We start from the raw sequence: 72089 nt of genomic DNA, 5'->3' as shown, positions 1-72089 counted from the left end.
TATTTTCATAAAAATCAGCTTTTATATAAATAAATACTTTATAACCCTCATAAAACCGAAAATTATCATCTTTCAACCAAATCGTTGTTATTTTTTCAAAAATGACACTTGTAAAGATCTTTGGCTTTGTTTTTCACTTCTTAAACTTAAGGACTCTTATATATATGATGTATGTTGTTTATTATGTTTTGTTTATGAATCTTTCACATTTTAGCTATAGATCACGAAATATAATAAGTATTAACACATTATCACAACATAAACCAAAGAAATCACATATAACATGCAAACACACATAAATCAACACATAACACTTGTATTCTCCCCCAAAAACAAGTAAAAACCGAAAACAAGGGGGTATGAACTCACCTTGGGTTTGTGGTTTCGGTTTTGAAGAAGAAATGGAAGAAGATGGTGTGGTTTTCGGCCTTACCAAGCTTCTTGAAGGGACCTTCAAACTTTGATGAGTTCTATGGAGTATGATCAAGAGATTAAGGTTGTAAGAGGGGTGAATGAGTGTATAAAGAAAGTATGTTTGTAAGATCTTACCACTAGTATATAACTTGAAGTGATTTTTGGATGAAATCCTCCTTGAAGCTCTTATGATTCTCGAAATTTTTGAGAGGAAATAAGAGGTTGTTGTTGTGAGTTCTTGAGAGAAACTTCAAGTGAGTTGTGTGTGTGTGTGTGTGTGTGATTCTCGGCCGAAACAAGAAGAAGAGGGAAGAAGAGAGAAGCTTGAAGTGATAGTTTCTTGGAGATATGGGAACTTGCATGGAAATCCAAGAGATAAAAATTAGGTGTCTACTTCTCCTTAATCCATATCTTTCTCTTTATATATATATATATATATATATATATATATATATATATATATATATACATACATATATATATATATATACATGGCCGAGAATGGGCTAAAGGAAGAAGAAATGGATTAACTTGGCCCACTTCAAATCTTGGTTCGAGATTTTTAAGGCCCATAGAGAAAGTTTTCGGCCCATTGGGCCTTTAGAGTAGTTCACGGCCCAAATTGTATAAAGGAATGGATTTATGGCCCATTAAGGCTAATTAGGTTAGTTATGGCCCAATAAGGCTTATTAAGATAAATCAATTCATTTTGGATCCATTATGGCCCAAAATGTTAGTTTCATGAAAGTGGGTCCAATTAGAGCCCATTTAAGGGTTCTAAGCCCCAAAATAGTCAAATTGGAAACTTATTGGTCTATTAGGCCCAATAAGGAAATCCTAGTCCACATTGGACTTAAACCGGAAATTTTAGGGTTTCCAATCTTTCGTTGACCAATTGAAGTGTTTATATAGGGTTTTTGATGAAATTTGTTGTCATTGAATAAACACCAAGCATGCTTTCAAAATTTTGGTTATAATTGCTATCATTGTTATAGTTATAAGGATATAGAATTTCCTAGTTGTGACATGCAGGTGGGTTTTTTTGTGAACAGATCGCATCTGGTTTTTTATATATAGAGAGTGTATATGAGTTTTTTTGTGAGAATAAATTGTATATTGGTTTTTTTGTTGCAACACTTGTATTTAAATTAAACAACTATAAGTCAATTGTATTTGGTTTTTTTTGGGCAGGGCAAGGTGGCAGTCCTGTCGGAGTCGACAAAGGATCTGGAGATGGTAAGCCGAAGGTGAAGGAGTCGACGAAGAAGGTAATGCAAAAGGAGTGGGATTGTGGACTGAGTCGGGGGATGGGGTGGTGGGATCAATGGTTGTATTTATTATTTAAATATTTATTTAACCAATTAAAAATATAAAACAAAATCTAGTAAGGATAATATTGTCATTTTAGTTATGATAGGGACAAAACACGCAACAAAACGAAACATAGGGACGGTAAGAATTAAAAACTACCATTCATATATACCAAAGGGCCTTTGGCGTGGCGGTAAGGAGTGACTCTCTCAAATGAGAGGCCATGAGTTCAAGTCTCAATAGGAGACATATGTGATGTTTAGAATTAGATTAGGAGTAGGATAGTTTGCCGTTTAAAAAAAAAAAAAAAAAAAAACTACCATTCATATCATGTAATTTACTCTAAACAAAAATTAGGCTGGGCAGTATATTATATATATTTTTTTGTCTAAAATTCAACCTAGTATAAGGTAAATTTTTTTGATTCATTGGGGGCACCTCCCCCTCCCTTGAACTTAGGTGTGCCCCTGCTTTTAAGAGTGAGCGATCAGACAACTATATATATTTTTTTCTTCTGTATATCCACAATGGAGTTGAAAGAAAGTTGAATGCATTGTGAGATGTTGATTTGGCAATTTCTTGAATTGAGAGTGTAAGGTAGCGTTTGGTTTGGTATGTAGGACACGAGCGGGTAGAATAGAACAACCATTTTGGAGAGGCGTTAGGGCATAGATTGGACTAGATCACAATGAGATATTGACTAGTCAAATGATACTAATTCTTGGTGACATAATTTTAATTATTTAAATTTGAACTGCATCTTTATTCTTTTTTATCTTTTTAATTATATTATTTCATATTTTTCTTATTTATTTTTTGAATTTCTTTCCGTTAATTACATTATTGGTTTATGGGAAGGTAAAATTTTATGCTGACTTTTTTTTATCATGTTAAAAATGAACAAGATATATGATAGTTGACAATTTTCTAAGTCAAACTTGGACTTGATTGGTTAGCTAGAAAGGGTGAACTGAAGAAAGAACCCTCGTCTTTGTACCAACTCATGATCTCAGAAGTTTAATTTTAAAGATTGTTAATTTCTTACAATTAGAGCCACATCCCACATGAAACTTCCGACTACAACCCGTTCGGTGATAACTGGGAAGCAATGAGCGACGTTGGTCAAACATATGAAGTTCTTGGAATGAAAGGTATTGAAAACAGTTCAATTGTGTATATCAAAACTGTGGTGCACTTTGATTTAAAAGGAAGATTAATTTATGAAAAAAAAAACATCATGAACACTTTTCGGTTTAAAGTTCTTTTTCGGCCTTTATCTTCACTAACTATAAAAAACAAGGTTTTAAAAAGCTCGTCATGGTTTCGCTATGACGCGTCATGACTCCAAGGCTTATACGTCTTAAAAAAAATATATAGACTTATTAATTATATACAAAACCGCCGCCTTAAGTCACACCTTACAAACGATATGACTTGCAATGGCTCGTAAAAACTTGAAGTCTGACATTGCCGCCAAGTCATGCCTAACGTTATTTGGAACTTCGATCGAAAGTGTATTTTCTTTTTGTTTTGGTCTTTTTAATCAAGAATACCAGATAAAATATATAAAATTTCCAATAAAGTGATTAAAATGTTGAGTCTAATATTCAAATGAAAATTTACACTTATTTGTCGAGTTAATTACAAGAATTCTCTTGTGTACCCAAGTTTACTAATCTTTTTTTTATCAATTGTTAGTGACTAAGTTTTGTTTTTGTTTTGAGTACCGATCTTTAACCCATACCATGATATTTTCACCCTTTTATGATATATTTTTCTTTTTATTTATTTTATATCAATATTTAATTAAATTGACCCTAACATTCACCCCTCTCCACCAAGCTTCTTCTTTCTCCTAATGAAACCCATCTTCACATATCCCCTAATCTAATAAATAAGTATATTTTGCCACGTGGCAATCTCTAAGCCTCCCCCAATCAATTTTTCCCGCTCAAATGTCTAAGTTAATTTTCGAAAATACCCTTTTACTTTAAACTCTCGGTGCATAAAATCCAATAAGAGTTTATAGCTCAATCTTCGGTCTCCCATAGAATCAGTAATTAAATTGCAATAAATAAGGAAACAACATCATCTCCAAATTTGAATTGTTCTCTTTAACTCAACATCTTATATAGCCGCTTCCTCCCATGTTCAAGTTTGTCTTCGAGTTAGGGTTTTCCAAAGATGAATTTGATCTGCTCTCAAAATTTCCATTTGCTTCTCCTTTGCTTCTCTTCCAGGAGACTTTTTATTTTTGGGTTTTTGGTTTCATGTTAAATTTTGGTATCTTGATTTCACTTCTCCGTCCCTATCTTTCTTCGTTATTTCTTCTTTTCAACCCTAATGTTCTTTTTCCTACTTGCGATTGCAAGGAATCTAGGTGTTGCCGCTGCTCTGCCACCAGGAATGCTCGAATCTAACGAAGAAGGGGTTATATGGAACAAAAAAACATGGATTCCTTACATTTGTTTCTCTTAACGAAGAGGTTGACATCTACATCTTATGGGTTTAAACGAAAGCAGGTATTTTCTCCCTTCATCTCTCCCTCTTTTCAGGATTTCATTCAATTTGATATCCTGGTAGCCTAAATCTCGGCAAATCACTGCCTTCCCATATCATTTAAACCCTTAATTTCTTCTATAACCTTACTCTCTATTAAAAAAATAATATATTTCTAAGCCCTATGTTACTGTCAAGATCGAAAAAAGCAAGAAACTAGGGGCTTTAAAGTTTGAGCGAAAATGGAGGATGCGACGCTCGACAAGTTCATCAAGAAGCTTTTAGATTCTAAGACCAAATCGGTTTCCATTCTCAGAATCATAAATTATGAAGCTTTGTTTTGCTTCCATAGAGGTTTTCATTAGCCAACCTAATTTGCTCAAACTTAAAGCCCTGATTAAGATCTGTCATAACCAAATTTATTACTACCAGTATTGATTTCTTTCTGTATGGGTGTCTGATGTCTCTATACCTACCAAATGGTTTGTTCTTGGCGTAAATCCTCAATATTAACAATTGGAGGCATAAATTACAGGATTGAATTCTTGAGAAAATTTGAAAATTTGGTAGGTTTAATTCATGGTTGGGTCAACATCAGATCGCCGATCACCTCCCCTGGACGGGAATTCATCGAATTAATCTGTGTTTGTGGCTTTACATAAATTTGGATGGTGGGCCCTAAATCTGGTTGTAAATTGTGTAGCCAAACATGGTTTCGATTTTTTGTTTTTGTTTTTTTTTTTTTAATTTGTAATGAAACAAGTCTCAATTTTAGGTTATTTTTCTTAATTTTATATTTTAAATTGTCTTTAGGTTTGTTCTTATTTTTCTATTTTTATACTTTTTATATAAGTGAGTTTCTATAAGAGTAATTTCTCATGATTGTCACTTTTTTTTGGCTTGTAGTTTTGACCAAACCTCGAGAATTCACCAGCCTATTACATAATTTTTTAGGTAAACTCTGTTATAGACCATATCTTTCACCCCTTCTTTTAGATATACAAGAGAATGAACCATTAAGCAGAGCTTTCATATCAAGTGGTTATCTTTTTATAATTTCTTGATTTTCTTCTAAAAAGATATATATGATATGATTAATTGCTTTCTAATGTAGTTTTTGGTGGTGATTGTTTTTATTGCAGGTTTCAAGTGTTGGATATGCTAAATAAAAAATGGATGTAGAAATGTTTGTGGTTATACAAAATCCAGCGGTGTATGTGCCAATAAAGGTGAGTTTCTTCTTAAATTTTTTAGTTTTTTCTTCTTAAGCTCTCACCTTCCTCTTGCATGTGTCCTGAATATGACTATGGGAGATTTGTGTTGCACTTTTATATAGCTTCCGTATATACTTTTTGGACTAGAGAATGAAACTCATGGAGAAAGACGAGGTTAATTTTTTTCAAATTTGTTTTTAGGTTGTGAGGTAATTAAAAAAATGAAAACTGCTTTGAGGATGTGAGGTAACAGAATGATAGTTGTTGTAAATTGATACTTGTTGTAAAACATACTTTCATCATGCGACCAACTTTTATCCGTCTAACTGAGATATCTTGATTTCCTTCATCAGATTCTCTCCTCTTGAATCTTTATTTGAAGATGCAAATTAAAGATTTTTTTCTTAATAATGAGCTAAAATATATGTTTTCTGTTGCTTTAGGAAGATGACGGGCTGAATCTGGATCACAAATGATTTATTGCAAAATCTATTATATGCTTCAAACATGGTAAGAATTTGGTTCTTGATTTGCTTATATTTAATTTTAAGGTTGTGATTATTTGTTTGTTTGAACCCATGATATTTTGCTATGCTTTAGTGCAATATGGAACCTGGTGAATCCGCAAAATGAGTCTAGGCAAAATTTATGCATTTGAAGATTGCAATATGTAAGGGTATGGTTTCCATTGTTAACACAGAAAAGGGTAGTCAACTTTACGTGTTTTTTTTGGCAATTAATATCATATAGTTTAACATACACTAAATTAAAATGGATATAATATTTTCTACTTTATAAAATATACTTTATTTGCGAAACAAACAAAGAGTCAAGTTATATCTTGACTTTTATTTTAGATCTTGGGGTTGAAACCTGAGTGGTAGTTATTACATTCTTTTTCTTGATCCTGTGAAGTTTATGGTGCATCGAAGCTGCCACTCAGAGTAGAGTGTTTCGACACCAGGTTGTAGTAAAGTATTTTGAATAATATGCTTTGCTTATAGGGTCAAATATTGCATTTCTTCCGTTATGAATTGTGACTAAATTCTAGTGGAGGATACATGCTAACATCCTTCATATACGTCTTTCCATTAACAGTTGTGCTTCAATATTTTGCATTAACAACATTATGATACTGACAAACTATTTAACAAGTTTTTGGTTAAACATACACATTTATTTTAAGAATTTCTTAAACATTGCCTAATTTGGAGTCATTGGTACTTTGATATCCTCATTTCATATGGTATATTAAGATGCTTAATCATTGACTCATTGCTCTCAAAATGATTATTTGCTTATCACGACATAGTTATATCCATTTTTTTATTACTATAGCTTTGTATGTGTCATTAGTTGCTCATCTCTTATCTATGTATGTTGGTACTTTGACAGTGAATTAGGCGGAAGCGGATCGGATTTGTATTTGCAACAGACCGGATCTGGGCAAGGGTTTTTCAATTGGTTATTTGTCAGTGAATTTTGTATAATAATTATATATATATATATATATATATATATATATATATATATATATATACACTTTTTCTTCTTTTGTTAACAAAATTTACTTGACTTTTTAGTTTTAAACAATTATTTTTTTATGTGGCGAAAGTACATATTTCTCCAAAACAAAACATTGTATTACTCTCCTAAAAGAAAACATAGTATGTACAATGAATTGATTTAAGTTACTAAAACGTTATCCACGGTTCCAAAAAAAGACGTTTATAGAAATAAATTTGAATATTATAATTGATAAATAATTTTTAGAATTTTCTAAACATTTATTATAAAATATATTTTCAATCTTTTACCCGTGTTTTCCACGGGTTGTAACCTAGTTAGTAAATAAAAGCATAAGACTATTGATTGTTTTTAAATGAGATCTAGGTTTCTCCAGTTTTTAATATTCTATACAGAAAATCAGAATAATTGATCTTGGAATCTTTTTATTGTTGGTATTTTTCCAACCCCTTCGTGTTTAAAATTAACATAAGTTTAGGAATTTCTAATCCACCACCAAATCCCGTTTTCTACACCTTTTATCTCTTCAATTCAACATCATTCTTTACATCATTATGATGTAAAGACATAATATAACATTAAATATTGTTGTTAACATATCATTTTACATCAAAATGTTGCCAACATTTCATATGACATTGGTTGGTTCCTTAGATTTTAGGTTTATACATTTCTAATTTGTTTAATTGACTGTTTATTTAAATATAATAATAATTAGTTGTAATATCATATTATATATTTAACTGAAATTATTATATCACAAATATACAATTTAATCTTGATGTTTCAAATTAATTTAGCAAATGTGGCTTATTTAAAAATCCAAATAATCTGACTTAATTATATATGAATAATTTATTTGGTTATAAATTTGTGATAATACATTTATAAAGTTATTATGATAAAAACACTAATTGAAATTTATTAAAAGCTAATAACATTGAAGGTATTTGTAACATCCTGTTTTTGAGGTTAGAAGTTTTAGGCATTTTGATAAAAATAAAAAGTTTCTTTATTTTTTTATATAAAATAAATTGAAACGAAATAAATAAATAGATGAAATTAAATGATTTTAATTAATAACCATAATAAACCTTATTGCTAACGAGGTTTTTAGGCCCCCGTTTTGCAGCGGGAGTTTATGCAATAATTTTTATTGAAAAGGGAAGAAATCATTAAGGGTCATTTTAGTGAATTTTTGTAGGCGGGTATATTCAGTCACATAGCTTGGTTATAGGATTCACTATAAACATTAACTAGAGTCTCTCTCTCTCTCTATATCTCTCTATCTCTCTCTCTCTCTCTCTCTCTCATCACAAACCATGGGCTTGGTTGTTTTTAAAACTATTTTAAGTATGTATTTACTGATGGTCTCTTTTTTACTACAAACCATGAGCTTGGTTTCTTTCAAAACTATTATAAGTATGAATTTACTTATGCAACAATACAGTTTGGTTTTCAAGTATATTCAATGATTCTTTACAAACACATTTTTAAGTATGGATTTACTTATACAAAGATACATTTTGGCTTTCAAAGACTCTTTACAAACACAATTTTAAGTATAGTTATACTTACAAAGAAAATACTTTTTAGACTTTTTAAAAATATTAATGTTGTTAGCAGAATACCTGTAACTCTCCCAACCATGTGTTGACCCTCAAAACTACATGTATTCTCATGAAATCACTAAACCGACATTCAAGACGGAATGGATTACATACGACCTAGTTTACTCTATTAAGGCAATTCATGTACTACTATTATCTGTAAGAACATTGTATTCAAACATCAAGATGGAATCCAAATGCTATTTTGTTTATTGCTATACTTGTGCTATATATTCAGTTTACTTGTGATCCATGAACTTAGTCGCACAGTCCGACATGTTCCACTGCCTCGGTCGGGGGTGTGACAAATTGGTATCAGAGCTAAATTGGTTATAGAGAACTCGTATCCAAGAAAGGGGAATACAACTATAGCAACTAGCTTTAAATAAATTATTATTATTATTAATTACACTACTTCTTGACTACTTACGGTATGGGGAAACTGGTTTGAAGGGCCGCTTGGGTTGCTGGATTTCAGAACGGCTTAATTGCTAAAATGATCCAGCCTTCCGGTGCTTCTTGTCTGGCCCTTGTCTCTACTTGGTAGTCTTGGAGTACAAAAGAAAATATGATAATATTGCAAACCCCACCAACAATAATATATAAGAGTTATATATATATATATATATATATATATATATATATATATATATATATATATATATATATATACACACACACACACATACACACACACACACACTCTGACACACGATGAGAACACTTAATAAAATTTTAATATACCTTCAACTAAAACTACCAACTCAACCCTTTAGGTTAAACGCCTCCACTAAGGTTAGTACCATACATAAGTCATACCATAAATAAACCTGGAACGTACGCCTATGTTATTTATGGTCGGGCCGGTGCACAACCAACCTTGAGCAATGAGTTTGACAGACTACAATGGTTGAAAGTTTTATAGATTGAAGCATGTTCTCAAGATTTGCTACAGAAACCTAGTACCTTAGAAACGTTATATCAACCCCAAAATAACATATACCTTTTAAATACTAAAAATCTGGGATAACGTTCAAATTTTCCTAGTTCGCCTAAACTCGAAGAAGAACAAAGAACCAATAGCTCTGCTATCGTCGTAGGAAAGAGACCTATAGTTCCCAATAGATCATTCAATAGTCTCCAAAATTCTCTCTATCACTTGAAATCGGTAGGATTTCAATTCTATCTCTATGATTTGGAAATTTGTAGGATTTCTGGAACCGATCACTCTCTATAATTTGGAACCTTACAATGAAAGAATCAGAGGTGACTGCCTACACCTCTTGATTTAACGACCTCACAAACCTTTATCCGGGAATGGTGAATACAAAAGACTGGAAGGTACATCTGGGGATTAGCTTCACCAATACAAGGTCTGGTTACTGCATCCAGACCCACTACCTTTGATAGTGCCAAGAAATTAGCCTATCAATTGACTGAGCAGTATATCTGTCAGGATACCATGACCCCACAAACTGAAAAGAACCAGGCTGGGAGTACAAAAAGGAGGTTCCATGGCAAGTTAAAAGGGATCTTCAAGCATCATAAACCTAATCCAGATGTTGTGGCTATGTATGCCGGAATCACAAGCACTCCGCCTCCATCAAAGCCCTACTCTGGGAATTTACCCAATTGTACCAAGTGTAATTTCCACCATCTTGGAAATTGTATGGTCTGCAACATCTGTAACTTAAGAGGTCACGCCTCTAAGTACCGCGAAAAGGCCCCGAACAACACAACCTCAACCACAGTTGTATGAGGAAGCTGTAACTGCTTCGAATGCAATCAACCAGGGCAGTTTACGAAGGACTGCCCAAAACTTAAGAATCAGGGTGGCCAAAGGAAGAGCATTTGTGATAGGTGCTTGAGATGCTCGCCAGGAACCAATTGTGGTTACTTGTACGTTTCCTATCAACAATATTTATGCTTTCGTATTATTTGATACTGGTGCCGATAGAAGCTTTATTTCCCATAAGTTTCGAAACATGATTAACTCTAAATCATGAAAACTTAACGAAGTTTACACAGTATAAGTAGCTATCGGTCAAATAGAAAGCACTTTAGAAACACTCACTAATTGCCTTCTCACCCAAAATAATCATGTATTTCACGTCAACCTAATACCTATAACCATTGGAAGTTTCGAAATGATCATCGGAATGGATTGGTTATCACTTCATCGAGTAGAGATTTTATGTTACGAAAAAGTCGTCCGACAACCTTTACCCCACAACGAAGCTCTCGTGATTTACGAAGATAAATCAGGAAAGAATCTAGGAATCATCTCTTGCATGAAGGCAAGAAGGTGTTTGCAGAAGAGATGCTTCGCTTTCTTGGCCCACGTGGTGGATATGCAAGGCAAGTGTAAGGAAATCAAAGATATACCGCAAGTGTGCGACTACCCGAACGTATTTCCAGAGGATCTACCTGCAGTACCTCCAGTCAGACAGGTCGAATTCTAAATCGACCTAATCCCGGGTGCAGCACCAGTGGCACGATCTCCTTGCCTGGCTCCATCGGAAATGCAAGAACTCCCCAGACAACCTCCAGAACTTCTCGACAAAGGTTTTATCCGACCAAGCTTCTCTCCATGAGGAGCTCCGATATTGTTTGTCAAAAATAATGATGGATCGTTCAGGATGTGCATCGACTATCAAGAGTGGAACAAACTCACCATTAAAAAAATCGATATCCAGTCCCGAGGATCGATGACCAGTTCGATCAGCTACAAGGATCCTGCTACTACTCGAAGATCGATCTTAGATCCGACTATCATCAACTCATAGTTCAAGAAGCAGACATTCCAAATTTACCGATACCTTTGAAATAGATGTCAATGGTATCGTCACAGTCACGTAAGAGATAATATCAACCGGTAAGACGGAGAAACTCACAATTACCAACGAAAATGGAAGACTCTCAAAGGAACAGATCGAGAAGATGGTAAAAGATGTTGAGAAGTATAAACAGAAGGACCAAGAATACAAGAAGAAAGCAGATGCAATGAATGCATTGGAGGATTGCATATACAACATGAAGAATAGGATAAAAAGTATGACGAGAGGTAAGAGGTCGAGGAAAATGCAGGATGCCATTGCTAACACGACTAAGTGGATGTAGCACAACCAAGCTGCGTCTGTTGATGAGGTTCAAAAAATGAAGCACGATCTGGAGTCTATATGCATGGAAGAGTTTTGGTCACGAAATCATGGTTATGAAACTCAGGTATCTTCTAAAGTCGTTTTTTTGTTATCGTTAGATGATGTCTGACAGTAAGGTGCAACTTCTTAAACCAATAAAAAATGTTAACCAAGAACCTCTTTGTATGTCTAATCAACTGTAAACCAAAACATGAATTTTGGAATGCTATTTCAACTGCTCACGCAAGGCTTGATTTTGGGTAGCATTTACATATGTTGATTGTTTAATTTATAACGAATATTTGAGGTGCTTAAATGTACCTAAGCCCGAGACTCTGCCAAGGAAACATGGTTTATACAGCCTGGTCGCTAATGGTTCCATATAAGTTCATGGCCTATCAACTCACCTTAATCACTTTTAAGTTTGAGCGATCAGACTGCTACTATTTTTTTCTTTCTTTTAATAATATTTTGTTCTTTTGTGCACATCTACAATGGAGTTGAAAGAAAGTTGAATGTATTGTGAGATGTTGATTTTCCAAGTCAAACTTGGACTTGGTTAGCTAGATTAATGGTTGAATTGAAGAGAGAACCCTCGTCTTTGGACCAATTCATGATCGTAAATTTGTTTTTAAAGATTGTTACAATTAGAGCGACAGAGAACTTTCCTCCACAAACCGTTTGATGATAATTGGGAAGCACAGAGAGACGTTCTCAAACCTATACGGGTTATTTGAAGGAATGGTTTTGAAAAAAGTTAAATTTTGTATAATCAAAACTGTGGCGCACTTTGATTTTAAAAGGAAGATTAATTAAAAAAAAAAAGAAAAAAAACTAAATTCATGAGCATTTTCTCTGTTTAAAAATAGTTTTTCCATTTTATCTTATCTAACTTTAAAAAGTGTCTTTCCTTTTTGTTTTGGTCTTTTTATCAAATTACAAGTAAAATATATAACTTTTCTGTAAAATATATGATTTTTCACAATAAAGCGATTACAATGTTGTATCTAATATGCAAATAAAATTATTATATGCATTAATTTCCGTCTTGTCTTAGGAACATTGTTTAGTTTGCAGCCGAGCTAAACGGCTTTTATGGAGGCTCAGTTAGGATTTCTTACCCAGACAGATCTTTCCCAATCAGCACGTTCTCAGTCAGCGACTATCAAACGGGGCCTAAGTGGTTTTGAAGCTATCGGCTTTGGCTTGGCTTCTAATTTGCACTTGCTGGATACGTGGTCGTCTCTTGCATTTTCCAAATATCACAGCTTCCAATGCTTTTTACTGCTTTTCATCTTTAGTTGCTTTTTTACCAAATTCAACTTGTCTTTCCACTGCTCGAATTTGTGTCTTCTGTGGCCTTTTCGTCTTTTGATTGTTTGTTCGTTGGTATATTTCGTTAATCTTTTGTCTTTTTTAGGGTTTTATTCCTTATGTGAATATTTTTTTGAATCTGGATGTTGTCGTGGCGTATGTGCCTCTCGAAAGCATGTGTTTTTGTGTTCTACATTTCTATCGTTTGTGTTGTTGATGTCTTTTGTCAGGTATGTCCGTTGCTTTGTTTTTTTTTTTTGCTTGTTGATGGTTCGTCGTTTTAAATTTACCTTTTTAACCATCATTATATCGTTTTCTTTAAGTTGTTACAGTTGTAGGATATCTTCATTGTTCTCCATATAACTTCAATGCATCATACATCAGGTAATTCAATGGTTTCTCATTAAACGATTTGTGCATTTTCTACATTCATAAACTTCTTTTTTTATTCTAAACTGATGTAAATATGATAACTCTATTTTTGGTTTTTGATTTTTTAAACTGTGTGGGTGTTTACAAATTCAATGGTGCTTAAGTTAATGATGTGTGTAATTGTTTGTGTGTTTTATGCATTCATAAAACGACGTGTGTAACAATTTGTGTGTTTTTTGCATTCATAAACCAATTTTTTTCTAAACAAATGTAAATATGATAAAATACAACCTAATATTTTTGATTAAGAATAATTGTTGTTTAGTGCATTTATTTCTATCGTTTACTTGGTTAAGTTGCTTTCTGATCAAAGGCTATAATTACAAATCTTTGTTGTCTACTAAGTTAAGTACAAATATCTGGTACAACGGCCCTAAACCGCTTCGACGAAGGCTGCGACTGTGTCGGGGCCGGTCTCGACTCCCTCGTCTGCATATCAATCTCAATTCTCACGCCGCCTAGCGGCCTCCTACATCTCCAACAAAGTATCGTAGCGCTGGGTAGAAACAAACTGTCTGATATCAGACTTGAGCATGCGCAAGTATCGGGTCATCTGAGCCTGCTCAGATGCAGCAAACTCATGACAGAACATAGCCCTCTTCGTAAACATCTTGGTGATCTCCGTCACCGACTCATAATCCTGCCTCAAATCCAGGTACTTTTGGGCCAACCTCTCCCGCTCCATCAACGACACATATCGGGAGTGGAACATCTCCGAGAACTGCTCCCAAGTCATAGCATCTCTCTGTGCAGCAGAATAGGAACTAGTAGCAAGCGTCCACCAATCCTTTGCTCCGGTCCTCAGGAGGTTCAGAGCAAACTTGACCTTCTGGTCAGCTGGGCAAGAACAGGTAAATAAACATCCCTCCACATCGGATAGCCACCTCATGGCTACAATCGGATCCTGAATCCAATCGAAAGTAGGGGGCTTCGTATTGTCGAACTCCCGATACTAGAAAGCCCTCCCAGCGCCAATCCCAATAGCCGCTACGGCTGCGGTGGCTGCAGCAGCAACAGTCTCAGACAAAGCAACATAACGCTCACCGAAGTACTCATTCATAGCGGTCTTAATAGACCCAAACATCTCCGGAAACTGGGCTCGGAACAGAGTAGCAACCTCCTCATGCAGGATCACCCTGATCCTATCATTCAATGTAGCCGACTCATCCGGACGGCCAACTCCTGATCCCGAACCGGATCTTGTCTCAACTCGACACGTAGTCACCATACTGAAAATAAACCAGAAGGATATTAGATAACATGCATATCATAATGGGGAACCAACTCCCAACAAATCCCTAAGGGTTGTGACTTCCTTGTTACGCGTACGAGTCATGTGCTTCCAGTAGTTCGAGCCCATACTACCTTCCACACCTACCCGTATTTGTCTCAGAGGGTCATCACAACCCCCTAACAATACTCAATAGCATAAACATACACTCAATCCTCACATCCTAGAGGAAGGCTAAACATCTCGATATTGGCCGACTGACCCCACATAACATATCCATGAAACTTCCACCAACCCTGCGACACTTGTGTATGCTAGTCATACATAACACTGGACCTTATAGACAGACGAATATCTGATCCTAACCTAAGCCCTTCATCAAACAAGAACATGAAATATGGCCAAAACAAAGATTCCCAGGCTATAGAATCTTAGTTATGCATAACTATGATGTATACACTAAGCAACTACAGTAATGATGTCAATTCCATAAAAGAAGAACCCTAGGCTATCATGCATCATATAAAACCAGGCAATTCTATCATGCAAAATCCTGAAGATCCTTAACCTATCACTAGCATGTTGTTCTAACATATCACAATATCAATAACAGTGTGGTATTTTGTCTATTTACTGGCTCCGGCTGATCGTCCACATCGCATCCTCCTTTATTATTTTGCAAACCATTTTAAGAAAATCATTTTAAAATCTTTTCCTTAGTTTGAGACTGGATTCACACAAATGTTCCTCCAATTCATTCAAACCAAGGCTCTCATACCAACTTGTAACATCCATAAAATTCATGAAAAATTTTAAATTTTAAACAACCCAAAAACCATCATTGTTTACAAATTGTTTTCAAAATGAGTTCAATATCAGAGACATCCCAAAATCATAAACAAAACATGAGGAGGTGCATGATCGCGCCTTTGCCTTCCCGCGATCCTCTGAGGTACCTGAAACATAATCCAAAACTGTAAGCCCAAAGCTTAGTGAGTTCCCCAAAATATCAATACATAACAAATAGCATAAAATACAAAACAACATACTATGGGGCCAATCAACCAACGGGTTGGAATACCCCAGACCCCTCAACCATCGGGATGGAATGCCAACATATTATGGGTCCAATCAACCACCAGTTTGGAATACCGCATGCCCCTCAACCATCGGGTTGGAATGCCAATATACCATGGGTCCAATCATCATTGGGATGGGATACCCTATGCCCTCGACCATCGGGTGGGAATGCCCCGACATGTTGGCTTACGCACAAAGCAGTGAAGCCTTGGCCACTAACCAATCATGTGCACATAATACATATAACCATACTATTAACCAACTAGCAAACAAATAGACAGATCTTGCAGATCACTAATCATAACATCATCCTATCTACAAGGATACTGATATAACAGATCACTATAGCATAACATGCACAACAGGATATCAACCCAAGGGTCGAAATTCGTGCCTTCGACCCGAAGTATAGTGAGGAAAACTCACCTCACAATGTCGAACCACACTGAAAACCTCCGGTTGCTGGCTCACGGAAAATCCCGAACTATCACGACAAAACAAACATCCAATTTAAGATTGGATTACCATCCTTGACTAAGGATTCATACTTAGGGTAAATGTCCACTTTACTCTTTCCCTAATTGGGCCAAGGCCCAAGTCCAATTTTTTTTATCCAAAAGGCCCAAATTACTTCAAGGCCAATAATTGGCCCAATTTCCAAATTGGGTCCAAACTCCTTATTGGGCCTTATCCTAAGGACCAACTCTACAAATTTCCCAAAACGCTCATACACAGATAGTCCAATGAGGGCCCAAGCATTCAAGCCCAACAGGTGGCCCAAAACTCGAAACCCAACTCAAAAATCCAACAGACGGCGTATGTTGGGCGTATACCGGAGGTACGTGGGGCTTACGCGAGCCTCGCATTTACCACCATCGAGGTGGCTGACCGAGTACGCGGGGCGTACCCTCGTAGATCCCAAAAGTCCATTAAGTGCTTAATGGCTTAAGCACTTAAGCCCAAATTACAGATCCAAGGTCTAAATTCTCCCTAGAGTCATAAAGTCTCCAACTTTATGACTTTACACATCCATAAGTTCTTAATACAAGGTCTTAATCCATTAAGACCCTTTTTCCAAATGCATGAGACACTTCTGGCCATTGGGACCTCATCTTTATGACTAAGGACCCTTCCTATGGTCTAGAAGGACAACCCAAAGTGTTCAAAACCAAGCATGCACAACAATGGGACATTTAGGGACAAAAGAACATCATAAAGCTATCAAGATGAGATCTAAGCAAACCAAGCATATAGGTAGCAACTTTTTACCTTCTGGAGCTTCCCAAGAAGATGATGATCCAAGATCCACAAGCTTCTTTCCTTCCTAGGCTCCTTGATGCACTTCCTTCTCCTTTAAGCACACAAATAACACACTTTAAGCTCAAAACACTCTCTTATGGGGGTTAGGGTTTGCTAAGAACGACTCAAGGATGTGGAGGCTGAAAGAGTGAGGCTAAATGATCCATAAAGGTGCTTAAATACTCTTCAAACCCAAAAAATTAGGTTTTCACCCGGACATTAGTACGCCCAACGCACATATGTGTATGCTAGCATACTAGGGTGCGCCCTAGTACGCTTAGCGTACTCACATGTTCGCCCAGCGTACTACTCCTACTCCCAAAATTACCATTTTGCCAGTAGGGCTTCTTTGGGCTACATCTTTATACTCCAAGGACCCAAAATGACATATTTAAAAACCAATGGAAGGATTTGAAAATACTTGAAAGCCCGGGATGTTACAATTTTTTTCGTTGGTTTTAACTGTAGGTCACTAGAAGTTATTGAGAATCGGTGATGCGAGTCTTGTACTATAAACATGATGATGTGCTCTACTCTTTTTCTGCAAAATGTGATCTTTTTTTATTACAATTTAGGTTATGTATTTTTTGATATTGAATGGTTGTGGGAGAAGAGTAATAATATTTTGTTGATATGGCATTTAATTTTAAAAATGAAGATTGGTTTATGTTTTCTTATTGATTTTGTGTACATTAACTACAAACAATGTTGTAACTTGTTTTTTTAAGCTTGTTGGTTTCGAGATTAACATTTAATAGTATGTGTTTTTGTATTTCCTTTAGTTTTCATCTTCTAAAAAATATGAACAATAATATCATACTTTCAAAAAAAAAACTGAATATGTATGTTTCATGTTGCTCATGGCATGCCATTAGAAAATAGAAATGATCAATGTTGCATAAATGTTAGCCATGGATCCTACAAGTGATTAGTTATGTATGTTAAGTTGCAATAGAACAAAAGGGTAAAATTGTCATTTTTATCATTCAGCACAACCGGTTAGAAAAATAATCAAACAACATAAACACAATCAGATGTGGACTCAGTCAGAATTTCTAACTCAGTCAATAATTCATAACTCTTTTCGTTAACCTCCTCTCCGTCCCAATTTTAATACCAAAAAAAGCGGAATACAACTCACAACTCTTTTCGTTAACCTCCTCTCCGTCCCAAAATCTTTTGAGTTTCCCCTATCTTTAAACCCTGAGATTGAGAATTCACTTCCCTGATCCTGCTTTCCAAATCACAACTTGAAATCGACCATGTCGGAACCTTTGTCGCTGCCAGAATCGACCACCGCAAACGACTTCATCCTACTCCCACTACCCTTTTCCACCATCTCGCCTGCTCTTGATTTCATTGATCTCCCTCTACCCGATTTGAACTTCATCACTCCTGTTCTAGTTTTCTATGAATATGCCCGAATAAATGTAGTTGACCATATGGTTTTTACTTTTTACCACGTTACGTATTCATATCCTATCTTAGGAACTTGGACCTAGGTTCGTTTGAAACTATACGTTTAAGTTCAAATAATTTTTATGAATGCATTTATAACTTTCATTCAATATAAACTGTAGTGTTTAAGTTCAAATATTTTTATAAATATGCCATAATTTTCATTTGATGTATATTCAAATGACTGCTCATATATATAGAACACACTAGCTCATAATGGTAAGATTTCGATTGCAATATGATCCTATAATTGCACAATCTTAAGGAGCAAAAAACAATCATAGTTAAGATATTGATCTTAACAACTTATTTTTTACCTTATATAATTTGAAATCCATAAAATAGCAATGATGCTAAAAGAACAACCCTTTTATAGAACATAAAACATTATGTATTCTTGACCATCTATAAAAGATGGATGGATGAATTGATTGATAGATAGATAGTGATAAATGGATGGACAGATGGACATATAGTGATAAATGGATTGATGGATGGATAATGGATGGCATAAGACTGATGTTGATGAGCTCAAGCTAACTTGTTAAGTCGACCTAACTTGTTTGGTTAGAGCCGACTTCAGTTAATTTGGACAATGTCGACTTGGGATGACCGGTCAGCTTAAGGCCTAAATTTTTTGTAAAAGTTTGTGTTGCTATTTCGTAACTTATGAAAACTGCAATTTCATTATCCTTATCTAATTTTTGGACAACAGGAGTATAAATACTTATAAATAATACACCTTAGACTTTTAAGATGTTGAAATAATCCTTACACAACTATGGTACATTGCTTCCTCTTAATTTTTGCCTAAAAAACCAAAGTGCCTTTTATGGATTATCTTATACCAAAATCACACTGGATTATCAATTAAAGACAGTGAACATTACAAGATATCCACCAATATATAAACGTACCTATTTGATTATCAAAGTGACCATATTTTCCTCCACAATTCTAGCAGTTAGGAGTCTAAAATTATTATAAATTCGTTGTTTTCCATTAAACTAAACATATTCGAGTTTTGATTACACTCTGATAAATAATTAGATATTAAATCTTGAAAGAACAAATATTATTCTTAGGCGCTTGTCCTTCTCTTACAAGTTACAACCGGCCATTGTGGTTCGTAAAATATAGTGACATTAACTTGATGATCAAATTATGTTCAATAACGAATAATTTATGTTTGGCAAGAATGACCATGTATAATAAATATGATTTGATGTTTCATATATAAATACTTTTTTTTAAGATAATATAAGAAATTTAAAGGAAGGTAAAATGTATTAATGTAATTACGTAGTGATGTTCAGAAGAAGTGATCAAGGGTAGTGGAAAGGGGTGTGGTGCTGTCACTTTGGTAACAGAACCAATCACCGTTCAAAACCTTGTGTAGATAAAGACAAATTTAAAGAGCTTCAACACTAACCCATCATCATCACCATTCACCATGTATATATATACATGTAAACCACTCGATCCTTCCAAATCGCATTCTCTCTCTCTCTCTTTCTTTCTCTCACACGCTCTTTCTCTGTGTGTGTTTCAAGATTAATCAATGGCGGAGCAAGGGCTGTATGACTTCTTAAAGCTGCATTCTCCGGCGGCTCAGCCTCATCCCCATTCTCAACTTGATGCTAAGCAACCGAATCAATCTTCCAGACTCTTCCGTTGCCTCTACTGCCCTCGCCAGTTCTATACTTCTCAGGCATTGGGAGGACACCAGAACGCCCACAAGCGTGAGAGAGCCGCTGCCAGCCGTTCTTGCATGGGCACCGCCGATAACCACCTTCCAAACACAGTATCCACGTCCACCGCGGCCTATACCAGCTGGTTCGACCACCCACTTCAAGCCGACGCCACCAGCTCTCCGGTCTTCCATCATGTCACTCCTCCACCCACAGACAACACCACCGACGTCCTGGACCTTACTCTCCGGTTGTAAACGTACGCGTAGCATCACTTTATTATTAACACATTCTAATCTTCTTCAAGTCTGTCTAACATATATATATGCGGCTAAACTAGTGTAGTTGTTCAGGGAATCAAATGTAGTTGGCTACAGCCTACAAGAATGAGTTGATATATGTTTAATTCGTTCTTTTTAATATTCATTGATCAGTTCAGGCATATTTATTTGTACTCGCTAAACTTCTTTAAATTCGTCTGTGTTCATCCATGGAGTAGCTAGCTAGATATTTCACTTGTAATACGTAATACCAATTTTAACTTGCTCGTTTAATTATGTAAAACGTCGATACATCCTTCTCCACTTGAACAATCAATGATCTAATATTGTTTCATTTCTTCTTTTGACAATATAAGTATATCCTTTTAATGGAAACGCTTGATTCTTACCGAGTTTTACATTCTAGCTTTTAATTATGAACATACATATTAAGCTAAAAGATGTATCTCAAAAGTTAAATTCATTTTTTTGTATCTAATTAATTTATCATTAATTTCCCTTAAATTGACTGTTACGTATCGGATAAAAATAATCATTTCCAGAGTTATTCTTACAACCTTTTTTTTGTTTCCTTTATATTTTCTGTTACAATAATAACAAAAAAAAAAAAGGTAACTATCTTGTTCCTAGCTAGCCAATAAAAGGGAACAACCGGGAGTTAAGGCCGACAAACAAAAATGTTGATACATACAGCTGGTACATGACATACATGATACATGATGCATAACCTTTTCTGTTAAGAGCTTGCGACGTATGTCCCGTTCCACTTATCACATATGTACGACCTCTCTCTTCTATATATATATATATATATATATATATATATATATATATATATATATATATATATATATATATATATATATATATATATATATATATATATATATATATGCCAAAACAAGGGGAATAGAAAATAATCCAAATTTGATCCTTTTAGTATGTATGTCACGCACATCGGTATACCCTTTCTCAATTTTATTCATCATTTATATGAATTTGTATAAACCAACCAAGTCAAGCATTAGACAGTAAATTTTAAAGACATGCATGAGAAATGATCATTTTGTCCATGTCTTCTCCATTTTATTTATCTCATTGTGTCAACAAATCCTAATTTAAAACATCATTTCATTAAATTATCAAAACAATATCTAGAATAAAGCAAACCATAATCAAGGTTAAAACATATTGAGCAAAATGAAGGTCTTAATTTCAAATTTCACTATGTTATGATTTTTTATGACACTTTTCAATCTCCATTTTTTTTAATAAAGCTGGCAGGTAAGTGATGTGAATGGAAGGAATATAGGTATACTCCATGTTTCTGAAGTAGTAATCATTTAAGTTGGAGAGCTTGAAATAGAAATTTGAGTTGAAAAGGTTTGACGTTTATTGATAGATTTACAATGCTATCTGCTTAATAGCTCCATATCCAACTCCTCAACGACCATTGTATTTAAATAAAAATATTTGTTTTCGGCAAAAGATTTCTGATTTAGCTTTTGCTTTAGTTTAATTCTAATTTTGGTTTTATGATATGTTTATACGTTTGAAGTCTCAGGGCTAGCTTGTTCAAAATAAGTTGAAGGAGATTAAGAAAATGGAGAAGACATGAACAAAATTTATAATTTTTTGACATATAGTAGAGTCTAGAGTTGTAATTTACTCAATTAATCTCCATACGCCGATTGAATCTCTCTGTTTAAACACACACACACACAACTTTTCCCAATGGTACATCTTCAATAATAGTGAGCTTTTGAAATGTTTTTGTTTTGTCCTGCAAAAACTACGCTATAAAGTCATTTCAATAGTTAGCTTTGTTAAAAAAAATACTTTTAAAAAATTAACTAATTTATCTTTATCATCTATATATTTTATATAAGCTATCATTGTTATATGATTTTCCAATTTTCCAATCTACGTCATATGTTTAAAAATAATATTAGCTAATATTAATAATTTAAATAAACAAATAACAATTAAATAGTATGATAAAGTTATATCTTTTAGTTTTTAACATTTTTACTATATTAAAAATTCCAACATTTATCTTTTAATCAAAACTATAGAAAATATATTTGGGATTAGCTGAAAATTGTTATTTTAACTGAAAAGTGACTAGCACCACCGGTCCAAAATAAGAATTTTGTTGTGATTTTGGTCCAAAAATATTTAAAAAATTTTAAAATAACATATTTTAATTTTTTTTTATTTTCCTTTCATTACAACAGTTAAAAAGAAAATAAGAAATAAAATAATACTCTTCCCCCTCATATTTCTCTTTTAACACACAACTCTCCATTTGTCTCCCTCTATTATACCAGAAAAACATCGCCGACCACCACACCCGTCACGTTGGAAATGCCATCGGCGACCATATCATTCTTGCCGGAAACAACTTCGGCCATATCTTCTGCCACATAAACATATCAAAAGACGAAGAATCAGAACGCCACCACCACCTGGAAACGAGTTTAGAGAGGCGGACATCTTCCTCAGAAACCCTAGCTCGTCGCCAACATCTTCCTCCGCAAACCCTTCACCGGAGTTCATGCGAACAACATCGTCTTCATGTCACCTTCTCAGGAAAACATATCTAAACTGGGAACCGACAAACACACGTTTAAAGAGGCGACATCCACACATCGATGCGGGCGAAAATGTACAATGGTGACGATTTTGATGACGTCGTATAGCGGTGACGACGACGTACAACAGTTGCGATGTGGGTGGGTGTTGCAGATCCGTAAGGAGGGAGGCTACGAGGCAACAACAGTTTCAAGATGAACAGAACATAAGGATGGTGATGAAGTTAGGGTTAGGTTTCAAGATCAGACCGCCTCTGTCAAATTCAATGATGTTGGGGTACAAGATCGATGAAGTTAGGGTTAAGGTTAAGGTTAGGAGCAACGACAGTTTTGATGCATCCGGCAGGTGGTTAGGTGAATCAATTTTCCAACAGGTGGTTGGGGTGGCGTTTTAATTTTTTGTCTATGTTTTTTATTTGTCTCCTTCCTTCCAGGGGTGGCTTCTAGATTTGAAAGAGGTTAGAAAAGAGTAGCTTTGCTGCTGTAACCGGCAACGGCTTACAGTGGTAGTGGTGACTGTGTTGTTGACCAGTGATGGTTGTGGTTGCTCTCAGGTAAACAAATCTAAACTGAGAACCGAAAAACTAATCAAGATCACCATCGGAGTCCAACAAACACAAGTTTGAAGAGGCGGCGACGATACATCGATTCAGGAGACGACGTATAGCGATGATGATTCTAACGACAACATACATCGGTGACGATCTAGGTGGGTGTTGCAGATCCATAAGGAGTGAGACCATGAGGAGATAATGGTTTCAAGATGAACATAACATAAGGAATTCAATGGTGATGAATCTAGGGTTAGTATTTCAAGATCCGACCAGTTCTATTGACTTTGATGATGCTGAGGTATAATACCGACAAAGCTAAGGTTAGGGTTAAGGTTAGGATCCGACCACTATATTACCACAATATTTCAATTTTGACACTGAGTTATTTTTTTCGCAATTATGTGACTATATTTATAATTTTTTTTTGTAATATCAACCAAATAACCGGTAACCATTTTCTCGAATTTCAATAAAGTTACTAAGTTTATTAAAATTTTGATTCTGACACCGAGTTTCAGTTTGCAAGAAAGTCATTATATTACCACAAAATTCAATTTTAACACCAAATTTATTTTTCTCAATTATATCATTACATTTACAATTTTGTTGCAATGTCAACGAATTGACCGATTAAGGATATGTTATTATGGTTTAGAAGCTCGATTTGTACAACAAATAAATGAAGGTCGGTCCAATTGTTCAAACTCGCTTACAAGTCAGTAAAAAGGGCATAGTCACCCTTTCAAGAGATGTTATTGTGGTTTAAAAGCATGAATTGTACAACAAGTAAATCAAGACCCCTACAAGGTCGATTAACTGGTTCAAAGTCACTAACCATCTCGTGGATCGGCCTTGTAGGGGTCTTCATTTACTTGTTGTACAAATCGAGCTTCTAAACCACAATAAAATCTTCTGAAAGGGTGAGTATGCCATTTTCACCGACTTTTAAGTTATTTTGAACCACTAGATTGACTTTCAGATGTCATTTGTGAAGAAATACTCTAACGAGAATTAAAGTGGAAATCAGGTATTTTACATTTGCACCCTTGGTATGTGAATTGTTTGCAAATTGATCCTTAATGGCACTTTAATGAAAATTTGGAGGTTGCATGCGTACGTTGGACGTATGTTGCATACGTTGGGCGTATGTGGCCAGGATGTAAACCCTAATTTTAAGGGTTTGGACCCTATTAAACATCCCTATCTCCTTGGAACCGCTTTATTCATCAGCCTCCAGCCTCATATTCGACCCTTGCAAACCCTAATATATTTTGGAGCATCCTTGAGCCATTAGTGTGTGTTTTGGTGTTCATAGAGGAAGGAGAAGGAAAGGAGAACACCTTGGAAGCTTGGAGAAACCTTGGATCTAGAAGTTTTGCACCCTTCTTCCACTCCAGAAGGTATAAAGTTTATACCTTGCTGCTTATTTAGTTAGATCTAGCTTATATGATGTTGTTATGTGCTTTTGTCCCCAATCAATGATGTTTTTGAGTATGGCATGCTCTAGACCCAAATGGTTTGTCCTTTCAGACATTTTGGAGTGTCTAAGGTCATAAAAATGCAATCTTGGTTATTAGTTTTCTTTCATGCATGGGTTATAGTGTCTTAATGAGTTAGAAAGTTAGGGTTTTTATTTTTGAGCACTTCTTACGTAGCCATGTAAAGTCATAAAGTTTGAAACTTTATGACATAAGATGTTATTTTGGGCCTAGATCTGGATTTTGGACGAAAGAGCTTAAGGGATTAAGCTCTTAATAAAAGGAAAATATGGCAGACGTGTATGTTGGGCGTACGTCATGGTACACCGGGCATAAGAGGTCAACACCCCGCATTTTGGTCAATATCTTGAGTACGCTAAGCGTATAAGTTGCGTATGTTGGGCGTACTCAGTTAGGTCAACTCGGATGGCTTTTTGACTTTTGGCTTTGACCACATTTTGACCTAGGGGTATTTTGTATATTTTGATTTATAGTTAAGTCTGGTCATTTTTCCCATGAATAGGTGACCGGTAAAGCTAATATTCGGATTAGTGTCCTGTTCAACTATATTTTCAGACTGAGAGGTGAGTTTTTCCTCACTATACTTGTGGGTCGAAGGCACCAATTCCGACCCACTGAATTATGTATCCTGGTTTCACTACTAGAATATAGGCCTTTAATGACATGCGAACCATGACATGCAGTGATTTCCGATACGCAAAAGCATGTGTCCTAAAAATAATGTCATCTCTTATAAAATTTGAAGGATTTAGGACACGCATTTTTGTGTGCCCTTAAAATTAGTGTCAGAACAAAAATAATAAAAACACGGAGGGCACTCAGCATAAAAGACGTGTCGTCTATGCATGTCGTTTTATAAAGTTTTCATCAAACGCGCCTTCTCAATCTTTAATAGCTAAGGGGGGGAAATCAAATCCCAAAAAATTAAAACCCCCAGCTTATTCTCATCTTCTACCAGTAGAAAACCCATTCTCTTTTCCATGACCTAATTAATGAAGCTCTGCAAATTCCATGGCCGCTTTAATATCTGTAGATACGCTTTGAATCAGATCCAACCATATCTTTGCCCAAAATTCTTCAGAAATGGTCTGTCTTCATCTTTTTATCTTCGCATATGGCCCATCTTCACATGATCAATAAAGATACTAGGGCTTTCAACCAGACCTCACATAATTCTTAGAGCTCACAACAACTTCTGACGCTTATAAGATATCGTAAAAATGGTATGTTCAAACCCTTCCTGCATCTCGTTCTTCCCTTTCTTAATAATCGATCAACAACCACATCCTTCAAAATTCATACCTTCCTTCTCCCTTTAATTGATCGGATGTCTTCTTCCCTCTTCACACTTCGATCAACAAACCAGGTCACCTAAAATCACCGGTTATCTAAAATCACCGGTTATTTTTTTTCCTTTCTCAAAATTGATAGCACCTCCAAGAACCGTAGGTATTGTTTTTTTCTTTTCTTGTTCGATTACATCCCCTTCTTCTCCCTTCTTGTTATTTTTTTTCGATTTGAATGTGAGGTTGTGAGGTGGCACTTCAAGGTTGTAAATGGGTGTTGAGGATATGATGTTTTGTGATTGTCCTGTGATGGAGAAATAAGGGTGTGTTTGTATGGCTGATTAACAGGGATTCAATGGTGTTGAATGCTTTTTTTGTATTTATAAGGCTTCATGTTTCCCAGTTCCTCCCACCGTATTCATGTTAAGCTGTGTTCATTGTTTACCTGTTGGTTTTCAAGCCTTTAAAATGTAGAGGAATTCTATTTTTATGTGGATTTTGGTTGTGCACACCAACTGTTTGTTGAATTGCCACCTTGATTCACTTATGTTATCTTCCTGGTTAGTGCCTCTTCTCGAAGCTTATTATTGCTTGTTCTAAACAAACATCTTCTACATCAATGAAAAGTAGTAAAATCTGGAACCTAAATGGAAGATACATTGGCATGTTTATCTTTCCTTTTATATAATTCTCGATATTTATTGGATTTTTGACATTCAATTTATGACATAGTTGTATATTTGTACTGAATTGAAAGTTGTTTTTATTTACAGATTGTTCAGAACTACCCTAAGGATTTTTTGAAACAGAAGATTTTGCATTGAAACATCTTCTACAGTCGTCGTCTTCCCTGTTCCTATTTCAGGGGGTCCCCATATTCGTTCCACAAATGAATTATGGGAGCATTCCATTTTACAAATTGAAGTCATAATTGCCTTTTGTTGGGACTCATTCAGCTTTGACACAAGACTTAAATCCAAATTTTCAAAAAGACTATTGGAATCAGAAGAACATATATATCAGAGTCCTCCTTCAACTGCAAAAAACATATTCGCAATTACTAAAGATCTTACCACATAACCAGAGTAAAGAAGCGTCTTTAAATGAATTCTTACCCTATAATCAGCATATATAAAGAATCTCTTTAATGATATTCGAATTGCAATGCATGTACTAATGATCTGGGAAACAAGATCTTTTCTTGATACTATTGGTATTTTTTCAGCTTCACAAATAAATTTTTATCAAACTTGATAAAAAATTAATATACAATTTAAAAAATTTCATACGGGATATATTTTTTTTCAGAATTAATATGAAGGTGTATATTAAGGAAGCAATTGAAAAAGGTTTCAGCTATCATTTTAGGGTGTTTAACAGTTGCACTTCTTCTAGCAGAAGCCACTATTCTTCCAAGTGGAGTCGATTTTTCTCTTTTTTCTATTCTCAATAATTCTGTTGAAACAAATGAAGTCCTTATCCAGGTAACATAACATCTCACCTCTTTTTTCAATTATCTTGAATAAATAACATTTCTTATATTTATATTCATTTTTAGGTTGTGGGTTTCATTCCTCTAATGTATATGTGTGTTTGCACGTATTATTCTTTATTCAAAATATGCATTCAATTGGTTGAGATGTCAAAGTGAAAGATGTCGATTTCTAGTAATTTCCGGTATATATTACTTATGGTCCCAATAATAAAGAGCTAAAAAGGATTTCGGTAGTGTTTGGTATGCATAAATTGAAGATGGAATGGAATGGAGAATTGAGTCAGAATGAAAAAATCATATTGTTTGCTTCAAGGGAATGGAATGGAACATTCTCTCATGGAATGCAATTCCTTCTCCTTAGCTGATTTTCATTCCATAGGGGAGGGGTATATTTTTTTCATTCATTGAATGAATGAAATGATATATTATAATTACAAATTGTTTTGATTAAAAATTCAAAATTTCGATTAAATTGTTTTTTTTCAAAAATATATAAGATTTATGTATTTAATTCTGTATATTTGCGAACAATTTTGTTTAAATGATAGATTTTTTTTTCGCTATTTGAACTACACATAGTATATATCTTAAACAACATGAAATATGTTTATATGCAACTTTATTTAACGATATATCTTTATTTGATTAAATTATATTCTTTTATAAAACATGTTTGAATGACTTATTCCATTTCTTCAAGCCAACCAAACACGACAATAAATGTATGACCGATTCCATTACATTTCTCATTCCTTTACATTCTTCATTCCATCCTTTGTGATTCCATTCCATCACACCAAACTGATCCTTGGTTACTGGTAATGTTATATTTTAAGCAAGATGTTATGAAATCCTGCTGATTTGGTTTATTCTTTTGACTCTACTGCAAATCATGTGGTGATGATTTCAGTTGCATATCTTATTATTTTGTTCTGATTTGATCATGTTTTCACACAGATCATGTTTGAGGATGATGTGATGGTGCTTCTTGATTTGGTGAAAGTTGATTTATGTATCTTAATACCTTCTAATGTTCCATTAGTTATTGATTATACTTTTCAAGTCAAATTTAGAGAGATTATTTATATACATTATATTTTTGTATAATGAGATTATTGAATGTGATTAGGTTTAAACGTTAGTAAATTTATCGTATGAGATGAATTGTTTTTTATTATGCGTAAATGTGTGTCGTAAATGCGTATTGTAAATGGTTGTTGAAGTTTATGACACACAAATGTGTGTCATCTTCATTTATGACAGGGGCTTTAATGATACGCAATGTGAGTCGTAAATATGCGTCATAAGGTTATGACATGCAAATGTGTGTCGTCTTTCTTTATGACAGGGCCTTCCTTGACACACATTGCGTGTCGTAAACGTGCGTCGTAAATGCGCGTCGTAAATTTATGACGCGCAAAAGCGTGTCGTCTTTCTTTATGACAGGGCCTTCATTGACACGCATTTGCGTGTCATTTGTGCGTTTTATGACATACAATGCGTGTCATTAAAGGGTATTTTTACAGTAGTGTTTAGAGGATGTTGTTATGTTGTATTGATCTGTTAGAACTGAGTCCTTGTATATAGGATGCTGTTATGTGATAGAGATATGTAGATCCACTTGTGAGTCTGTTGATTGGCTGTAAGATTAACTGTTTGTAGAATATATGTTATTTATTATATGTCGACATAATCTAGGTGGGTTGAGGTTGTACTGCTTTGTGATGTAAGCCAACAAACCCGGGGTAATCCAATCGGGAGATTATGGACAATGGTAATCCAACCAGGAGGTTGTGGGCTAGGGTAATCCAACGGGGAGGTTGTGGAACCAATACCTTATATGTAGGGCAATCTAATTGGGAGGTTGTGGGCAAGATAATCCAACCAAGAATTTATGGGCCAGGGTAATCCAACCAGGAGGTTGTGGACCCAATATGTTATATGTAGGGCAATCTAACTGGGAGGTTGTGGGCCATGGTAATCCAACTGAGAGGTTGTGGACCCATTATGCATTATGTATATTTGTTTGGTTATGTGTGGTACTTTCGGGGAACTCACTAAGCTTTGGCTTACAGTTTCAGTTTTATGTTTCAGGTAGTTTAGATAACCATGGGAAAGCAAAGGCGTGATCATGCACATCCTCTTGGTTTTGATGATACTGATTTGGGAGACTCTGATATATGATTTCTTTGAGAACAATGTTTTGTAAACGTTTGGTTTTGATTTGGGTTTTGTCTGGAAACAATGATTTCTCTTGATTTAAAAATGAAATATTTTATAGTGATTTTTGGGATGTTACATAAACGTTAAACATTATAATAACAAGTTTTACCCAAAAGGGTGAGTACGCCCTTTTCGCTAACTTTTAAGTGACTTTGAACCTTGTAGGGGTCTTCATTTACTTGTTGTACAAATCGAACTTCTAAACCACAATAGTATATCATGAAAGGGTGATTATGCCCTTTTTATTGACTTGTAAGTGAGTTTGAACCATTAGACTGACATTGATTTATTTGTTGTACAAATCGAGCTTCTAAGCTACAATAACATCTCCTGAATCGGTCAATTTGTTGACATCGTAGTAAAATTGTAAATATAATGACATAATCGAGAAAAAAACGTGGTGTTAAAGTCAAAATTTTATGATAATATAATGACTTTCTTGAAATTTGAAACTCGGTGTCAAAATCGAAATTTTTTTTATCTTAGTAACTTTATTGCAATTCGGGAAAAGTAGTTACCAGGAGAACATGGAGAGCCGTTCATTTGGTTGACATTGCAACAAAATTGTAAATATAGTGACATAATTGCGAAAAAAAATAACTCGATGTCAAAATCAAAATTTTATGGTAATACAGTGACTTTATTGCAATTTTTTACCGTTGAACTCTTCCTTTTAAACATACGATAACCACAACATTTTTCTTTATTTGTATGTATTTCTAATAAAATAATTGGAAAGAGAAGAGATGCAAATATGGGTAACCATGCATGTAAAATAATGTTCTTATATAAGTTAAATATTTCAATTAATCAATCAATTAGTTAGAGTAGGTTGAAGATTTGAGGGGTTTCAAATGAATATGGTGTAAGAATGAGACTTGTCTTGAACCATATTCATTTGAATGACTTCTATTATAAATTAGACGAATACCCGCGCGTTGCGCAGAATACAACAATATATTTGAAATTTTTACAAATATATGTTTTCTAAATATATGAATGACATTGTTATTAGCTATTATATAATAAATCTTATAGTAAGTTGGTATAAACATTGTTTGTTTTGAACTATATGATAATGTAGATATCTTTTAAAATTATATAAACCTAAGGGTCTTAATGATGTCTATCTGCAGGTTACTTATAAATAAAATTAAATATAATATATGATTTAATGATATTTATAATTGTTGTTATGATTAATTAATTTTAAAAAGATTATTTACTTAAGATTTTAATTTCTATCATTGTAATTATTTAAAACCTCAAACATTGTTTTTGTTTTTAAATACAACAATATAATTTTTGTATATAATTTTACTTTTAACTATTGTTGTTGTAAGTTATTTAAAATAACGCATTTCGAAACTCTTAATTATTTTAATTTGGTTTCAAAAATTTAACGTTTTTAAAATTTATTTGATAAATATTGTTAGTTTCTATGATTGTAGTTATTTAAAACAAAAAAACATTGTTTTTGTTTTTAAAGAAAGTATTATAATTTTTTATATAATATTAATTTTAACTATTCTTATTGTAAGCTATTTATTTGAAAATTCTTAATGATTATAAAAAATAGTGTAATGTTTTTTTTTAATTTGGGATTACAATTTAGGTTTAACACTATAGTTTATAATCTTTAACTATTTATAAAACAACATCTCGATTTTTTTCAAGTTTAACTGGAATTTTAATTTAAGTTAACTGTTTAATATTATATTGAAATTAATAATTTAACTAATTTGCATCAACTCATAAATTATACAAATGTTGTGACTTTAAAATGATAATTGCTCACATACGACAACATATTTCAACTAATAAGTTAACTATAATATGTTAAAAAATTAAAGTCATAATTTTATAAATAGAAATATAATATAAAATTTTAATATTGTAGTTTAGTCAATCGTTTGAATGACTTCTACCCGTGAGTTACACATGAATAAAATTAAATATAAGATATGGCTTAATGTTATTTATAGTTATTATTGTTAATTAATTTTTTAAAATTTATTTGCTTAATGTTTTAATTTCTATCATTATAATTTTTTAAAATATCAAACATTGCTTTTTTTATTTTAAAGGTAACAATATAATCATTTAAATAGAGTTATTTTTAACTATTGTTATTGTAAGTTATTTTAAGCTACTTATTTGAAAACTTTTAACGATTATAAAAATATCTTTAGGAAACATTTTAGTTAAATTGAAATTACAATTTAGTTTTTGCTTTTATCACTACAATTTATCACTTTTAACTATTTAAAAAATATTCTTTGGTTTTTTAAGCGAAACTGAAATTTATATTTAAGTTGATACTGTAATGTTATATTTAAATTATAATTTAAGTATTTTCTCCAAACTGTTCAAAAGTTGTAGCTTTAAACTGATAATGGTTTGTTTACATACAATAGTATTTTAAATCTAATAAATTAAGTATAATATGTTAAAAGTTAAAGACATAACTTTATAAGTAGAAGTTAAGATATTATTTTAAAATTGAAATTTAGTTTATTTATGATTACACTTTAGGTTTGTTATTTATTTAACTTTATTAACCAACTTATAATCATTATTAGAAAGACACTACAATTTATCACTTTTAACTATTTACAAAATATTTTTTGGGTTGTTTAAGTTAGACTAAAATTTATATTTAAGTTAACCCTATATTGTTATATTTAAATTAATAATTTAAGTATTTTATACAAATTTAAATGATAATGGTTTACATCCAATACTATATTAAAACTAATAAATTAAGTATAATATGTTAAACGTTAAAAAACATAACTTTATAAGTAGAAGTAAAAATATTACTCTAATATTGAAATTTAGTTTATATATGATTACACTTTAGGTTTGATATTTATTGAACCTTATTAACCAACTTATATATATTATTAGAAAGAAATTGAAAAGACATGAGAGTTTCAAATGAATATGGTGAAAGGAAAAATGCATGAGAGTTTCAAATGAATGTGGTGAAAAGAAAAATGTTTCCTTTATAAGTATATACTAGGCGAATGCCTGCGCGTTGCGCAGAAACACCTATATAGTTGAAATCTTTACAAATATATGTTTTCTTAAATATAACAATAACGTTGTTGTTAAATTTGATATAATAATTTGTATACAAATTGATATAATATATTGATTATTTTAAATTATACTATATTATATACATCTATTAAAACTACATAATCTCAATCGTTTGAATGACCTCTACCCGCGGGTTACTCATAAATAAAAATAAAAAACAATATATGGTTTAATGTTATTTCTTATTGTTAGTTAATTTTTTAAAATTTATTTGTTTAACGTTTTAATTTCTATCATTGTAATTATTTAAAACATCAAAAATTGTTTTTTTATTTTTAAAGGTAACAATATAATCGTTTATATAAAGTTGGTTTTAATGATTGTTATTGTAAGTTATTTTAAGCTACTTATTTAAAAATTTAAATGATTATAAAAATATTTTTAGGAAATAATTTAGTTAAATTGAAATTATAATTTAGTTTTTGCATTTAGCACTACAATTTATCATTTTTAACTATTCACAAAATATTATTTGGGTTTTTTTAAGTGAAACTGAAATTTATATTTAAGTTGACCATATAATGTTATATTTAAATCAACAATTTAAGTATTTTATCCAAACTGTTCAAAAGTTGTAGCTTTAAACTGATAATGATTTACATATAACAACATATTAAATCTAATAAATTAAGTATAATATGTTAAAAATTAAAGACATAACTTTATAAGTATAAGTAAAGATATTATTTAAATATTAAAATTTATTTTATTAATGATTACACTTTAGGTTTGATATTTTTTAACTTTATTAACCAACTTATAATCATTATTAGAAAGACACTACAATTTGTCACTTTTAACTATTTACAAAATATTCTTTGCCTTGTTTAAGTTGAACTAAACTTTATATTTAAGCTGACCATGTAATGTTATATTTAAATTAACAATTTAAGTATTTTATCCAAACTGTTCAAAACTTGTAGCTTTAAAATGATAATGGTTTACATACAACAACATTTTAAAATTAATAAACAAAGTATAATATGTTAAAAGTTAAAGACATAACTTTATAAATAAAAGTAAATATATTATTTTAATATTTAATTTAGTTTATATATGATTATACTTTAGGTTTGATATTTATTTAACATTATTAACTAACTTATAATCATTATTAGAAAGAAATTGAAAAGTCATGAGAGTTTCAAATAAATATGGTGTCTTGGGAGTTTCAAATGCATGTGGTTCAATGAAAAATGCTAGCTTTATAAGATATATAGATAGATAGACTAGGCGAATGCCCGCGCGTTGCGCAGAAAGACCTATATAGTTGAAATTTTTACAAATATATATTTTTATTAAAATATAACAATAACGTTGTTAAATTTGATATAATAATTTGTATACTAAATTGATATAATATATTGATTATTTTGAATTATATGATAATATATAAATTTATTATAACTGCATAATCTTAATCGTTTGAATGACTTCTACCTGCGAGTTACTAATGAATAAAATTATATATAATATATGGTTTAATGTTATTTATAGTTGTTGTTATTGTTAATTTTAAAATTTATTTGTTTAACGTTTTAATTTCTATCATTATAATTATCTAAAACATCAAACATTGTTTTTTGATTTTAAATGTAACAATAATAATTTATATAGAGTTATTTTTAACTATTGTTATTATAAGTTATTTTAAGCTACTTATTTAAAAACTTTTAACGATTATAAAAATATCTTTTGGAAATATTATAGTTAAATTGAGATTACAATTTAGTTTTTGCATTAACACTACAATTTATCACTTTTAACTATTCACAAAATATTCAATGAGTTTTTTAAGTGGAATTGAAATTTATATTTAAGTTGACACTTTAATGTTATATTCAAATTAACAATTTAAGTATTTTATCCAAACTGTTCAAAAATTGTAGCTTTAAACTGATAATGGTTTACATACAACAACATATTAAATTTAATAAATTAAGTATAATATGTTAAAAGTTAAAGTCACAACTTTATAAGTAGAAGTAAAGATATTATTTTAATATTGAAATTTGGTTTATTTATGGTTACACTTTAGGTTTGATATTTATTTAACCTTATTAACCAAATTATAATCCTTATTAAAAAGACATTACTATTTATCACTTTTAACTATTTATAAAATATTATTTGGGTTGTTTAAGTTAAACTAAAATTTATATTTAAGTTGGCACTGTAATATTATATTTAAATTAATAATTTAAGTATTTTATAAAAATTGTTCAAAATTTATAGCTTTAAAATGATAATGGTTTACATCCAACAATATATTAAAATTAATAAATTAAGTATAATATGTTAAAAGTTAAAAAACATAACTTTATATGTAGAAGTAAATATATTTTTTAATATTGAAATCTAGTTTATATATGATTACACTTTAATTTTGATATTTATTTAACCTTATTAACCAAGTTATAATCATTATTAAAAAGAAAGTGAAAAGTCATGAGAGTTTCAAATGAATGTTTTGAAAGGAAAAATGCATGGGAGTTTCAAATGAATGTGGTGAAAGGAAAAATGTTTCTTTTATAATATAGTATGACTAGGCGAATCCCCGTGCATTGCGCGAGAATACAATTATATACTTAAAATAAAAACTTTTACCAAATTAATTATTTAATATTTCTACTTTGAAACAAAATGTTAGCAGTAAAGCAAACATATAGTTAACATATTCGTTTTATTAAATATTATAATTTAATTTTTAAGTCATTATGATGTATACAATTATTTGATAATTTTATAAGTCGTTTAAAATTGTGTAAATTATATATCAACATATGATAATCTATATATAACGGGTAACAAAATGTATGAACAAAAATATGAACTACAACTTTTAATAACATAAAAATACAAAAACATCTATTATAGCATTTGTATTAAAAAAGATATATATACAACGAATAATAAAAAAATATGAAAAATAAACACTACAACTTTTAATAACATAAAAACACTAAAACATCTATTATAACATTTATATTAACTCTTCATATTTAAATCATAAATCTCTTAAATACATTAATGTTTTTAATGAACAAATTTTTACAACCTTATAAATGAAAGAAAAATAAAAAGTTATTACTGATTACTAATTAATAATCCTAAATTAAAAACTCTTGAGTTATAACTAATAAATATACATAAATTAGAAAACTCTTGAGTTGTAGTGTGAGTTTCAAATGAATGCGGTACTTGGAAATGTGTATTTATTATTATTATTATTATTATTGTTATTATTATTATTGTTATTATATTAATCTGAATAATTGGTTTTGAAGCATCATTTTAATCCCTTCAATTATTAAACATATATATATTTAATTATAAATTTATAACATACATAGGTGCATATATATGTTAAACAAATCACATATAATATATATTTTCGTAAATGTCATATGTAATTTTTGTCGTAGTAAGATGGATAAATTACTTTCATATGAAGAATATATCATGATAAGTCAATGATAATTACATATCTAATGTTAAAAATTATGTTATCTTTTAACTATTGTCTTGTAAATATTTATGTAGGATAACCCAACAAAAAAAATAATATAAAATAAACATAATCAAAACAGAAAAACTACAATCAAATAAATAAGAACATTGGGTGGTTGAATATATAAATAAAAATGTTACATAAATATACATTTAAATCAAAAGAAAAAACTAACATTCATCTACTTTTCTAAAACAAAAAAACCTATATCCGTTTTCTGAATCTTCTCTCTTCATTTAACACCATTCAACCATAGAAACTTGATGACAATTCTTCACTAACCCGCAATCAAAATGTTTTTCCTGAAAAAGAAGAATCAGAAAGATATTCCTAGCAAAACATTGATGTTTGGAGAGTCACATTCAAGATTGAGTAATACACACAAATCATATATAAAGATCAAATGAGAAACTGAATATAAATAAAGAATAGAAAAGCTTCATTTGTCTTGGTTGAAAGAAAAAATCTATTACAGTTAATCGATGCGACATAACCCATTTCTTCAAATCATCATATTTGGATCGTGAATGCTTCAACTACATGAAAACTTTTGAATCACAATATTTTCAACCAAATGACGACTTTTTGTAAGAAAAATGTACTCATATAACTACTTATACAATAAGAGAATGCAAAAAATTATTGGAAATTTATAAATATTATAAATGTTATTAATTAAGGAATATGAAAAGTTATGTAGGTTTCAAATCAATATGGTTTGAGAAAACAAAATATCTCTAAACATATTATTTTGAATGGTCTCATTTATACTACCGGAAAAAATATAACACGATCAAACTATGAGTAAAAAATGATACATTCATCCACAACCTTGACTTGTGAAGCTCTTTTAGGCACTCCATCGCTGCTAATACGTTCTAAAAGAATTGTGCCTATTGAAATTTTTTCTTTTCAGTTTCTTATGACATTCTTCTTACATGTAAGAGTTTATATAGCATATTTGGTGTTTAATGCTAAATCAATTACTTAGAAGACATTTGAAAAATCATTTAAAATATGAAAAGACAAAGGAGTTTCAAATCAATGTGGTGCTTAGAAATATAGTCATTTGAGAATATGAAAAGACAAAGGAGTTTCAAATCAATACTGTGCTTAGAAAAATGCTTCTATTATAAGATATATAGATATAGATAGATAGATATAGATATAGAAGATAGATAGATATAGATATATTTGTTCTTAGCAAATTAAAGAACATATAAATTTGATATCATACGGTGACAATCACGTAAACAATATTATAGTGATGGCCCGATGTGTTTGACAATTGATGCGTCTCTTAATTTTTCCTAATTTTCTTCAATGTTCCTAAATTTTCCAAAATTTCCTTATCTGTCTAATGGATAATTACTAGTTTACCCTCAGTTATTTAATGAGTTATCGTTTACCCCTTGTTATTTTATCCGATGATATGAATCTATTATGTTTAGTGATTCTATCACATTAAATTGATATTTTAGATACTACGAATATATATATATATATATATATATATATATATATATATATATATATATATATATATATATATATATATTACAAAACACTTTTCTTAAATAAAACAAAAACTTGTATATCTATTCTTAATAAAAGACTCCCTTAAACTACACGTGTCATCCTTTTGCTCCTCCTACTTGCCACGTGTCACTACCGCAACTTTCCTTTCCCTGTTTTTCCCGCCCATTCCTTCTGATGTAAATTCTACATCATCACCTCCCACTAATCAGGAATTCCGTTTAAATTACAATTCACCAATTTAATCTGCAAGAAATCAACAATCAATTTTCCTTCCGCCTATCTCTCCTAATATACGACTTTTATTTTTTTTGTTTGAATGTGTGCCGCCTGCAATTCTAATTTATTTGTTTTTCATCTCCATTCCATCATCGACGATGTGTTAAGAGGTAGAAAAGACCAATTAACCTGGTGTAATGATCCTCCGTCCTCAAAGAAGTTCAGATTTGCATTATGTTCTACCTTTTTGTTTGTTCTAATCGGGGACAATCCAAATTCTTTTCCTCTCCATCTGTCTGCCTCTCGAACCCTAATTCTCATAGAAAATAAACATGTTTTCTTGAAGATTTGCTTACATGCTGCATGCATAAATCAAGAATCTTGGCCAATTATGCCACATCAATCTCCTAGCTGAAGCAGGTTTGTAAAAAATCTAATTGATTTAAATTTTGTTGCTTCTTATTATTGTTGTTCAGTTTTTTGTTACTGGTATGTGCTCATCAAAAAAGATTTTTTTTATGATAAATCATATAAATTTTGGTCAAATGTTGTGTTCAAGTTTATTGTTTTATGCTTGTAGCAGGTAAATGATAAAAGCGGTTAAGAAATTGATGTTTTATGATGATGCCTAATAGGTGTTTGATGAAATGCCTAAGACAAACAATAATATTATATCATTTGGTTAATCATGAATCTCAAACAACTTTTCTTATTGGCATTTGGTGATGAAGATTGTACCTATGTAGCTTCATTATCTCCCCCTTTTTTCCTATATGATTATCTGTTTTCTAGACCCCCCCCCCCCCCTCTTCCACACACACCCACATAAGTTATAACACATACCATTATTACTTACTTTTTGCTTGGTTATCTGTTTTCTTTTGGATGATAGCAGGTTATCGGGACTTTATCAGATGAAAATGGATTTTGTAGTGATCTTTACATGATAGATATCGGGTACTTTCTCTAATCTCTTGGGGTAAAATTTGATTTTATGCATTAATTATGATATAAATCAAATTGGAGTTTTTGGACCTAAAGATACACGAAAGTGGATACCTTATTTTCCTAAATCTCGAGTTAAATAAAGACCTGAATGTGATTGGTTGCTCCATCTAGTAGAAAATTTCCTAAAATTGAACTTTTGTATTGCTTAGGTTAAGAGAGTGGTAGAGGTTCTTTGTATTCTCATCATGAACCTTTTTTTTAATATTCTCTTCTATTTTGGGAAGTAGGTGATGTGTTATATTAAACACAATAAGGTATTTGAACGCCTTAAGTTAAAGATTAAAAAGTAGATAATAAAATTTCATGATATTTGTTAATGTTAGTGTTTGCTTTTTTTGTCCTTTTTTTTAGAAATTACAAATTCCAATTCCTATTTGATTCGGTCAGAATCCTCTGACCGCTGATGAAGCACATGCGTTTTTTTGGTTCGCAAAGGAATGTAATCAGTCAAAGTAATTGGAAATAGAAGTGCAATCTGCCACGTGGTTGGTGCCGTTTTAGAGTTAGCTGGTGTTAATGGTCAGGTTATAAAAGTACAATGGCATTTCTAGATTTCATACAAAACAATTGTCTTACATGTAAGTTGTAACATGTGCAAGAAATAGAAATCAAATTTATAAAACAATGTGGATGTACTTGATGAATGGGATTGAAATAAATGTGTATAAAACAAGATATAAAGCTTCAATGATCGTGTGTAAATTACAAAAAATGGTAATTGTGTAAATTACATAAATGGTCCCTATGTAAATTACAGTTATGATCCCTCTATAAATTATACTTATGGTTCATGTGTCAATGTAGAAATTGTCAAGTTATGGTCCCTATATAAATTACAGTTATAGTCCATGTGTCAATGTGGAAATTGTCTAAGTTCTTGCAATTTTATTCAACATCAAGTTTCTTTGCTCTTTTTAATGTTGTATATTATCTAAAAGCTTACTATTACATGGAATAAAAGTTGACCCCTTTAGAAATAAAAAAGCTGGAATTACATGCTATGAAACTAAAAAAAAAACTTAAAAAATATGCTTTATAATAAACAAAATCATATTTATGTATATATGATCTTCTAATATAAAAACATGCTCATAATTTTCAATAAATAATAAACATTCATTATTTAAATACATATTTTACAATAAACAAACCAAGCAAAGTACATTGTTTTAATTTGTTCTAACATATTAAGAGTACATTCCCTCTTTGACTTCCTTTCCTTACATCATACAAACTCATGATTTTATCATTGCTCAATAATTAAGTTATAATTTGATTAATTTTTTTAAAAATAAAATTCCATCTGTGGTGTCTACGGGTTATAACATAGTACACAATATATGTATCTTCTTATACTAATAAAAGAATAGTTTATTTTGTCATGTATCACTCTAATACACCTCCTAATTAATATTATATCATATATGAGGTCAAACAGTTTCAATTTTAAATTTGGTTGACCTACTTATACTCTCCACCGATCATTTAATTCTTATCTTAAATAACGTGACTTTTTGAAATTTAAATTTCTAATCCGTTATAATAAGGAAACACATATTTAAATATTTACTAACTTCATCCCTTAAAGTCAGTAAAGTAAATCGATTTTGTTTGGCAAGTTAATTTACATTATTTTAGAATATAGTAGCTATATATTTAAAGCATTTGTAAGAACTTTATCGTAACAATTGAAGTTATTATTAAATATTTTAAGACATATGATATGACTTACCAATAATATTTTTTACTCTTCTATTTTTTTTCGGTTTCATTTACATAAGGAATCACATGGTTTTCGGTTCTAGATTCACCACTGGATGCAAATACATTATTTAGTTGTCAACTCAATATTCGGGATGTGTATACTAAAAACAATAATGGATGCGGGTAAGTAAGTCACTTGGGGTGATAGGTGTTGATTTCTTGTTACTATCGCTTTATTTGTTTGGTTTTTGCTTTTGTCTTAAAGAATTGAATTCTGATTTTAGAGGCTCATTATGCTTAAAAGGTATTGTCGGGGACAATTTCAAATATTTGGGACAATTTTAAATGAATTTATTTCTTTCATTAGCAACTTACAATATTTAAGTTTTGCTCTGGATTTTATATTTTCTTTCATAAGGAAATTTGGTTCATCATGTTTGTTGCAAAAATAGATTAATGATAGAATTATAAAGTTGTTAGTTTCATTGATAATGATCCGAATTCAAAAGATTATCATGTTTGGTGTGAATATAGATTATAGGTAAAATTGTAAAGTTATTTTTTTCCCTTTATCTTTCTTTAATCTCGGAAACACAATTTTTATTCCTTCTATTTCCTTCAAACATGGAAATGCGAAAGGTAGTTACTCTTTTCTTTTTTCTCCATATTTTTCTTTCTTTTATTAAAACTGGGAAACAAACAAAGTGTAAGGTCAACATTGAAGTGGTTTAAGGTATAATTTTAGATTTTAGATGATTAATTTTTCCCCACACCACACTTCTATTAGCCATGGACCTAATAAGTGGATTTGTTTAATGGTTTGTTTGTGGTTTTTAGTTTTGTTCCACTCAATTCCACTTTGTTTTTATGGAACTAAAAATTGTAAAATCAAACGGACTTGGTCTTTGTTCCACTCATAGATTTTTCATCCATCCATAACATACAGATTAAAAATGTTTGTTATATTCAGTCAAGTTCTATTCCCCGTACCAAATCGATACCTAAGATAAAATTGATATTGGAATAAAGTTAGTTGGCTTTAGCATTTTCGGGTTGTACATAGAGTTTGACATGGTGTAAGTAGCTCTTAAACACAATATACTACAGATTTATAAAATATCAATTTCCTGTAAAATAGATAAGTTAGTTAGATTGACCAATGTTATTATCTAATATAAGTTAGGGTGAAAAGTGAAAGCATACAATTACTTTATTTTGAATTTTGACTGTAATGGACGACAGAGGAAACAACACACCGGCAATCGGCATCGACCTCGGAACAACCTACTCATGTGTCGCTGTTTGGAAGCATGATCGCATCCAAATCATTCCCAATGATCAAGGCAACAGAACCACACCTTCTTGTGTTGCTTTCGTTGATGCCGAACGCCTCATCGGCGATGGCGCCATAAACAAAGCCGCCATGAACCCTGCTAACACTATATTTGGTAAACTTTTTTTTTTCTAGTTTTTATTGAATAATGTTATTCTTATTAAGGAATAGTGAGAAACCGGTCAATATTTCATGAACAAGGTTTTGCTTTCATTCCGTTCGGATCTACTTAAATTAATGTTTGTTTGCGTATTCTACTGCATATTACTTTGTTCCTTTAAATATCACCAAGAAACATAGCTTTAGGGTATCAAAATCTTTACGGGTATATCTTAATTATAGTTGGTTTTCAAAATTTTCACTTGGCTATAAGGACCTAATTAACTGTGGATCGATGTACAGATGCTAAGAGGCTGATTGGAAGGAGATTCGGTGATTCCAAAGTGCAGGATGACATCAAGTTGTGGCCTTTTAGGGTCATAGAAGGGCCTGTCGACACACCAAAGATTGTTGTCTCCTTCAAAGGTGAAGAGAAGGAATTTTTGGCTGAAGAAATTTCATCGATGATTCTTGGGAAGATGAAAGAAACTGCTGAGACATACCTTGGAAAACCTGTGAAAGATGCTGTGATAACAGTTCCAGCTTACTTCAACGATTCACAACGTCAAGCAACAAAGGATGCTGGAGCTATTGCTGGACTTAATGTCATCCGCATCATCAATGAACCTACAGCAGCTGCAATTGCTTATGGTTTGGACAATAAGACTGACATTAATGGCAAGATCAACGTGCTCATCTTTGATCTGGGTGGTGGCACTTTTGATGGATCTCTATTGACCATTGCTGAAGGGGGTACCATTGAGGTGAAAGCTGTTGCAGGTGACACTCATTTGGGAGGTGAGGATTTTGATAACCGCATGGTGGATCATTGTGGTCGGGAATTCAAGAGGAGATGGAATAAAGACTTGAGTGAGAACAAAAGAGCATTGGGGAGGTTGAGATTTGCTTGTGAGAAAGCAAAAAGGATTCTCTCATGTAGTACTCAGACTTCAATTGAACTAGATGGCTTGCATGAGGCCATTGATTTCTCCATGAAATTCAGTCGAGCTAAATTTGAAGAGCTCAACATGAGTTTCTTTAGTAAATGTATTGAGATTGTGGAGGAATGTTTAAGGGATGCAAAGATGGAGAAATCGTGTGTAAATGAGGTGATTCTTGTTGGTGGCTCAACTAGAATACCAAAGGTCCAGTGTATGTTGCAGGAGTTTTTTGAAAGGAAGGAGTTGTGCAAGAGTGTGAACCCTGATGAGGCTGTTGCGTATGGTGCAGCTGTTATGGCTGCAAAGTTAAGTGGTAACAATCATAAGAGTTGTCAAGATTTGTTGTTATTGGATGTCACTCCTTTATCTCTTGGTGTGGAAGTAAAAGGAGATATATTGAGTGTTGTGATCCCTCGGAACACTCCAATACCTACCAAGAAATCTAAAAAATTTTGTACAAGTGAGGACAATCAATTTTTGACAACTATCATGGTGTATCAAGGTGAACGAGCCAGATCTAAAGATAACCATTTGTTGGGAGAGTTCACAATTTCTGGAATACCACTGGCTCCAAAAGGAGTTATAAAATTTATGGAAACCTTTGAAATAGATGCCAATGGTATCCTCACAGTCACATCGGAGATAATATCAACTGGTAAGACTGAGAAACTCACGATTACTAACGAAAATGGAAGACTCTCAAAGGAACAAATGGAGAAGATGGTTAAAGATGCTGAGAATTACAAACAGGAGGACAGAGAATACAAGAAGAAAGCAGATGCATTGAATGCATTGGAGGATTGCATATACAACATGAAGTATAAGATAAAAAATATGACGAGAGGTAAGAGGTCGAGGAAAATGGAGGTTGCTATTGCTGACACAACCAAGTGGATCGAGCACAATGAAGCTGCATCTGTTGATGAGGTTCAACGCATGAAGGAACATCTGGAGTCTCTATGCATGGACGAGTTTTAGTCAAGAAATCATGGTAATGAAACTCGTGTATCTTCTAAAGTCGTGTTTTGTTTTCATTAGATGATGTTTACTAGCAATTATGGGGAAATTTCTTAAACCAATAAAAAATGTTAAACCAAGAACCTTTTTGTATTTATCTGATCAGTTGTGAACCAAAACATGAATCTTGGAATGCTATTTCGACTGCTCAAGCAAGGTACTTGATTTTGTTATATTTTGTTTTTGGAAAATTTTGAGTACCATCTACATGTGTTGATTGTATAACTTATAGTAATATTTTTCACAACACACTTGTTTCTAGACTTTCAAGATTTATGTTTACCATCGGAGTGCTTAAATGTTCCAACTGAGTTCATGGCCTAACAAGTTGAGATGACCACTTTTAAGATTGAGGAAGACTACATTTTTTCCTTGTGCATATCCACAATGGAATTGAAAGAAAGTTGAATGTGTATTGTGAGATGTTGATTTGGCAATTTGTTGAATTGAGGATGTAAGGTAGCTTTTGGTATGTAGGAATGGAGTGGACAAAACATCCATTTTCGAGTGCCGTTTGACATAGATTCGATTAGGTCAAAAATGAGATTTGACTATAATTCAAATGGGACTAATTCTTTTCCCACCCAAAAGGGTGGATCACACTCCGCCTGGAAATCAGTTACCCACACCCATTCGCCGGATATTAGAGACTGAGATTGCCCCAGGTTACACAATTGTTTTTTTGTTATATTACATTTTTGGTTTATGGGAAGGTAAGATTTTATGCTGACTTTTTTAGCATGTTAAAAACGAACAAGATATATGACCATTGACAATTTTCTAACTTAAATTTGGACTTGGTTGAAGAAAGAACCCTTGTCTTTGTACCAATTCATGATCAGAGAATCATGGAACTTTCTGACTACAACCCGTTTGGTGATAATTCAGAAGCAATGAGAGACGTTGGTCAAACATATACAAGTTATTGGAGTGAAATTTAGGGGTGTTGATTGGGTATAACTTTCGGGTTTCGGATAGTTCGGGTTTTTTTTGTAAAAATAATAATAACCGATACCCGACCTACATTGCACTTCGGGTATTCGGATTCGGGTAGATTGAGTTTTAATTCGGGTCGGGTATATTCGAGTATAACTGAAAATTACCCACAATTTTTTTGATACTTTTGGGGTCTTATAAATTGAATGCAATTTTTTTTTATAGAACAACCTGTTTTTATATTATACCACCTTGTTGTTGGGGTTTGAAAACTCTTCTATTAAACACGAAAATAGAATTACAATAGGAGGAGCAACTCTCACACTCAACTATTACAAAAAACCAACCCTCTCACTAACACTCTCACTCTAAGTGTTATACTATCTGTTTCTCTGTGTTTTTGGGATGCATACAACTGAAGAATGAAGTCTCTATTTATAGTCTTGGCAGCCACCATTGTAGTTGCGTCTATTAATTGTGTTCATCATAGGGTGGGAAGAAAAACTTGTCCCGTAGGTTTCATTTTGTCAACAATGATGGCTACTGTAGCTTTGGAGGCTTTGGAGGCTGGAACACAACAAATCTCCCCCTCCAGTCTCCGTCCAACAATCCTCATCCCAACTATGTCAGCACATAGTCTGTGTTTCTCTTGTGTCACCACCTTTGTCAACATGTCTGCCTTATACTTCATAGTATTTCCCTTTCCGTCTTTCTTCAGTTTGAAAACCCACTTGTTTTTCAAGGCTTTCTTTCCTTTGGGGAGTTTCACCAACTCATATGTATGATTCTTCTGCAAAGAGTTCATTTCTTCTTCCATGGCCTTCTGCCAATTTGCTTTGTCAATATGAGATTGAGCTTCTTGAAAGCTCTCTGGCTCCCCCTCACTAGTAAGAAGGATGTAGTTTGAAGTCGGATATCTTCTTGATGGAGCACGGACTCGTTCGGATCGTCGAAATTGAGTTCCTTCATTTGCAACTTCTGGCAGTGGATCTGAATTATCCAGGGGTGGAAGCTCCCCCTCATCAACACCTTCTTGATATGCATCATCGACTTCTTCATCCACTTCTTCAGCGGAAACATCTTCTTTATTTTCAGATATTATATCTAAAACTTTGGAGCTTTGTTGCTTGTTAACCGGTGCCTTGAAATCATAATACTGGTTTTCATAGAAAACCACATCTCTACTTCGAATAACCTTCTTTAGTTCTGGGTCCCATAGCCTGTACCCGAACTCTTCATCTCCATATCCAATAAAGATGCATGGAGTGGATTTGAGGTCCAACTTCTTCCGCAGTTCACTTGATACATGTGCAAACGCCTTGCACCCAAATACTCTCAAGTGAGAAGATGATATGTCTTTACCCGTCCATATCTTCTCCGGAACTTCAAAATTCAATGGAGCGGAAGGTGACCTATTTATTAGATAGCAAGATGTCAATACAGCTTCACCCCAGAATGGCTTTGGGAGTTTAGTCATGCTGAGCATGCATCGAACTTTCTCAACAATGGTGTGATTCATCCGTTCTGCTACACCATTGTGTTGTGGGGTTCGTGGGACAGTCTTTTCATGTCTGATACCATGTTCCGTGCAGTATTTAGAGAACTCACGGGAATAGTATTCGCCTCCATTATCTGATCGGAGACATTTTAGCTTCTTGCCTGTTTGTCTTTCCACCATTGCATGAAAAGCTTTGAAGCGGTCCAATACTTGGTCCTTCGTTCTCAAACAGTATGCCCATACCTTTTGTGACGCATCGTCAATGAATGTCACAAAATACCGGCTTCCACCAAGAGATTCTACTTCAATGGGTCCACATACGTCGGAGTGGACAAGGCTCAGCAACTCAGAGCGGTTCTTTCTTGTGGAGCTAAAGGAAACTCTGTGTTGTTTCCCGAATAGGCAGTATTTACAAGGATCCAAGGCAACATCTTTTGCCATTGAAATGGACTCCTTCTTTGCAAGAGTCGTCAATCCCTTCTCGCTCATGTGGCCTAGTCTTCTATGCCACAAGTTTGGTGATGTCTCTTCTTTAACAACATTGAGACTTGGTTGAAGCAACTTTGCATGACTTTTATAAAGAGTACCATCAAGTTTTCCCCTTGCAACAACCATAACACCTTTCAACAACTTCCAGGTGCCATTTTTGAATTGATTATCATATCCTTGGACGTCAAGAGCTCCAACTGAGATAAGATTCATTCTCAGCTCTGGGACATGCCGAACATCTTTCAACACCAATGTACATCCAACATTGGTCTTTAAATGCACATCACCAATACCAGCAATGCTTGAGAAACTGGTGTTTCCCATCTTCACGGTACCATGGTCTCCGGGTTTATAAGTACTGAATAAATCCCGGTTTGGAGTCGAATGATATGATGCAGCGCTATCAATCACCCACTCATCATCATGAGTTTCAACATGTAGGCATGCTTCCTCCTCGTATGTAACAAGGGCAACGTCTTGTGTTATGGTGACCATGGTTTCACCATTCTCCCTGCTTGGATTCTGGCTTGTCTCGGGCTGCTCTCGTAAGAACCTTCGGCAATCACTCCTTTTGTGGCCATAATAATTACAATGATTGCAATAGCCTTCGAACCATGTATTTGAAGATTTACCTCGCTCTCGCGATTTCCCTCGATCTCGTGATTTCCCACGATCATGGGATCTTCCTCTACTTTGACCATGTCTACCTCTGCCTCTACCTCGACCTCGGCCTCCAGTTCTGCCTCCGCCTCTTTCTTTGTTTTCTGACACGAGGGCAAAAGACTGGTCTGTACCAGCTTCTTTCCTTCTGGCTTCCTCGTTCATTAGGGCATCTGTGACCATCTCCATTGTTACTTTACCACCGGGGGCAGAATTGCTGAGAGTCACAACAAGCGTCTCCCAATTATCTGGTAGAGAACTCAAGAGCAATATGGCTTGTTCCTCGTCTTTGAGAACCCAATCAGCAGCACCGAGCTGGTTTACGAGATCCTGGAACTGACTCGTATGCTCAGTTATGGACGTACCACTTCGTAACTTGTGGTTTACAAGGTGCCTCATCAGCAAGGTCTTGTTGCGTGCCGTCTTTGCCTGATACATATTCTCGAGCTTCTCCCAAAGTTTGTACGCGTCTGTCTCTTGAGAGACATGATGAAAAACACTGTGGTCGATCCACTGTCGAATTTGTGCCACCGTTTTCCTGTTTATTCTCGTCCAAACTTCGTCTGTCTTCGTGTTGGGTTTGACGCCTTGCTTTTCTATAGGCTCTGCTAAATCTTTCAGATTAAGCAAATCTTCCATCCTTGGCTTCCACATGTTGTAATTTGTGGGCGTAAGTCGAACCATCGTAATCGTACTTGTAGATTCCATTGAAAATAATTGCAAATTTATTTTACAAATATTTCGAGGAAAAATTAGATAAAACCGAGCTCTCGGTTGGATTCGGAAGCGTCAAAAATGGTGGGGTAGAATTTTTCGGGCTCAAAATATACTTTCTTGAAAAGTTATGTGCTAATTTGTAACTTTTCAGAACTATAGGGGCTAAACTGTAATTTTCGGAACTTACAGGGGCCAATCTGAAATATTTCTGCCAACCAGGGACTTTTCTGAAACTTTTCAGAACTCCAGGGACCAAAACAGATGTTTTCAGAAGAACAGGGACCGAACTGCAATTTTTCAGAAACAGAGGGACCTTTCTGCAATTTTCTGGAACTTCAGGGGCTAAACTGCAACTTCCTGAAATTCTGGTCAATGATGACCTCACTGATGACGTCACTCCTTCTTCCCCGGCAGTCTTCTCCGGCCACCTGGTTTTTCCGGCGACTTTTCCGATCAGATTTGACCAACTTTGACCAACGATTTGAGGGCCTTCTGGTGGTCAAAAAATTACGAAAAATATATTTTCGGAATCCTTGAAACAAGCCCTTTCCAACGGTGTACTCAAAAACGGATTTTGAGACAAAAAAATTTTGACGAAAAAACAGAGAAATTCGTAAAGAATTCCCTGGACACCGAACCAAGCTCTGATACCAGTTGTTGGGGTTTGAAAACTCTTCTATTAAACACGAAAATAGAATTACAATAGGAGGAGCAACTCTCACACTCAACTATTACAAAAAACCAACCCTCTCACTAACACTCTCACTCTAAGTGTTATACTATCTGTTTCTCTGTGTTTTTGGGATGCATACAACTGAAGAATGAAGTCTCTATTTATAGTCTTGGCAGCCACCATTGTAGTTGCGTCTATTAATTGTGTTCATCATAGGGTGGGAAGAAAAACTTGTCCCGTAGGTTTCATTTTGTCAACAATGATGGCTACTGTAGCTTTGGAGGCTGGAACACAACACTTGTGCAATTGACGTACACATAAAAACTATTGAATCTCATTTGTGAAACTCACTACAATTACTAATAAACTAGTAAACATGCCCATGCTTCACAATGAGGATGATGTTTTTTTCTGCATTGTTTTGGTTAGTAAACAAATATATGAAAGTGTTTTACTAAAATACAAAGAGGAAGTCTCACAATTGATTGTATTTTACTTATGATTTCATTTAGAAAGAAACTTGCAAATTTGGAGTGTAAATACAAGACTTGCATATTGCAGATTTGAGGTGTAAATCTAATTACTGAATAGCAAGAATTGTACAACAATACCAAAAGTAGACCACCATGAGATTTAGACAAAGATGATTTGAGAAGTTTGAAGCCTGAATGTGTGCTACTTGACCAACGTACCACAACTACTATCAACTTCCTGAAGTATGAATTTCCCTTTTATCCTCAACTGTTCCGTATGTAAGTTCAATCTGCAATAATCAACTAAAATATTAATATAATGTTTTCAAATAAAATAATCTAATATCTCACCCTTTCAAGATACATCAACCTATTTTGAATATATATAATTAAATAAAAGCTTTTCAGCAAAAACGGTTGTTGGAGTGTTACAACGATTTTTTAAGCTCCGGTCTCTCTGGAAAGCTAAGCTGTGAATAGATTAAATGGAGTACAGGTTAAATGCAAGGCAAACAATGTACTTTCATTGATCTATTTATTTTTATAACATTCTACTTTCATTCTTCAAAGTACAATGACTTCATAAGAAAACACTTAAAAGGACAATGCTATAATACATAAATAAAGGAAAGTACATTGTATTCTGATGATAGTGAAATGTATATATGAGGCTAGGCGGAGTGGAGCACGGTGCAACTCGGCAGATCTGACGTGGACTCGGCACACCGGAGCATGAAACTCGCCATGCGGAGCTCGAAGCCAAACTCGGCATTGGCATGTCGAGTCTCTTTCTTCTTCCTCCCTTCTCCTCCTTTATTCTCCCCCACTCAACAGCCTATACCCTCCTCTCTTCTTCCTTCCTTCTTTCCTCCTTTCTTCTTTGTTGGAGTTTCTTTATTGGAGTTGAGGTGGAGTTCGGTTTGGCTGACACAACTCCCCTCGGACTTATGTGATTTAATATAGAAATAAACTAGTACATTTTATTTGTTGTTTTATGGAAATATGGGAAGCTCTACACTCAGTGTCGTCACTATACACCCATCACCCATGTCACATTACATATCAAAATATAGATTGTTTTTTGTGATGTAACTTGTTATTTAATATCTATGTTTATCTTTTGATAATAATATATATTTATAGAGTTTTGAAACTACATTCACTACAAATAAAATGACAATTAGTGGCAAAGAAAAAGTGTCACTAAAAAAGCAGGCTAATTAAGACGAAGGTGGCAAACGAGATATAGGGCATCGTTGTGGAGGTTGAAGGCGGCGACGATGATGCATGATGGAGGTAGAGGTGGTAGTAGTCGGCGTAGTGGCTAGAAAGAGGTCGAAGGTGGTGGCTAAAAAAAGGCCGGCGACAAAGGCTAGAACTAAAGGTGGTGGTTCTTTAGGGAGAAAGTGGAGAAATATGGTAACTATAGAGAAATTTGTGGAAGGTGGTGGATTTTAGGGTTAAGATAGTATATTTCTAATAAGTAAAAATTATTTTGAAACTAAAGAAAGGGAAAAAAAAAAAAGTTTAAACATAGATAAAATAGGAATTTCAAATCAAAATTATTAAATAAAATTAAACCATAAAATCCACTCGAAGAATGTTTATCTACCACGTAAACTAAATACACAAGATATATATTAATGACAAGCGAATTTTTAGCAACCCAAGGTATAGTGTAATTTTGTGTAAACCCCCTTAAATACTATAAGTGAAAGCACACAGATTAATTACTTTATTTTGAATTTTGACTGTAATGGACGGCAAAGGAAACAATGCACCGGCGATCGGCATCGACCTCGGAACAACGTACTCATGTGTCGCTGTTTGGAAGCATGAACGCATCGAAATCATTCCTAATGATCAAGGCAACAGAACCACACCGTCTTCTGTTGCTATTGCTGGACTTAATGTCATTCGCATCATCAACGAGCCGGCCTACAGCAGCTGCAATTGCTTATGGTCTTGACAATAAGTCAGATATTACTTGCAAGATTAATGTGCTTGTCTTTGATTTGGGTGGTGGCACTTTTGATGTCTCTATATTGACCATTGAACAAGGGGGTGGTACATTTGAGGTGAAAGCTGTTGGTGGTGACACTCATTTGGGAGGTGAGGATTTTGATAGTCGTATGGTGGATCACTGTGCTCAGGAATTCAAGAGGAGATGGAATAAGGACTTAACTGGGAACAAAAGAGCATTGGGGAGGTTGAGATGTGCTTGTGAGAAAGCTAAAAGGATTCTCTCATGCAATACTCAGACTGCAATCGAACTAGATTGCTTGCATGAGGGGATTGATTTTTCTATGAAATTCATGAGTCGTGCTAAATTTGAAGAGCTGAACATGGGTTTCTTCCATAAGTGCATGGAGACTGTGGAGGCATGTTTAAATGATGCAGAGATAAAGAAATTGTGTGTGAATGAGGTGATTCTTGTTGGTGGGTCAACTAGAATACCAAAAGTACAGTGTATGTTCCAGGAATTTTTTGAAAGGAAGGAGCTGTGCAAGAGTGTGAACCCTGATGAGGCTGTTGCATATGGTGCATCTGTTATGGCTGCAAAGTTAAGTGGTAACAATGATAAGAGCTGTCAGGATTTGTTGTTATTGGATGTCACTCCCTTGTCCCTTGGTGTAGGAGTATTAGGAGAAGTATTTAGTGCTGTGATCCCACGGAACACTCCAATACCTACCAAAAATCTAAAATATATAGTACAATTCGGGACTACCAAACTTGTGTAAATGTTAATGTGTATCAAGGTGAACGAACCAGATCTACAGATAACCATTTGTTGGGGACTTTCACAATTTCTGGAATACCACCGGCTCCAAAAGGAGTTGCAGAACTCGAGCACTACTTTGAAATAGATACCAATGGAATTCTGACAGTTACATCGGAGATATTATCAATTGGTAAGACAGAAAAACTCACAATTACCAACGAAAATGGAAGACTCTCCAAGGCAGAGATTGAGAAGATGATAAATGATGCTGAGAATCACAAACTGGAAGACCAAGAATTCAAGAAGAAAGCAGATGCATTGAATGCATTGGAGGATTGCATATACAACATGAAGTACAAGATAAAAAATATGGAGCAAGGTGTGAGGTTGAAGAAGATGGAGCTTGCGATTGCTGACACTACCAAGTGGATCGAGCACAACCAAGCTGCATCGATCTGTTGACGAGGTTCAGCGCATGCAGGTCTATATACTTGTGAGAATTTTAGTTTTTAAATATTCTAAGGTGGTGTGTCTTTTGATTTAGTTTTATGTTAAATAGGAACGTGCAACTTCTTAAAAATACAAAACAATCTGAAACGTTTAACCAAGAACCATTTTGTATTCATTTTGTTTGGTTGCAAACGAAATCATGAAATTTGGAATGCTATTTTGGCTGCATGCAAGGCATGTGCTTTTGGTACATTATGGATGTAGAGAGTTTTGCATACCATCTACATATGTTGGTTGTTTAATTTAAATATTTGAAGTCAAGGTGCATAAATGGACCTAAGCCTCAGATTATGCCTATAATGCTTATATAAGGATTGGCTGATTTTTTGTCAAATCTAAATCTTGGTTTTTGAGAAATTGAAGCACAAGTTATCAATCTTTCACCTGAAGAATACATTATTGTTTTTTTATTTGTTGGGTCTTAATGTCTTGAATGATGCACGTGTTTACATTTTCTTCGGGTATTGATCTTGCAAAATAGTGAAACACCCACAAAAAAGAAAAAAAGAGAGATGTTAGATTGTGTTTTTTTTGGATTTTGCTTTTAAATGATTTGAATGTGTGGGGTTTTTTGGTTTCTATTGAGTAAGATTTTGTGTTGACTTTAACAAGAAATTTGATCGTTGATAAATTTCTAAGTCAAACTTGGATTTTGTTGCTTTGCGAGAATGGGTGAATTGAATAGAAAACCCTCGTCTTTTGACCAATTCGTGATCATAGATTTGATTTTAAAGATTGTTACAATTTGAGCGACAGGGAACTTTCCGACTACAACACCCATTTGTTGATAATTGGTAAATTGAGAAACGTTGGTCAAGGATATATGCAAATTGCAATGGGTTTAATGGAGTAAATGGTTTTGAAAAACTTCCATTTTTCCAATAAAAACTGTGGTGCATTTTGATTAAAAAAGAATATTATTTAGTTATTTAAAAAAAACCTGACACATGTAGCACTTTTTCGGTTTAAACATTTTCTTTTTCTTTTTTTCAATTAACACTTAAGACTATCTTACCTTTTTTGTTTTCTGATAAATTGCAAGAATTGTCCTTCTTGTGTAGAGTTAATGAGTTGATTTGACTTACATTGCGGGTTCAATCTATTTATAATATATAAAATATGTTAAGGATTTCAACTCAATCCCACATGTTTAACCAAAAGGCTTCTAGCCTAGCGGTATCAGGTGGTGTCCTCCCTCATTGAGGTCGAGGGTTCAAGTCCCGTCGTGGACATAGGTGGATTTAAGTGTTAGTTTAGGAGTAGATTATATATTGTATTTGCCGGTTCAAAAAAAAAAATCTCACATGTTTAAAAAATGATTAAAAATGTAAAAAATACATAACAAAGATGATTTTTTTTTTCTTATTTAAGTTTGACAAGGATTAAATCCATATTAAAGCTAGGCTAAAAGGACAATATGGGCAATTTAATAGATTTGGACTTTATTTAAAGAGAATGACAAACTACAAGGACCATTTTTGCTTTTTTGTTTGATAGTAAGAGTAAAGTTGTCCCTTCATTTAATCTCTATTTAAAAAAACTCAAATCACCTTTAATTTGTTTAAAATTTCCACATTTCATTCCTAACAACATAAATTACTATATTGTCCTTATTTATTTTTCTAATTAATTTTAATTTTTTTTATAGCTTATCTGTTATTTGTTAATTAATTAAAATATTTAGAAAATAAAATGGGCCTATGTCCTACTCCGTACCCTTTTTTTTTCTCTCTCTTAAGCAATGACTTTCATGTCCTCTTTCTCTCCCTAGACCACCATTGATGAACCTAGAACATGAAATCACGTAACTAAACCTTAAAACAGGAAAATCAAACCAAAAATTAATTTCTATATATAAAGCGAGTATGAAACATTGTAACACCCGTTTTCCAGAGTAGATCGGTTGATGGTTTAGAATGATCAAATGTAAGGTTTTTGGGAAAAACCTTGTGTCACAACATGGTGAATGGAGCACCATGACGTGACATGTCAACTGCATGAACCCATGTCCGAGATGGTTGTCATGACGTGACGAATGGAAGGTCACGACGTGACAGTAGCTGCGGCCCAAGCCCATGCTCTTTTAGGGTTTCTTCCATATTTAAGCCCTTAAACTAAAGGTTAAGGGCATCCTCTTCAGCCTCCAACCTTTTCAATGAAACCCCGTCCTTCATTGTTTGAGCTTTTGGTGGTGTTTTTGGTGTCTTGAAGGAGAAGGGAGCATCCTTGGTGCATAGATTCAACTTGCAAGTCTCATCATCATCTTCTAGCAATTTCTCTGGACCAGTATGAGTGTTCAAGTTCCAAGATTTATGTTCTATGCTTCTTGATTAAGGCTTTTTGTGTATTTTCTCCATGATTGGGAGAGTCTGAGTGGATGGATTCCATAAAGATGACAACTTTATGGATACTTGAGATCCCTTTAGGGTTTAGTGTTCCAAATATGAGATTTGGTTAGGTTTGGCTCATGCATAAGATTTTTGACCTCATTTCCACCATTGTTATGACTTAGCTTGGGGAAAGACATGCATTGGACGTGCATGACTATAAAGCCATGATTTTTATGACTCTTTGGGTGTAAGGAAGCATTCTGGAGGAGATGAGTGTGTGGCTTAATGGATTAAGGGCTTAAGCTATTAACCTGTCTATAATCAGTTCTCACGATGTCACGATATGCCCGTCACGTCATGACGAAGGATGATCTCGCAATTGTTTTGTCCAGATGTTCCCATGACGTGGCCAAGAGTCCTCCATGTCATGGTGAGGGTTGGCCGTTGAATTTTTGACAAGTTTGACGTTGAGTTAGACTTGCAGGAATTAAGTTATTGATTAATTTGGTTCGCAGGAGCGATCAATGCAGGGAGTGAGCATGTTGTTGTGTTTCCTTGGATCTTCGATTCTGGTGAGTTTACTCATTATACTATGTGTTGCAATATATATCCTTGTATGTTAGGATATAGAAGTAGTGGTATTCTGGTTAGAGTACTAGTAGGTTGGTTAACGTCTAATGGAGTGCCCTAGGAGCTGTATGTTGTCGCATAGGATAGTCTGGGAACTCTTGATCTAGGTTTTCTTACATGTTCCTTGTTTGGTAGTGGCTCTAGAGTGGGATCACCTATTCGAATGTCTATCTCACCTCTGGTTACATATAGCTACACATTCCTTCGCGATTTCCCCGGTAGTGGCGTAGTGGGTTGTGTGAGGCCTAATATACGATAGTGAGCTGTTAGACAGGTAGATTAGTGTAGATAGTTGCATGTGCTTATGTGTTTACTTCATTTGGTTACAAGTTGGTATCAGAGACATGGTTTGAGGGATTTGGAGGAACACTTGTGTGAATCCAAACTCAAATTAGGATCCAAGAATTTTCATAAATGTTTTTTGATAGGAAATTTTAATTAAATGGTTGGGTTGGAGACATTGGTTCGATCTCTTGTCATGTTCGTTTTTGATTGTTGGCTTGGGATCGTGAATGTGGACCTTTGAATTAACCTTGGTTTTACAAGAAGATGCGATGTGTACAATCATCCAGAGCCTGAACAAGAAAGTGATTTCCAAAATACCCATACTGGTTTTATATGTTGAATTTGAGCTTGCTAATATGTGAATTGTTAGAAATGCATGCTAGTGAGTAGGCTAAGGATTCCTTTAGGAATCGTACAATAAATATTGCCTAATTTTTGTGGTGTTGTATAGCCCAGGGAAGTGCTTGTTATGTGGTATATGATGATGTGAATTGCTAAGTGTATGTTGCATAGTTGTATGCGATTAGGATTATATAGCCCTAGAATGATTGACTTAGCGTTATTTTTTGTTCCTTAAATGGTTATGGACTTAGGGTAGAGTCATTTATTTGATAGTCTATCTGATCCTATATTGTATACAACTAGCATGCACGAGGCAACCAGTAGAGTGGAAGTATGATTAAGAATCCTAGCACGAGCACCTAGGAAGTTAATTGCGGCTCATAGGAGTAAGTGCAGATGTTTCACTTACGGAGAGAGAGCGATTGGCACATGAGTATATGTTGCTCAAGCAAACAATTGAGTCGGTGATGGAGATCACCAAGATGTTTATAGAGAGAGCCTTGTTTCTGCAAGGAGAATGTCGCTTCAGAGCAGGTGCAGATGTCGTGATACTTGAGTATGATCAAAATGGATATTCGAGAGTTTGTGTTGACTCTACTATATTGAACCTTGGCTGAGTTGCAGTCGAATTGCAGGGGAAGGGAGATTTAGTTAGAGATCCAGAAGAAGGAGGAGAGGCCAGATTCAATATAGTTTCAGCCGGCGACCAAGAGGTTCAAGTCCGCCGACTCGAGATCGGGACCAATATAGTAGAGTTAGAGCACCTCCCAAGTTTTATGACTTTCATCTAAATGTGGAAGGAGATACGTTGATTAGTGATAAAACATTGATTTGGATTAGACAAATAGCTACTAGGAAGCAATGTTGGGTCTTATGGCTGCCAGTGAGAAGAGTGTAAGGATAGCAAACTTTAGTCCATGAAGGATAACTAATTTTGAAATTGGTTAATCTTAAACCTAATCTTATGATAGTGGGTTGTCTTCAATGGGAAGATTAACATGGATAAGAATGTACACAAATTTAAAGCTAGTATGGTGGAAAAGAGTTTCTTTTAGACTCAAGAAATTGATTATGAGGAAACATCCTCACCAGTAGCCGAGAAAAGTCTATTTGGTTATTTGTTACCATTGTTGCCTTCTTTGATATAAGATATGGTAAAGTGGATGTTTAAATGACTTTCCTCAAAAGGAAATTTTCAAAGAATATATGACATATTCTGAAAGGATTTAAACATACAAAGTATCCAAACGAGGTGTGTAAGCTTGAAAAATCTATTTGTATATTTAAGAAAGCATTGCGTAGCAAGGAATCTATTCTTCCATGAGAAAGTAAAAGAATGTTATTTTTAGAAGTTCAGATTAGTCTTGAGTACATGTCAAAGCTAGTGGTAGTGTCGTTGTCTTCCTGTTATTTCATGTTGATGACAATACTACTCATAGGATACATTGTCTCTATGTTGCATGGTGAAAAAGCTTGGGAATTGTCTCGTTATGATGGAAATGGGAAAACGATATTGATACTTGGTATTTGGATCTAAAATTATAGATCAAAATGTTTAATAGGATTCTGTTAAAGCACAATATGTTGAAAGTTTCAATATATGAAAATTCCAAAGGGATAGTTCATATGCTTCATAATAGGGAGTTGAGTGAATTTCAAAGGTCCTTTGTATTAGTCATGAAAATGATGGGATAAGTCGAGTCCTATATGCTTCATATATAGGATCGATTATGAATGCTATGACTTGTTCTTATTCTGATGTCTTACATGTTTTGAGCATCATGGGATTGTGTCAGAAATTAGCATAACTGAATTGCTAGACAATTGTCAGGAACATTTTGGAGTTTTGAAAGATACCAAGAAATGGTTGATTGTAGATAGTAGAGAACATGATTGAGAAGAGTTATAGTGACATGAATTTTAGAGATGACTTTGATTCATATTCTAAATGGATATTCATTTTGAGTTGTATCATTAAAGGTTTCATGTAGGAGATGGTGGCAGATTTGACAATGTGGGTAAGACGACATCAGTGAAAGTGAAGTATCCAAAGAGTGTAGCTGGACTAAAAGGCTTCATAGTTGACCTTGGATTTGTTTTGAGTAACAAATTGCCATTAGAAATATTTTGTGAAAGTGTAGTCATATTGACTAAGGTATACATGCTAAGCGCATTGGTATAAGAAATATTGACAAGTTTAGTCGTTAAGTCGATTACCCCAAACATTTAAAAAATAAATAAATATGTAAATGTTATGGCAATTAAATAATAGGGAATTATCTATAATCAAAGAGTATGATTCCATAAAACAATTAGTTTATTATTGTATTTCATTTTGCGTGTTACTTCCAAAATATTAATTTATTCGAAATGCCATAGTCAGTCATACTTGTGAGAGTAAGTATTGATTTAAGATTGTCATCCATAGATTGTAGATTGTCGATAGAGATTAGACATTGCATAGGGATTGCTGAAATATTCATGAGTACTTTGAAAATGAAGATTTTGAGTATTAGTTAAACCCATGCTTAGATATTACTTCTTGGATTCAAACACGAGTAATTCTAAGACGATAATGTCTTATATTCTTGAAAAAAGAGATATATAATTTATAGTTTGCAAATCTGTTGGGTATAGGTTTACTCCAACACATCTGTAACTGCATGTCATAAAGTGTAATTTCATGTATGACACGATGAGTAAAATGTACGATTATATAATCAATGTTTATTCGTTCTTTGTACCTTAACAGGAAAACAGATATCTTTGGGGCCCTCGATGATTTATTTCTGACATCTGAGGTGTTTGGCCAAGCACAGAGTAATTGATGTTTTTAATTAGTAGTCTGAATTTAGTCTTCATAAATTGGAAATTAGGAAACAAAACCATGGACTATAAGATTAATTTATATCCATATCTTGTGTCCACACATATCTTGTAGAATGAAGGAATAGCTAATCACTTATCTTAGGGCCAAAATTTGAGTGAATTAGAGTTCAGCAGTGGCTGTGTAAATCACTATTTACTAGTTATTCAAAGTCTATATTTGCAATTGTAGTTTGATGACTTGTCCAAGTGAGAGACTGTTGGAATAAGTGTCCAAGGTCATACGTAAATTGGTCAAGATCATGAATAAATTGATATAACTTTATAGAATAAAAGTAAAGACCTTTTTGGGTTGCCCTTAAAAGCTAGAAATAGCTAGAGAGAGGGGGAAAGAGAGAGAGAGAGAGAGAGAGAGAGAGAATGATTTTTTAATTGATTATGTGATTAATAAATTAATTATAAATAACTACTAATTAATTATGAATTAATTAAAAATAATCAAAATTGATTAATTATTAATAAAAATTAATTCATGATTAATTGACATTAATTAAAGGTACAATGGTTGAATTGTACTTGTTCAATTTTTGAACAAAAAAGTAAATTCTAGAAGAGTCCAAGGCATGGACAGTTTTGGGAGCTTCTTTAGAGTTTCCAGAAGCCTGGTGGTTGCTAATAAGGAACGATTTGAATTGAGATTAAATTTATTATTTAATTATTCAAATCTGGATTCATCTGCAAGTTACCTAAACTATAAATAGGACCATTGGGCATCTAATTTTTGTGGCTTATCATACCTATGAGCTGGAGAACAAAATTCTCTTTCTCTGACCTCTCTTCTATTGTCTTCCTTGTGTTCTAGGGTGTTGGGTGTGAACCATTAAAGGCATGCATACCTTTTGCGCTAGCTTTCCATGGAGCATTCTAGGGGTGGGAATTATTTGGCCCCGAACCAAAAAAACTGAAAACTAAATCGAATTGAAATCGAATTCAGACCCAACCATATTCAAATTCGGTTTTTGGTTCGAGTTTCAGTCTTATAAAGTTTAATCAAACCGAACCGAAAAAACCAAATTTCATAAATTAATTAATTAAAAAATATATTTTATATTTTATATTACATAAAAATATTAATTATAAAGTAAAAATCATTTTAACTCATTTACTATTTGGATCTTTTTGTATGAAACTTTAAATGTTTTTGTCTGCAACTTTAGGTTTCTATGTTAAAAATATTTTAATTTATGTTTGAAAAATTGCAGTACTTTTTTTTAAAGTTAATATTAGGTTTCCTTGGTTTTCAAACCAAACCAAACCAAATTAGAATTCGGTTTTCGGTTTGGTCTAGAGAATTTGAATTCGATTTGGTTCAGTTTTTGAATTGGACCAAAAAAAATTTCAAACCGAGGAAACGATTCGAGGAAACCGAAAAACTCATAAGCCGAAGCGATTCCCAACCCTAGAGCATTCAAAGAACTCAAGAGATTAACATATTTGATTATGTTAAAGGTATGTTTTCTTATTAATAATTTTATTTATAGTAGGTTAAAAGTTTTGTTTCATAAAGTATGTTGCTATTAACTGTGAAAAACCATAGATCAATTTTAGGTTGCATGTACCCTTAAGATTTAAGTGAAATTATGCATGTTTATTGTAGTTATAACCTAAAAACCCCAATAAAAATAGACTTGCATAATGGGATACTTTCTAAGGATGTGTACATGACACAACCTGAAGGGTTTCAACATGCTAAATACCCAAATATAGTATGTGAGCTTGAAATGTCCATCTATAGACTTAAGAAAGCATAGCGAATCTAGAATCTGTGCTTCCATGAGAAAGTCAAAGTGTATGGATTTACTAGAAGTCCAGAGGAGTCTTGTGTATATGTCAGAGCTAGTGGGAGTGTCATTGTTTTCCTAATATCGTATGTTGATGACATACTACTCATAGGAAACAATATTCCTAAGATGGAAAGGGTAAAAACTTGGTTGGGGAAGTGTTTCACAATGAAAGACTTGGGAGAAGCCTTATACATACTTGGTATACAGATTTAATGGCATAGACCGAAGCATTTAATTGGACTTAGTCAGAGTATATATGTAGAAAAAGCATTGAAAAGGTTTAACATGGAAAATTTCAAGCAAGAGCTATTCCTATGCATCATAGCGTGAAATTTAGTAAGAATAAATGTCCCAGTTCTAGTGATGAACTGGAAAAGATTAGTCGAGTCCTATGTGCTTCAGCTGTAGGATCGATCATATATGCTATGACATATACTCGTCCTGATATGACATATGCTTTGAGCATGGTGAGTCGATACCCAGAAAATACATGGATGACTCATTAGACAGATGTTAAGTACATTCTTAAGTATTAGAGAACTACGAAAGATATGTTGCTTGTGTACGGTGGGGAACCAGAACTTGTAGTGAAAGGTTAAAGTGATGCCATTTCCCAAACATATAGAGATGATTCAACGTTATAGTCTGGATGAGTAATTTTTTTTAATAGTGGTGCAGTGAATTGGAAAAGTTCCAAACAGGAGACGGTGACAGACTCTACCTTCGAGTCTGAGTACATTGCTGCAAGTAATGTCTCTAAGAAAGTTTTTTGGATCACAAACTTCTTAGGAGACCTTAGAGTTGTTCCGAGTAACAAAGAATCGTTAAAGATATTATGTGATAACGAAGGTGCAATCGCCTTGACTAACGAACCTATAGATCACGAAAGGTCATTACATGTAATGAGGAAGCTCCACTACATTCGAGACATAGTTGAGGATGTAGATCTAATTATGAAGCGAGTATCATTAGAGGAGAACCCAACTAATCCGTTCACAAAAGGGATGATCAAAGAAAGTCATAATATGCATGCTAGGAGCATATACATGAGAGATGATGTAAAGTTTAGTATTTAGTTGATTAGTTGAAACATTTAGAACAAAGAATAAATTTTTGTAATTTTTATGGTGATTAAATAATGGAGATTTATTTATATTAAAGTGTGTTAACATCTACATTTAGATTTATATTGTGTTTCGGTTTTGCATGGTTAGATCCCCACTTCCAGAGTATTAATTTACTCAAACTTCATAATCGATCGTACTCTTCGGAGTGAGTATTGAGTTGATTTTCATGAAGTGTTAGTAGATTGTCTATAGAAATTAGACATCGCATGGAGATTATCAGTAACATTCGTTAGTGCTTAAGAGATATTTAAGTATTGGAGAAACCCACACTCAGAGATTTTACTTCATGGACTCAATCACGAGTAATTCTGAGATGATAATATCTTTTATTCTTAAAACAGAGAGACATTTGAGTTCTTTGGATATAAGTTGGTTGTGTATTAGTCTTACTCTAATGCTATTCGTAACTGGTGACCATAATGAGTTAGTCTATGCATGATTTGGCTTGTAGACAAAAACTATATAGTCATTTTTTTTTACCTTTCACCATAATGTGAAAGGCAATATCATGGCCCGCTTAGTGATTTGATGATGATATTAATGTGATGGGCCTATCCCAAAATTAGTTGATGTGTTCGATTAGTAGTGTTATTTGATTGTCATTAATAGGAAATCAAGAAACATACGGATGGACTGTTAGGTTGATTCATAATCCATGACTCATTCCATAATGTCATCTTAAAAGAAACAATTGAATAATTGATCACTTATCTAAGGGTTAATTCTAGATGAGATTATATTTCAACAGTTCTGTGGAAGGAATGATTTATTGGTTATTCGAAGTCCATCTTACCAATAGTAGTTGATGAATTGTCCAAGTGGGAGACTGTTGGAAATAAGTGTCTAATATCATTACTAACTGGTATAATTGGGAATAATATCAAAGTCCTTTTTGGGTTTCTGTCAAAAGCAAGAATAACTAGGAATGGTTTTAGGAGATTGAGAAAAAGGTTAATTAATTTATTACATGTTGATAAATTAATTATAAACTAGTTAAATTAATTAGAATTAATTTAGAATTTCTTTGGGAATTAAATGGAAATAGGTGTAGGGACTGAATGATAATTGTTCAATAGTTGAACAATGGGAACATTCTGGAAACCCTAGGTGGTGGACAATTTTGAGAGGTTCCCCAGAGGCTTCCAGAATGAATATTAGTAACAGATAAGGAAACGATTTGAATATGGACTAATTCTTAATATTTAATTAATTCATATTAGGGTTATTCTTTTACCACCCTAGATATATAAAAGGGCCTTAGGGTGCTCATATTTTTGGGTGATACAAACTTCTGGAAGGCTGTAAAAATAAAATCTTATCTCTCTTGTCTCTTTCTCCTTTAGTTTCTAGGGTTCTTGACTTTTGGGTGTGAACCATTAGAGGCATTCTACTTTTGGTGCTAGTCTTTCCAAGAGCAACAAGAGATCAAAGGAATCAACCTTCAAGAGGAAAATTTGATTTTGTCAAAAGGTTAGTGTACCGATCCTTTCTCATATAACTTGTTATGTTAGTTTTTAAAACTAAGTAGCAAAAATAGTAAAACATATATCATAGGGTGCATGTGCACGTAGGATGTTTTTCAATGCTTCCGTTGCCTTAATTTAGTGTATAATTTCATAGGAAACCCAACTATAGCTATAAGGCCATGTGGAGTGGGTGGGAGTAAACATCCAGAGTAAAAGAGAAAGGCTTATACAACATTCTCTAAGTCCATCATATTCCTTCCCTAGCAGCGCACTTTAAGCTTTCACTTCTATACTTGATTACATATCACAAAATACATAATTAAAGACTCGTGAGCTACATGGGTTTTGACTCAACAAAATAGTTTGAACATATTATCTATATTCATATTCAAAAGCATGAATTTTGCAAATAGTTGCCCATACGTTCCTAACACAAGATCTTATCAAATTTGATCCTAACACATATGGGGAATCGATACTCCTAGGTAGCACACAACAAGCTCCTTACAAACCTTACGATATCAAATCATTTGAGGCCACTGAAAACTACTATCTGCGGGAAGTACCATCCTTATAGTTGTCTTTATATTCCCATGGGAATCGATGTGACCCTTTCTTATCATGGAGCTATGACCATAACCCGTCACGGGGAAGTGTAACATGAATGCATTCATATACATGATATCCGATACTCACTTCTGGAGTATAACATACCACTAGAACATATAAGGAAATCTAATTCCTTTTCGCATATAGCTTGTATAAGCTCATAAAAAACTATACACATATAAGCTTTCACTAGTCATATCAAGTAATCAACTACACCATTGTGAAAACTCATCATAAGTAAGCATACTCAATCAAATAACATGTAACCCTATAATACTTTGATATCAAGTATCAACTACTATTAATGACCCTTCGGAAATCATTTAAACATATGGCATGCTGAGTCTTTAGAACATTTCCACTACCAATGTCCCTTTATTATTATTATTATTATTTTTATAAAAAATAAATAAACCAAGGGACTCAAAAAATTGTTAGAAATTTGCGATAATAATAGGCTTGTAAATTCTGAGAATTGTGTATACACTTTCAGATTAAAGTATTTGGGTGGTACTCCTAACCTTCAATCGGATAAGACTCAGAAATGAGAGCAAGAACAGAGAATCTGGGTGTTATGAATTTCGTGTGTACCATCAAATGAAGACCAAAAATTAGTTAAGTAACCTTTCCATCAGAAAACTGTCACCAAACAGTTGTATGTCTGAAAACTGTCACAAAAAATAGTTTGATGTCTGAAACCTGTCACTAATCCGAGTTATTTATATAAGGGTCAAAACAACGTCAAAAACTGGGTTTATTTCCAAAAATTCAGATCTCTGATGCATTTTTAATATAGCAATATAACCCAGCCAGGGGCTCTGCTCCTTGGACCCCGCCAGGGGCTGCCGCTCCTTGGACCCCGGTCCCAGGGGCGCTGCCCCCGGACCCTTGTTCGTTTAGGGGCTTCGCCTCTAAATAACAGTCTACTTTAAATCTTGAATGAACTTAAACAAGTGTGCACTCCGTACCTTCCTTACTTGTTTAATATTCATCAAGATTGAATTTTGGTCAACAAGTCAATCCATTACACTTAAATACACATTGATGATACAAAATCACCAATAAACCTCCCCCATTTAAGTGTAATCTTGATTAACTTAAAACAAAACATAACAACAACAAACTTATGCATAACTGAAATAACGTGACGATTGAATTTCACATTAGTATATTACTCATTCCAAATATTCGAATATCAGGGTGTCACTAAGGATTGAACCCTTTCTATTCTAAGAGAATACATGAAGATAATATACATAACCGTTTACATTCTCAAAGTTCTAACTTGACGCTATATTTTACTAGCTTGTGTCTCATCCTTCAATAAGCATATCAAAGTCAAGTCCCAACTTCTTGAAGCAGCTAAACTTCATGCTTATATAGGTAGTTCTTTTGTTCTTGCACTTGCAAATGCAATTTTTCAAAGAACTATTAAGAAATTAAATTTCAACCTCCTTAACTTGCAGTACTGAAGACATACCTTGGGATGATGATAATAATGTGTTCCAATCTTCAAATATGATGCTTTCCACATTGAATTCAACATCTAATATTACATTAGATGGGAATTGGGTATCTCAATATAAAAGATTTTAAGTGGACTTTAAACCCATCCCTACAGCTGTCTTGTGCACAAGGTCTCTTTCTAACCCTTTGGTTAGACGATCGGCTAAATTCAACACAGTTCTTACAAACTCCACAGATATCACACCAGTCATGATGAGCTCACGAATCATGCTATGTCTAACACCTAAATGTCTAGACGTTCCATTGTACACTTGACTATAAGCCTTAGCCAAGGTTACAACACGATCACATCTTATAGAAATGGTAGATATCGGTTTGGGCCATAATGGAATTTCATAAATCAAATTCCTTAGCCACTCAACTTCTTTACCAGCAGCAGATAATGTAACAAACTCAGACTCCATTGTTAAATTAGTAATACAAGTTTGTTTCTTAGATGCCCAAGAAATGACACCTCTTCCAAGAAGAAACGCCCAACCACTTGTAGAAGAGTGATCCTCTAAGTTGTTAATCCAACTGGCATCTGAATAACCTTCCAAAATAGAAGGATATCCACTATAAGTTAAACCATAATTCATGGTCCCTTTCAAATACTTGAATACTCTAATCACAGCTTGCCAATGATGTGAACTAGGATTACTAGTAAATCTACTAAGCCTTCCCACATCATATGCTATATCAGTTCTAGTACTAATCATGGCATACATTAGACAACCAATATCCCTTGAGTATTCAAGTTGAGACACTGGAGATCCTTTATTAGGTAGAAGCTTAAGACTAGGATCTATAGGAGTGCTAACACGAGAACAATTCTTAAAGTTAAACTTTTTCAATATCTTCTCAATATAATGAGATTGAGAAATTGAAATCCCATTGTTTCCTTTTCTAATTCTTATACCAAGAATTACCTCAGCCTCCCCCATGTCTTTCATATCAAAACTAGATGATAAGAATTTCTTGGCTTTATCAAATTCTTCTAAATCAGTACTAAAAATCAACATATCATCTACATATAAGCAAATCATGACTCCTTTACCAGAAGTATCAAATTTGCTATATACACACTTGTCAGCTTGGTTTAATGTAAAACCATTAGACAAGACAGCATCATCAAACTTTTGATGCCATTGTTTTGATGGTTGTTTCAAACCATATAATGATTTCTTCAACTTTCACACTTTTTGTTCATTTCCAGGCATCACAAACCCTTTAGGTTGTTTCATGTATATTTCCTCATCCAAGTCACCATTCAAGAATGCAGTTTTCACATCCATTTGGTGAATCACAGGATTATGTATAGCTGCAAGAGCTAATAATAATCTAATAGTAGAAATTCTGGCAACAGGAGCATAAGTATCAAAGAAATCAATGTCGTCCTTTTTTCTAAAGCCTTGTATAACCAATCTGGCTTTATACTTATCAATTGTGCCATCCACCTTCATTTTTCTTTTGAGGATCCATTTACATCCTAATGCCTTGCAACCAGGAGGTAAATCATCCAATACCCAAGTATTTTTATGCATGATAGAATGAATCTCATCATGAATTGCCTCTTTCTAGAAATCAACATCCCTGGAAGCCATAGCTTCACTGAAAGTCTTTGGATCCTCTTCAATATTAAAACAATATTGATGTTGAGAAATAATCTCATTCCTTGTTCCTTCAACTAAATATAGTTGAAAGTCATATCCAAAATATTTAGCTTTTCTAGCTCTAGTACTCTTTCTAAGTTCATGCACAGAACTTGTACCACCAGAATCATCTCCAGATTGAGCTGTGTTCTTGCTGAAAGATTGTTGAATCATGTCCCTTGGTCTAGGTATAGATGTAAATCTTTCTTCATCAAAGATATCATCTCTTGACTCTATAACAGTGTTCACAGACACAGAGTCATTAGATTCTAAAACATAGAATCTATAAGCTTTGGAATGCTCAGCATATCCAATAAAGATACAATCTACACCTCTCCCACCTAATGTTTTCCTTTTGGGTTCAGTGAGCCTTACAACTGCTCTACAGCCCCAAACTTCGAGATAACTCAAATTTGGTACCTTTTTACACCAAAGTTCATAAGGTGTATTCTTACTCCTTTTATTTGGAGTTCTGTTCAAGATGTAACATGCAGTTAACATTGCCTCACCCTAAAAACCTTCACTTAAACCAGAATATGACAACATGGAATTAACCATTTCTTTCAAAGTCCTATTCTTCCTTTTAGCTACACCATTTTGTTGTGGTGTATAGGGAGTTGTGGTTTGATGTATTATTCTAGTTGATTCAAAATATACTGGATCATAATACTCACCACCTCTATCAGTACGCAGTACTTTTATTAATTCATTTTTATGAAGCTCAACTTGTTGTTTATAAATTTTAAATTTATCAAGTGCTTCGTCCTTAGAATGTAGCAAATAGACATAACAATATCTAGATGCATCATCAATAAAAGTAACAATATACTTTTTATTTCCAAGGGAAGGTGTTGAATGGAAATCACATAAATCACTATGTATAAGATCCAACACCTTGCTTTCCCTAACAACATCTTTGAAAGGTTGTCTAGTGATTTTAGTTAGCATGCATGTTTTACATTTTTCATTATTTTGCATATCAAAAGAACAGAGAATCTGGGTGTTATGAATTTCGTGTGTACCATCAAATGAAGACCAAAAATTAGTTAAGCAAGCTTTCCATCAGAAAACTGTCACCAGACAGTTGTATGTCTGAAAACTGTCACAAAAAACAGTTTGATGTCTGAAACCTGACACAAATCTGGGTTATTTATATAAGGGTCAAAACAAAGTAAAAAACCGGGTTTATTTCCAAAAATTTAGATTTCTGATGCATTTTTAATATAGCAATATAACCCAGCCAGGGGCTCTGCCCCTGGGACCCCGCTCCTAGGGCCGCTGCCCCCGGACCCCCGTTCGTTTAGGGGCTTCGCCCCTAAATAACAGTCTACTTTAAATCTTGAATGAACTTAAACAAGTGTGCACTCCGCACCTTCCTTACTTGTTTAATATTTATCAAGATTGATTTTTGGTCAACAAGTCAATCCATTACACTTAAATACACATTGATGATACAAAATCACCAACAAAAATCATGCTTTAAAAACCTTTTTGGCACCAAAACATTTTCATACATAATGACTTTCTTTCACATATTCACATAAAATCATTTGCTTTGCGATCTACCCAGAAAATCCACATCTACTCACCTAGCTAGTTAGTGAAAAATAACTTTCGATTTGGCCTTTAGTCTCACACTTCCTCTCAACTTATCAATTTGCTAAAAGTCTATTCAAACAAAATATAAAGTTCCTCGTTACTTGTATCAATTCACTTGGAGATCAATCATCATGTCTAACCACATTGATCATTTGCTTGACCAATAACTGAACCCGGTAGCCACTAGTTACCAAGCTAATCAAGTTCCACAACATAATTGCTAGACGGATTAACTCCATAAATCGTTATCCAAATATCATATTCCTGACAATTCCATAAACTAGGGTTTGTAACCCTTGTTAATAAAACCAAGAGTGCTACCTTGGAATTAATCTATCAAGTTTACAATCGAGTTCATAATATCACTGTATTACAAATTCTAGTAACCGACTCGGATTCTAATACAGTTCACAATTATGTTACATAATTATCATTGCATAATAACATGACAGTAAAATACCTTATCTCGTTCGGTAATCATAACATCATATGCTAGAGAAAATAAATGATTCCCTTAGCTACAATTAATCGCTCAAAAGTTCTGGATTTAAGTCATAAAAGAAACAACCGAAGAGACCATTTCATGTTATTTATATTGGCTAGATCACACACTTATGCGTTGCATAACGCCCATGTACGTGACGCGTTAGTGTGCACCATCGAGATTACCCCATGTGGCATGATCCTTTGCCGCACATCCTATTCTCTTGCCACATGTGACGCCACTATTTACATGTGTCCGCTACCTGGACATGTTCACACGCCGCATCAAACGATCCTATGTGACATGTTCTATTATTAACATCTGTGACAACCCGAAATTTTTTTGTTTTGGAAGCCCAGTCAGTCAACTCCACTGAGTGTCAAACTCACTGGTAATGAGTTCTAGCCTGGTTAAAGGTCATTTTATGGAGTTTTAAGCCTAATACACTTAAGGAATTAGTGTTAGAATGTACCTGCTAGAGACACTGTTCAACAAATCCAGCCTTAACCTCTTCAAAAAGAGTTCACGGCCACAACACTTGAGTTTACGGCCGTAAACTCAAGGTGGGCCGTAAACTCCCCCTTAAGGACTCATTTCCTTCACTTTTCATTCATTATCTCATTTACAACTCAAGAACACTTCATTTCTCTCTCAACTATCATCCCGATTTTCATCCTAGATCTTCAAAAGTTGTAAGTGTTCTTCTTTGTTTAGTTGATACATCTCTTAATCTAGTTTCATCCCTTGATTTCATCCATAGAAATCATCTTTTCTTAGATCTTCAAGAAACACCACGAACACCAAGAACACACACTAGTGTTCTTGGCCAAAATCAACCATTTCAAGCCTCTACATCGTAAGTACTCTTCCCTACACTTGATATCTAGTTAGGACTCATGCTTAGAGCCTTGAAAATATCAAGAACACAAGAACAAAAGGAGTTTACGGCCAAGCCATCTCCCATGGCCGTAAACCCCTTTAAGGGTACCATTTTGGCCATAAACCCTCCTAGATGCAAAGCTTGTGACCTAGAACCCTTCATTGATGAGAATAGGACCTTAAACTACTCACAAATGCATAATGACCATGAGTTTACGGCTGTAAACTCCTTTGGGCCGTAAACTCATCAAAAGCCTCCATTGAGTTGGTCTTTCTCATCCTTGTGTAGAGCAAAAGTCCCTCAAGCTTCCCTAGCCTTCAAACAAACACTTATGCATGTTTGACCATGATTTTACGGTCGTAAACTCCCTATGGCCGTAAACCCATGGTAGTAAACTCATGATAGTGCCATTCCACTTTCCTTTGATGAATCACATGTGATTCCAACACTTGGTCAAAGTGTTTCCTAGTCCCGGAAGGTGTTTCCTTTCATATAGTTGCTTATAAACACTATATTCATGCCAATATATGTCATTTAGGACTTATTGTGTCTCGGGACTTCATTCGTGGAACTTCTCATCCTTACACGCGTATTCGTTGAATCACCCACATCAGGTGAGTTCATACCCCGTAATGAATCTTTTAACTGTTTTAAATGCTTTTAAGGGGGGGAATACAAGTTGAACACAATGATAATTGTGTAATTGTTTGTTATAAACATCTTTTAAAATGTTGCTTATGTCTTTTATAAGTGATCAAAACATTTCAAAAACTCTTTTAAATTTATGTTACTTTATAGTTAATCAAACTCCGTTTTTAAAGTACAAGCATAACTTATAATTAAAATGAGTCTTTTCAAATAACAGTTCAAGTAAATACATTAGTAAAATACAATAGGTATAGTTAGGAAGATACTATTCATCACTTCTAGTACAATGAAGCATACAAAGAGTCAATTCATACATGATTCAAACATACTATGATGAGAAACAAACAGAACATACATACATACTAGACAGAGAGAACATACAATACAGCTAGTACATACATTACATATACAAGTATACAATAACATAAATATGAACCATCGTTCGGGGCATGGCATCACCTGTCATGGCTCGATTTGTAGCCAGAATTCTCCTGGAGGGAGAGCGTGAATTTGCGTATAGATCTATACTGGATTGACTATCCTACACCTTGCTGTTAG

General features: G+C 33.7%; 1 protein-coding gene, 1 long non-coding RNA gene and 1 pseudogene across 4 annotated transcripts; all 3 read left to right on the top strand.

Annotated features, from left to right (window-relative positions):
* Positions 1-3856: 3856 nt before the first annotated feature.
* Positions 3857-6904, top strand: LOC145135678 (uncharacterized). 2 transcript variants are annotated; one of them, XR_013719959.1, is made up of 6 exons: positions 3857-4008; positions 4098-4247; positions 5131-5178; positions 5367-5453; positions 5882-5948; positions 6834-6904. It is a non-coding gene; the product is annotated as an uncharacterized LOC145135678 (long non-coding RNA). The 2 variants fall into 2 exon arrangements; XR_013719958.1 differs by lacking the exon at positions 5131-5178.
* Positions 6905-38519: 31615 nt separating this feature from the next.
* LOC145137732 (heat shock cognate 70 kDa protein-like) lies at positions 38520-44700 on the top strand. Of its 2 annotated transcripts, none has more exons than XM_079071869.1 (4): positions 38520-38943; positions 39419-39480; positions 42478-42683; positions 42971-44700. In XM_079071869.1, exons 2-4 carry the CDS (start codon positions 39467-39469, stop codon positions 44584-44586), a joined length of 1836 nt encoding a protein of 611 aa, XP_078927995.1. In that variant the 5' UTR covers positions 38520-38943; positions 39419-39466; the 3' UTR covers positions 44587-44700. The 2 variants fall into 2 exon arrangements, with proteins under 2 accessions (XP_078927995.1, XP_078927996.1); XM_079071870.1 differs by having other exon boundaries at positions 39416-39480.
* Positions 44701-51827: 7127 nt separating this feature from the next.
* LOC145139487 (heat shock 70 kDa protein 4-like) lies at positions 51828-53255 on the top strand (annotated as a pseudogene).
* The last annotated feature ends 18834 nt before the right edge of the window (positions 53256-72089 follow it).

This window comes from Lactuca virosa, chromosome 9 (assembly GCF_052849685.1).
Source record: "Lactuca virosa cultivar CGN04683 chromosome 9, Lactuca_virosa_CGN04683_v6, whole genome shotgun sequence".
NCBI classification, from domain to species: domain Eukaryota; kingdom Viridiplantae; phylum Streptophyta; class Magnoliopsida; order Asterales; family Asteraceae; genus Lactuca; species Lactuca virosa.
This window is presented reverse-complemented; position numbering and strand designations above follow the sequence as displayed.

Excerpts from the sequence above, each read along its gene's own strand:
- LOC145137732 (XM_079071869.1), top strand. Across the intron at positions 42,684-42,970 it reads CCCTGCTAACACTATATTTG|ATGCTAAGAGGCTGATTGGA; the intron begins GTAAACTTTTTT and ends ATCGATGTACAG.